Genomic DNA, 70,546 nt, shown 5'->3' on the forward strand with positions numbered 1-70,546 from the left:
GTTCCCCATGGCAGTGTTAGTTGAAAGAGACAATCCATGTTCTAAACTGTTTATTGACTGTTCATGGAGGAAAATGGATGCATACCTAACCATACCCACTTCTCTGGGTGGACCTGAAAGTAAATACCTTTTGCAGGGAGGAAAGTCTGGGAAGGGAAGCTCATTGGCTAAGCCCTAAGGGCCTTTAGGTACCTCATTAGCATGGAGAACTCTCTTCTGGGCCTATGTGACCACAGGTCATATTTCCTAATGTGAGGAGTGTGGCCTGTGTTCCAGGCCAGGAAACTGGCAGGGAGTCACCTAAGTCTCAGGTGTGTGCACACCAAGTCTCTGAATCTAAACCTGCTCTTCCTTACCAAACTTCCTGGCGTGGTTTTACCATCCCACAAAGACTTGCTTTCAGGCAACTACTTTGTGGGTATTAAAAACCATGACCACAGTGTCACACCTACTTAAACAAACAAGGCCACACCTCTTAAAAGTGCCACTACCTGGGGCAAGCATGTATAAAACAGGGGGTAACCAAGTTTACATGTCTATGATTGATGAGTGACCTCTTGTCCCTTCTTACATCACTGTGGGGGAGACTCTTGGTCAATGGTGTGATAAATGGAGAAACATTCTTGGGAGAAAATTATTTAGCCATAATAATTTTTATAATAAGCTAGCATAAAACAGAAATGTAGATTTAGATTTTTCAAAACATATATATATATATATATATATATATATATATATATATATATATATTTAACGTTTCAACATCCATTCTAGCCCACCATCCAACAGAGGTATGGTAAAAGAACGGTTAATAAGAACCAGGAGTTGTGAACCTGTTTAGAAGTAATTCTTTGGGGCTATTCCAATCTTTGTTGTTAGCAGTCCAGTCCACTAGCAAACACCAAACATGAATCAGTAACAGCGGCTTGATCCAGAAGAAACCCCAAGGCTCCACCAATGAGCATTAGTCGCAGAGGTGGCAAGAAGCAGCCGGAACACTGCCAGAAGTTCTTTGGTGCATTTCTCTATGAATTCACGACAAGTGAAGATCGGTGAAGAAAGCAAGGAGAACCAATGTAAGAGTACCATCAGCAAAGAGTGTCAGTGAAGTCCAACGAAGACCAGCAAAGAGTTGGAAGGCAAACCAATACCACACAACATCGCTCACTGTTATACTTATATTCTTCCAAACACCAAGTGTCCTCTCAAGCGTGCTCTGCAGCCAAACATCACGTGCCACTTCACCAGGGGTTTTCAGAAAAACACTATGTGTCTGTTCTCAGCAAACACCCTCTCATAGGACAGTTTCCAGATATATATCACATGGCACAATTGAGTCTCCAGCAGAACCAGAAATTTCCACTTCATGGAAATCCAAAAAGAGCCTAGGGTCTGAATCAAATACATAGCCAACCCTTGGTATTCATGGGGAACTGAGTTCAGGAGCTCTGCACACCCCAAAAGCCATAGACGCTCAATAATACTCACGTGAAGTGAGGAGTAATGGCGGGAAGTTCCATTGTCTGTGTGTCACCGTGGCTGTAACTTGTTTCTCAATGGTTTAATTTCGTTGTTGTTTTGTTCTGGAGGCAGGGTTTCACTGTGTTGCCCTGACTGTCCTGGAAGTCTGTAGACCAGGCTGGCTGTACCTGCTCTGTGTGGAATTAAAGGCATGTGCCACCCACGCAGGGCTCTAAATAGTTTCGACTGGGCAGCTTCCTCATCAACGCCGACTCTATATAGCTGATTTCTGTAGCCTCTTTAATTATATCATTTTGTCACCTGCCTATATGCACACAGACACATAGATATACCTACCGTGAGCCTTCTGATGTGAGAGCTTCTCTCATTCTCTCAGGCAAGTTGCCGAGGTAGGAGGACTAGATGACAACTTGCGGTCACTGAAACCCTTATGTGTTGTGGATTGTTATTCAGTTGATTCTGAGAACACAAACATGTTCACCTATTTCTGGCATAGTGTACTCCCAACACAGCCATGTGCAGATCCACCGGCATGAGGAGGGGTTAACACCACCTGGTTTTCTATATCCTGAAGTGCACAACTTTACTTTTTCCCCTTGCTTTTAGCTACTTTTCTTTCTTCCAGGCCCTCAGAATGACACTCTGAGCTTTTTGGCTCTTTTCTGAAGCTTCCCCTCCTTCCCCAGTGGGGCTGCTCCCTCCCCTGTGACACTGACCTGTGCCTGACTCATACACCTGGCTTTTCCCTTCCTCTTCTCCAGCTCCCTTTCCAGGCAGTGGCCAAGGTTTCCATCTCGCATGGCATATTCTGTTTTATCTTCTATGTTTTTCAACATATGTTTAATTTTTTATTTTGTGCGTTTGGGTGTTTTACTGTCATGGAAGTCAGTGCACACACAGCTCACAAGCCTGGAACACCTGTAGGCCAAGAGAGGACATGGCCAACAAAAGGAGCTAGACATAGTTGTCTAGCTGCTCTGTGATGCTGGGAATCGAACCTGGGTCCTCTAAAAGAACAGCCAGTACTCTTGACTACTGAGCTATCTGTGAGGTACCTTCCTTTTTCTTTTGCTGAGAGGGTCTCACTGTGTAACCCTGGCTGGCCTTGGACTAGTTTTGGAAACCAGTGCAACCTCAGACGTACAAAAATATGCCTGCTGGGGCTGAATGCTGGCATTAAATGGGTGTATTATCACCTCAGGCAAGCCCCCGTGTGTGATTCCCAGCACTGAAGAAGAATCCAGAACCCAGAGAAATCTAATGGAAAACAAAATATGGCTATACTTTGGAATCATTCAGACATGTGTTCAGAGAAATGATGCTTGAGCCCATCCACACGTTCTAATTTAATTGTTCTGGAAGGAAATGCAAGCATGGGTAACTTTCAAACCTCTCAGGTGCTACTGCAAGGTAACTGTCATGTTCAATGTTGTCAGCTGGACACTGTCTAGAGCCTTCTAGGTGACAGGCCACAGACGCAGACTTATGGGAACACTGTCTGGCTCCTGTGCCTGTCATCCTGTGTCAGCCCTGTGAGGGCTCCCCTGAGTGGGGGTAGCCTCAGAGAAGTGACCTTATCTTAGTCACTGAGGACATGTGACAAGACCCATCTTCAGTGTGGGTGGGACCGTCCCCTGGCCAGGACTTCCTGGACTGTGCAGTGGAGAAAGCACACGGAGTGCCCCGCGCACTGGGCTGTGATGTGAGCAGCTGCTGAAACTGTGGCCTCTGAGTGGGACCCAGATAAGGCCTCTCCCCCTTGAGCTGCTTTTCTCAGGATTTGACCACACAACAGGAAGAGGAAGCCGGGTGCACAGGTCCCGGTGCACAGGTCCCGGTGCAGGCCCTGCCGGAGGAGCCTGGAGCAGGCGAGGGATGGCATCCATTCTGCTCTGCTCTGCTCTTACAGCTGATGGCCGTTTCCACACAGTGCTGGGCCCCTGCTCTCTAGAAGCTGTCAGTGAGACACTGACAGGACAGTGCTGAGCCAGGAAAGCTTCAAGGGCAGTGAGTGTCTTGGGACAGGTGACACAGTAGAAGGCATCCCTGCAGAGCCCCTCTCTGACTTGGGTCTTTACCTCAGGCATCCCAGGTCAAAGGGCAAGCTGGCCTGGAGTTCACGCTGTGTATCAAGCTGGACCTGGGGCACACCCAGCTACACACGTGGCTTCTCCTTCCTCTTCTCCAGCTCCCTTCCCAGGCAGTGACCAAGGTTTCCATCTTACAAGGCATGTTCTGTTTTATTTTCTACCTTTTAAAGCATATGTTTAAGTTTTTATTTTGTATGTTTGGGTTTTTTTGTTTTTTTGTTTTTTTTTTTTTTAGTATAATTGGCTTCTGTTGGTTTGGGACAGTTTATTTTTGGTGTTTTCGTTTACTGATTGGTTTGTTTGTGCTTTGTGTTTTTTGTTGCTTTTTTGATTTATTTGTTTTCGTTTTTCTGAGACAGGGTTTCTCTATGTAGCCTTGGCTATCTTGGAACTAGTTCTGTAGACCAGCCTGGCCTCGAACTCAGAGATTAGCCTGCCTTCACCTCCTGAATGCTGGTATTAAAGGTGTGTGCTACCACTGTCTGATGTATGCTTGACTTTTGTTATTCCTGGTATTCTATGCTCATTTTGCAGCCCCTACTGGCTTGGAGCACATAGAGACCCACCTGCATTTGCCTCCTGAGTCCTAGAAGTCCTAGGAGTGGACTAGGGCCACCTTACTCAGCTTCATTTTGTTGTGTTCGGAACAGATCGTACTATAGCACAGGCTCTTCTGGGACTCCCCCACCGTCCAGGCTGCCCTTGAACTCCTGATCCTCCTCCCTCCCCTCCCCCAGTTCTGGGACGACTGATGCTACAGCCACACCTAGCTGAAGTGTGTCAGTCACCTCGTTTGGTTTTGTTTAGTTTATTAAGTCTCGATTTGAGTGCACCATTCCTCAAGGTTAAGCTCAAGATAGGCACTTTGGTAAGGTACCACAGGCAGGAGGCTGTCTAGACAGGCTTTTCTGTGTAGCATGTAGGAGGCTGGGACAGTGAAGTTCTCACAGCTGTCATGGTAACTTGGAGACAGGGAGGGATCACAGGGCCTCAGATCCCACAAGAAGAATTAGAACCTTATTTGACTGTGGGGCCACGGAGCTGTGGGACCCAAGGAGCAGTCCTGAAAACAGAGTGGGGTCAAGGTTTGTCCAAACCCTGGAACTCTTGTCCCGAAATTGGCAGGAGTAGGATTGACATCCCTACCTGCTCCCCGGCAACCCCCACCTAACCCTGTGCTCTGGGCCTGCTGGTCCCATAGTAGCCCTGTGTCTGCCCTCTCCTTTGCCTCACCCTTTCCCCTTCTGTCCAGCAGCACCTGGGATTCCTTCTTATGCAAATGAGGCATCCCTAGGCACCCTGTCCCTGGCCAGTGACTCACTGGGTAGCCTCTACTCACCCTCCAAAGGTTTAAATAGACTTTGTCCCCTCCCCTCCCCCCAAATAAATGGGGCCAATTCTCCAAAGCTGCTCCCCAGTGTGTGTTCTTTGCCCACACACTCACCAGTGACCACGGTCCTGCCTACACCCACCCACAGGGCTAAGCTCCCAGGCAAGCCTGGTGCACAATGGGCCTGACTAACCCGAGGGAGAAGAGACAGAGAGGCACTATATTAATGACTTTGCTGAGCTAGAGAAACAGCTGACTAAGACTTATGACTTCTACCAGAAGGAGGCAGCAGGTGGAGGGAGTTGAATGAAGAGGGTAGCCCATGGCTAGTTCAGGAATTAGCCTCCCTCTGAGTCTGTAATCCAGACCCACTGCCTTAGTGTCAGAGAAGGAGCCCAAAGGAGCCTGTCTGATTTCCATGGTCCACAAGGTGTGGATTTTCTTTTTTTTCTTTTTTGCTCAGAAGTGATGCTCCAATGGCGAGAAGAAACATAGAGGCGACAGCACCCAGGTCAACTAGAAGATATCCCTAGGGGAGAGTGGCCATGTCTGTAACAGAGGTAGGAGGAAAGGCATTAGGATGGATCCTGGAAACATAGTTGCCTTAGGCCTGCCTAGCTTCTTCAGGGCTATCTCAGGCAACTCTTTTATAATCAAGAAGACTAAAGATTTAGGAGATGGTTAGGTCTGGGAAGTAGTGATTCCCCTCCGTAAACATACAGAAAGAAGGCCTAAGTCAATGAGCCCAGGACTGCCTGGTCAAGCAGGACCTGTCTTAGTTAGGGTTTTACTGCTGTGAACAGACACCATGACCAAAGCAAGTCTTAAAAAGGACAACCTTTAATCGGAGCTGGCTTACAGGTTCAGGGGTTTGGTTCATCAAAGTGGGAAAGTGGCAGCATCTGGACAGGCATGGTACAGGAGGAGCTGAGAGTTCTGAAGGCTGCTAGCAGAAGACTGACTGGCAGGCAGCTAGGATGAGGGTCTTAAGCCCACACCCACAGTGACACACCTACTCCAATAAGGCCACATGGTCTAACAGTGCCACTCCCTGGGCCAAGCATATACAAACCATCACAATGTCCCCATGTCCTATCCAATTTCCTGTCAGTATTCCAACTTCACATGGGTGTCTGGGATCTTGCAGCATTGGCATTCGATATGAGAAGCAATTTGAGTGTGAGAGAGAGTGTGTGTGTTTACCTCTGTGCAATCAGCGCACCATTTTAACAGAGGACTCTAAGTGCCTACAGCTTTTCGTGTGTAAGGAGTGCCTGAACTCTGTTCCCTCTGGATCCTGAGGTTAGCGTTATAATTGATTCAGAACCTAAGCCCTTCCTAGCCCCTTTGCAATTTGGATCCCTATACTGAGTTCTGTTCCTATACTGCTGTCTTTTATAAAACCCTTGCCTCGCCGTATCTGGATGGGACTGACCTGTGTTTTATTTGGGGATTGCAAGTTTCCGTCACCCCATGCTGCCTACCTCTGTGTGTGCACTGACCATCCTCTCCCCACAACCTTTATCCACTTAGCACAGGAATGAGAAAGGCAACCTCCCATCTGTGGTGGAGGAAGAGAAGAGAGGTCACATGCGGATCAAGATCAAGGAGATGGGGTTACTCTTCCTGGAACTGAAGGAGCTGGAGACCTCACACTGATACTCCCCTGTATCCTTCACCCTGAGGGGAACTATGATGAGTCTGCGCTTTTCGGGTGATAGGGCCATCCTCTTGTTGAAATCAAGGGGTTTGTTATTGAAGAACCAAGTGATGTCAACCCCAGTGTCAGGTGACAGGCACTCAAAGATTGCAGACTTCCACCTTTCCAGTATAATGTTGTTGACCCGGAGGTAGGGCTGTGTCAAAATCTCTGTGTGGAAACAGAAGAGAGCAAATGAGAGATTCATCTCCAGAGATCTCAGCCAGCCCCTCTCTGGCTCCAAGGCACTTAATAAGGCCTTTTCATGGGGACTCAGAACTGAGGGTACAGCCAGCGTCTTTTTTTTTTTTTTAAAGATTTATTTATTTATTTAGTATATGAGTACACTGTAGCTGTCTTCAGACACACCAGAAGAGGGCATCAGATCCCATTACAGATGGTTGTGAGCCACCATGTGGTTGCTGGGATTTGAACTCAGGACCTCTGGAAGAGCTGTCAGTGCTCTTAACCACTGAGCCATCTCTCCAGCCCTACAGCCAGCGTCTTATGCTTGCGATGGCCACCCATGGCCTGTGCCTCCTCAGTCAGCCGCTTTGTTCCCTGGGTCTCTGTTTCCCTATAACAGGACATGTGGTAAATGACCATTACCCTGTTTGTGAGTTAGTCTTAAATAAGAACAAGAACCTGACTTTGTAACAGGGGAGCTGTCCAATCAGGGGAGTCTGTTACTCTCTGCCTACCTATGAGGTTTCCCTGGGCTGGAACCTGTGATGTTCCCATGAAAACCTGCAAACCCATGAGAAGATCTGGCCGATGGCCTGGGCACCCAGCCAGCTCTGTTCTCCATGCTCAGCCTCACCAGAAGGAGGCGCCCAAGGGAACCAGCTTACATGTGGCTGTCCTGGCAGTGGGCTGGCTGCTTACACAAGACAACCAAGCTTTGCTCCATCTCGACAATAACAGAAAGCCGTCCTGTTCCGGCCCTGAAGAGAAGGTCCGCAGGGTCACCTGGAGTAAAGTCTAGGACAAGGTCTGGAGTCAGGACTTCCTGGAATCCTGTTTTCCTAATCCAGGCCCTACTAGAGTCCCAGGGTCTACCTAGCACCATGTTGACAGTGAGACCTCCGTAGCTGTTGACTGCATCTAATATTCCTTTGCCGAGTTAACCACTGCATGTCCTGCCTTCTGCATGATGGATTCGGTGATGGAGTTTGATCTATTGCAGGTTAGCATCCCCACGGATGTCCTGCACTGAATACAGAACAAGCCTGAAACTCCTGTGTGTTAAAGGAATCATCCCACCCGGCACCCACAGGTCACAGAGGGCCACTTACTGAACACTTGGAAGTGGACATGTGCTACTTCACACCGATAGTACGTATCGAAGCTTTCTAGGGTGTAGATCCCTGTGTCTTCCTGGGTGACGTTCTGGAGCAACAGAGATCCATTGGTGTAAATCCTCTCCCTGCCGCTGTACTTCGGCCCCCACTTAAGCGTCTGAGAGGCCGTTTCATAATGTGCAATTTTAAACTCTTCAAAAGCACGTTTCCCCTTGTACCAGAAAAAGACCTGAGGCTTCTCTGCCTGATTATCAACTCGTAGAAGAGCGTTTCCCCCTTCAGGAAGAGAGGGTGGCAGAGCCTCAATAGACAGCTGGGCCATGGCAGCATTTGCACTCCAGCAGGCTAGAAGGGAAAAGAAAACCCCAGTCAATATTGGGCCCACATGTCCCGTGGATGTGTGATCTCCACTTGGCCTGGGTGTGTGGGTGGGGTAAGTCCACACTACTTGGTGCATTAAGGTAGCATAATAAAGTAACAAAAACCCCATCCCCACAGTGCCTCGAGCTGTGTCCTCTGCGTAGACCTCTCTCCTCGGGGATCTGCGTGGCTCCCCACATCCCACTGTCATCACCTCCCTGCTCACTTTCAAGAGTATTTCAGGGGTGAGGGTGCCTTTCCTGACTTCCTCCTCTGGAGACCCCAGGTCCTACATTCCTCATTTTCTGGCTCTGTTCCCTTTGGGTTTGCTGTGGACGCCTGACTGTGCCTCTTAGAAGCCTTTGCTCCTCTGTCTTCCAGTCCATTAGAATGAAGGCCTGTCGGGACTGGAGAAATTGCATACAGGCAGAAGTCATACGCATAAAATATGAACTCTCATAACAAAGACTCTGCGAAGTTGCTCACTGGGGGGCTCTCGTGCCTGGGACAGGCTTGGATACCTGTGGATGAGTGGATGAAGGATGAATGGGTGTATCCAGGGCCTGGGTACCCACGTTATTTGTTCATTTGCTTTTTTTTTTTTTTTTTGGTTCTTTTTTTTTGGAGCTGGGGACTGAACCCAGGGCCTTGCGCTTCCTAGGCAAGCGCTCTACCACTGAGCTAAATCCCCAACCCCTGTTCATTTGCTTTTACAAACTCCTCAGTTTTGAAGCTAATGAGAGTGTTGTGTGTGTGTGTGTGTGTTGGGGGAGGGTAGTGATGCTGAGGTCCTGTTCCCCAGTTGGTTCTTGATCAATCAGTAAAGATGCTAGGGGCCAATTGCTAAGAGACTCAGGAAAGGCGAATGATTTTCTCCATGCTTCGGAGGGAGAAAGGGACCAGCCCTGTGAGATCTCAGGCCGAGTGGCCGCTTGTTTCTCCAGGTGGGAGGTTACAAGTGTGAATAAGCAGAGGCAAGTTTTGGGTTGCTGAACAAGGAGAGGGTAATGAACAGCTAAAGCTGAGGGCAGATTTCGGGTGCTGAGCTGGGAGTGAAAAGAGGGCACAAGACAGGCGAAGAAGGCTTAGAAGAGCCCAGCAATCAAGCCGATAAAGCAGGTTGAAAATAAGCTACCGTGTGTGTGTGTGTGTGTGTGTGTGTGTGTGTGTGTGTGTGTGTGTAATTCATGGATATGAGATGAGGAAAGCTGAGCAGGGCTGGTAGCCTAGTCCTCCCAGGGCTTAAAGCAGGGTAGCAAAAACTACATGTTACAGTGTTTGATACCCTGGGTTGGTTAACAATTTTCCCACTTATTTGTTTATTTTCTGTGTGTGTCTATGTTTCTCTGTGTGTTTGTGTGTGAGTGGATGGGTCTGTGTGCATGAGTGTATGTGTCTGTCTCTCTGTGTGTCTCTCTGTGTATGCATGTGTATGTATCTCTCTGTGTGTGTATATAAGTGTATTTGTGTCTGTGTGTATCTTTGTGGGTCTCTGTGCATGTGTGTGTTTGTTTGGGTCTCTGTGTGTTTCTATGTGCCTGTCTATGTATCTGTGTATACATGTATGGGTCTGAGTGTGTATCTGTGTATGTGTGTGTGTGTGTGTGTTTGTATGTGTGTCTATGTGTGTGTATCTGTATGTATGTCTATATATGTGTGTGTGTGTGTGTGTGTGGGTGTGGGTCTGTGTGTATCTCTGTATGTGTGTGTGTGCACACTCATGATGAAATTTCACAAAGCCTAATTGCAATTGCAGATCCTGTCCACTAATTGACAGAAGTCACCACTATACCATATGCCCTGAGACAGTCTATAAATCTCATGGCCTCAACAAACGATATTTATCTGTGTCCACCATCACACATCAGACCTTCATTCTGTTGGCACAAAAGCGCAGTTCTCACATTTTCAAGGGACAAGTGTGGTTGGTCGAGTGACCCAGAAACAGATTTTGATGTACCCCAAATTCCATGTTCTGAGGCAGAAACAGTTTTGTGACCTTCTTTTATAGTATTGTAACAAAGGAAATCTTAAATCAAAGCCCTTTTCCACAACATTGGTCAACATGAAGTAAGTGGTTATAAGAAAACTGTGGGATCTCAGCTGTCAGACCTAGATACCATCCAGTGGCTCATAGCCTCTGATTGGAGAAATCTAGGGTCCTGTTACTGCTTTTCAAGAGGACTGTAGTCTGTTAGTTCTCAGGATGCTAGGTCTGACTCGAGTGGACAGGGAAAGGATGCTTAGGGAGCAAAAGATAATCCAACATAAACTGCAGTCCGACTCTGGACCTGCCACGATCCAACCTCTGCACTTCATTGTGGTTCATCAGGCTTTACAGACCAGGAATCCCCTGCACAGCCTCCTTGGCCCAAACTCTATATTTGTGCGTGGGGCTACTATTAGAAGACAGTGACCATGTTAGCTCCCTGGATCCTAGGAACCGGTGTAGACAAGGCTGGGTGGTGGCAGGACAGCAGCCTTCAGCAGAGAGGAGGAGCTGGTAAACAGGGCACACATCCCGGCTCTATGAAAACCGTTACTTCTCAGGGTCCAGACCTCACTTCTTGTATTTCTTCTTTTCCATGGGATTCAGCTACATCAGTATGGCAGTATCCCTTACTTTCTATGAGACCGGAACTTATGTCGGACCTCACACTCAAGTTAGTAATATACGTTGAGCTCACCTAAGACATAATAGCGGTTCTCAACCTGTAAGTCACAACCCCTTACCTAACAGTAGCAAAATTAGACTTATGATGTTGCAACAAAGTAATTTTGTGGTCAAGGGTCACTATAACATGAAGAACTGTCCCAACAATAGGAAGGTTGGCCCCACTACTTGAGACTGAAGTCCTACTGTTCACTCAGTCTGTTTGTTTAATCTGTCTTTACGAGAGCAACTTAATGGGGCTGGAGAGATGGCTCAGTGGTTAAGAACACTGAGTGATCTTCCAGAGGTCCTGAGTTCAAGTCCCAGCAACCATATGGTGGCTTACAACCATCAGTAATGAGGTCTGATGCCCTCTTCTGGTGTGCCTGAAGACAGCAACAGTGTACTCATGTACATAAAATAAGTAATTTTTAAAAGGAGATCTAGATTGATTATACGATTCTGCTGTGTTTAGTTTTGCAGACTGTAGGAAATAGCTACCCATTTTGGAGTGTGTATACAAATCTGCTGTCATTTTTTTTGTAAAGATTTATTCATTTATTATATATAAGTACACTGTAGCTGTCTTCAGATACACCAGAAGAGGGCATTAGATCTCTTTACAGATGGTTGTGAGCCACCATGTGGTTGCTGGGAATTGAACTCATGACCTCTGGAAGAGCAGTTGGGTGCTCTTAACCTCTGAGCCATCTCTCCAGCCCTCTGCTGTCATTTTGTGTCATTTTTTTTCCTGTGTCCAGGGTGATCTTACAGCTATGAGCGCCAGTGCATGAAGATGGACCAGACGAGCTCCCTTGAATGTCAGCCCTGAGGGTATGGAGGCATAGATAACTCCACTCCGTCATAAGCAGCTGTGTGAGGAAGGTCCCCAAGCTTTAGGGACCCGGACTCAGAATAAACCAGGCTCCCTACTCCCACCAACCTCTGCTAGAAAATACCTGCCATGATCATAGAGACCCCTCCCTGAACCGCAGCCATCAGTACACAGGAAAAATACAACTTGTAATGTTGACTCAGTCTGAATAAAATGTAACATGGCTCCCCACCCTTGATACTTTCTGTCCCCAAAGCTTTTAGCTGCACAGCCCCTGTCCTGCCTCTGTGTCCTCTCCCCTCGGGATTCAGGAAGAAAGTGAGTCTCCTCTCAGGGCCTCTTGCCCTCTGAGGTTCCCTCCTCCCATCTACTGTCAGGGTTTGTCTCACCTATGAGCAGGAGCCCCTTGAAGAGAAGGAGAGGAGACGCCATGGTGCCTGCTGACCTCATCTCCAGCTTTGCCCTACACCTGTGCTGCTCTTATTCTTGCCTGAGCCTTGGGAGCCCCTCCCAGGCTCACAGGACTATGGGTCATGTGGTGTCTCATCCCTTGCCTACTGCTTCCTGTCCCCTCCAGGGACACCATATAGCCCTTCAACCATGGAACCCAAGGCCGAAACAGGAGGCAGGCACTGAAGCAGAGTCCACGGAGGAATCATGCTTACTGCCTTACTTCCAGACTCCTGTTCACCAACGTTTCTTAAACAGTCTAGCCTCAACTGCCTATGAACGGTAAGTCCACAGTGGGCTGGGCCCTCCCACCCCAATTAGTAATCTTGAAAATGCTCCTCAGACATGCCCTCAGGCCAGTCTGATAGTCTCTCCCCTGACTGTCACCTTGAGAAGTGTCAGTCTTTAAAAAAAAAATGTCATACCTTAAAAGTTCTATATCTTGGGGTAGGAGAGATGGCTCAGCAGTTGAGAGCTCTGGCTACTCTTCCAGAGGACCCAGGTTCAATTCTCAGCACCCACATGGCAGCTCACATGTCTATGAATCCAGTTCCATGGGGTCCAACACCCTTAAGCAGACTTACAGGCAGCCAGGCAAAGCGCCATTATATATAAAATTAAAATTAAATAGTGTTCTATGTCAGTGGTCATGCCTCACCTTTAATCCTAGCACTTGGGATGTAGATACAGGTGGATCTCTTAGTTTGAGGTCAGCCTGATCTACAGAGTGAGCTCCAGGACAGCCAGGGCTACACAGAGAAACCCTGTCTCAATCCCCCGCCATACAGACACTCCCACAGTTCTATATCTCATTTCCACACCCAGTATCTTAACCGTGGGCTCTTTTAGAATAGGAAACAAGTTATTCCATTCTATTCTAAGAGGAGGTACCAAGTCATGAACACAATCACACTTGAGCAAAACCGAAATCCGTGAGTGTGTCTCAGAACCTATAGCTCAGCGCTTTCGTGTGAGGCTCACTCATGATGACCTGGGTGCCACAGCACACTGGGGGGGGGGGTCCCCAGTCTCCATCTTTGCCTTCTGTACCCACACACTCCAAGGAGAGAAAATGCTTTGATAGGTGATTTTAGATATCATCATGTTTCTCTTCTCTTCTTTCTTCCTTCTTTTCTTTCTTTCTTTTTAGTTCAATGTATTTTCACAGCGAACTTACAGGAGCGGCACAGAAGACAGACAACACTAAAAGCATGCACTTGCATGCGAGACACTCCATTAGAAAAGTACAGTGATTGGACGGAATCTACTGCATGAGAAAAACACTACAAACACCATTTAGTTTAGTTGATGTCAGTAAGAGATTTACTTATTCTTTTTTTAAAGATCCAAATGCTGGCACTGTCCAGAAATTTTTAACAGTTTCATTTATAGTTGTTATAAGGTTGAACTGCTGAGATGTGTCCGCTGAGACATTTCGCTTGCATTAATGCTTTACATCTTGCGTTTATATTAAAAACTCACACACCAATGAATGTAGAGAGACCGCCAATACCTGATTCTGATCCCCAATGTTTCCACTCACAGTCATATACTTAGGTACCTTTGACCACGTGGAAAAACTATGTAACATTCAGAACTACTGATCCAATCAGGAATCTGTGTGTCCAAACGCTAAAGGTCCTTGTCGCCAATTGGTTTTTGATTAATCAATAAAGATGCAAGGAGCCCACGGTTGGATAACGGGAGACAGGACAGGACCCTTAGAATGGTGCAGGCTAAGACACAGCGAGGAGGAGGAGAATCGCCATGACTGGGGCGGGGGAAGACCAATGAGATTTAGAGCAGCAGAGGGAAGATCATCCAAGCCCTAGGTGTAAAGGGAAAGCGGCCCTGGAACGGCTGCCCAGAAGCAACCTAGGCAGCAAAGACAAATGGCCTCACAGAAGGTAACAGGGAACAAAGTTAAAAGTTGTATATAAACACTTGAAATGTATATAAGAAATACTCAAGTTAATAAAAAAAAGTTGTATATATAGATATACACAATATATAAAATATTGGGGCTTTTGATCTTAAATTCTAGATCAAGCAGGAGATGTTGAAAAAGCAGCATCTCAATGGTTAATATTTATTTAGATTGCTTTAATTATCAAAACGTGTGTGCTTATGAGTTTGGTGGTTACATTAAAATTCCTCTGGGACAGAGGTCAAGCTCTACCTTTAGTGATTTCCAGTTACTGAACCAAAGACATGGTATTTGGGTGGTGGGGAGAGGCTCTGTATTTGTGTTGACAGGAAGGGAGAAAGACTTTGGACCCCTTCCAGAGTGGTAGGGATCAGACATGACAGGGGAAGACCCCCCTGAAAATCTTGGAAAAAATATCAAGAAAATGAAACAGGACAGGAAACTTAATCTGCTGATTCCTCGACATGGGAACAGCCCTGTAACTGGCTTAGACATAAAAATGTCTCAGTCAAAACTTCAGCTAAAATGAGACGATAAATCCTGTTGATTATGGAATCCTTAAGATTCATGTGCCTGGGGTTGGGGATTTAGCTCAGTGGTAGAGCGCTTGCCTAGGAAGCGCAAGGCCCTGGGTTCGGTCCCCAGCTCCGAAAAAAAGAAATGGAAAAAAAAAAAAAAGACAATTGTCTGGGCTGGAGAGGTGGTTCAGTGGTTAAGAGCACTGGCTGGTCTTCCAGAGGTCCTGAGTTCAAATCCCAGCAACCACATGGTGGCTCATGACCATCTGATGCCTTCTTCTGGTGTGTATACAATAAATAAATTAATTTCAAAAAAAATAGTAAAAAATGACAATTGTCTTTTACCTGCTCAAACAAGGAGAAAAATTTCATCCTCAACTGATCTGTGCACCCTGTGGAATCCATACAAATATATTTTTTTTTTTTTTGGAGCTGGGGACCGAACCCAGGGCCTTGCGCTTACTAGGCAAGCGCTCTACCACTGAGCTAAATCCCCAACCCCCCATACAAATATCTTAATGGTACTAAAATGTTGACTGTGAGATTCGTCTGTTACAGAATGTACAGCTTTGGCAAGATTCATCCACAGAGGGGCTGAACTGATGCTGCCCAGAGACTTGCTTCCAAATCAGCTTCAAAAATGGATACTGTCCTTATTAGTGGCCCATCTCATGAAGGTCTATAATGTAGGGAGCAAGCTGAGCAAAAAAAAAAAAAAAAAAAAAAAACTGGTATGGAACACAATAAAGGGAGTGGTGAGGGGGACTAGAGAGATGGCTCAGCAGTTAAGAGCACCAACTGCTCTTCCAGAGGTCCTGAGTTCAATTCCCAGCAACCACATAGTAACTCACAACCATCTGTAATGGGATCCGATGCCCTCTTCTGGTATGTCTGAAGACAGCTACAGTGTACTCATATGTGAAATAAATAAATAAATCTTTTTTCTAAAAAAAGGGAGTGGTGACAAAAGGATGTGGTCACAGTGCCTTTTCTCAGCCATCGAAACCCTAACTAAGACAGTTGGCTACAGAGGCTCCCCAGAGACCTCCCTGGAGGGCACCTCTCCTTCCTCTCAGGCCAGGCTGCCTTAGGAGATGAGTATTTCCAGGAACCATCCAAGGCCTTTGCCCCCAGGACAGCCAGGGGCAGACCCCTCAATGGAGACGATCCACAGCTTGTGATGATCTTAGTGCTTTGGGCCTCTCTGCTCCTCCTTTGTCCTGGAAGCAGAGTCACATCCGAGCAAACAATGAAGACCCCGAGAACTGGGGGAATCAGACAGGCTCCATCTATCTGGCTCCTTCTCCGACACTAACCCAGTGGGTCTGGATGACAGACTGTGAGGGAAGCTAAGTCCTGAGCTGGTCACAGGCCACCTCTGCCAACACCCAACCCCTCCCTCCTCCTGCTGTGGTTCACAAGCCTCACTTGTACTTCGGAGCAGTGCTCAGTCTTCCCCAGCCCAGGGCCCCTCTGACACCTCTGGAATGAGACAAGAGCTGACATTGTCACTGGCTGTTTTCTCATGGAAAAGTCTCTGGGGAGAGATATTTGTGTTGTTTGACTCTGATGGCTGGCTTGCATTTTTATTGAGACAGGGTCTCCATGAGCCTGGTCTGTCATAACCCAGGCTGCCTTGAGTTAATAGCAATGCTCATACCTCAGTCATCCCAGGCTGACACTTGCCTGAGGATGGGGGGGATTGTAGGACAAACAACACTAAGGTCAAATTTGGTGTTCATTTCTCAGTGCTGCAGCAAGAAAGATTGCTTAATCAGTCCCTTCTGTCTCTGAGAAGAATGTGTTCCAGAATAATCTCTATTCTGTATCTAAAGCTCAGCTGTTGTGTGCTGGCACATGCTCCCAACATGGCTGTGACAAGGATGGACTTGTTTGGGAGCCAGAAATGCCAAGGTCCAGCCTTGACGTCATGGGTAAGCCGAGGGGAGAGGTAGAGTTGGCAGAAGTGGCTGGGTCAGAAGACGGTAACTCCTGGTAGACTCAGAGCCCCCGTGGGTTACGGCAGGTGACTGGAAGGGAAAGCTGGCAGAAGGAGTCAGAGCCGCTTGTAACCAACTGCTGAGAAATTCTCAACTCTTTACTCTTCAGAAGCCAGAGCTGATGGCTTCTGGCACAGTTGTCTGCAAGGTGCTGCCCCAGGGCTGGGCCAGCCTGTACAATGATCTATATCACTCAGAAGTCTGCAACGTCTCCCCTCTCTTTGCATTTAACTTTTTCCTCCTTTCAGATCCCAGAGAGCAGCTGGGTCGGCTCTCGGCCTTTTGCTCTTTCACCTCATTCCGATGAGCCTGGTCGTCTGCCCTTTGGCTGCTGGCGGACCTCCATATCCAAGTGCGTCTTTGTCTCTCTCCTCCTCTTTTATCTCTTTTCCAGGCTACTCCTGAGAATCTCACCTTGAATTCTCTGTTGCTTTTTTCCTTTCCTTTCCTTTCCTTTCCTTTCCTTTCCTTTCCTTTCCTTTCCTTTCCTTTCCTTTCCTTTCCTTTCCTTTCCTTTCCTTTCCTTTTCCCTTTGTTCAATATGCAGCCGTGGCTGGCCTGGAACTTGCCATGTAGTTCAGGAAGACCTCGGACTGGCAGAAATCTGCCTGCTCTTCCTCCTGACTGCTGGCATTAAATGGCTGTGTTGTCACATCGGGCACACCCTTGTGTTTCATCCCCAACCCTGAAGACAGGGGCAGGGGCAGAGAAATCCTATAGAAAGCATAAAGTATGATCACACCTTAGCGTCTTTGAGACATCCGTTCAAAGAAGTGATGGTCCCATCCACACGTTCTAATTTAATTGTTCTGGAAGGAAATGCAAGCATGGGTAACTTTCAAGCCTCTCAGGTGCTACTGCAAGGTAACTGTCATGTTCAATGTTGTCAGCTGGACACTGTCTAGAGCCTTCTAGGTGACAGGCCACAGACGCAGACTTATGGGAACACTGTCTGGCTCCTGTGCCTGTCATCCTGTGTCAGCCCTGTGAGGGCTCCCCTGAGTGGGGGTAGCCTCAGAGAAGTGACCTTATCTTAGTCACTGAGGACATGTGACAAGACCCATCTTCAGTGTGGGTGGGACCGTCCCCTGGCCAGGACTTCCTGGACTGTGCAGTGGAGAAAGCACACGGAGTGCCCCGCGCACTGGGCTGTGATGTGAGCAGCTGCTGAAACTGTGGCCTCTGAGTGGGACCCAGATAAGGCCTCTCCCCCTTGAGCTGCTTTTCTCAGGATTTGACCACACAACAGGAAGAGGAAGCCGGGTGCACAGGTCCCGGTGCACAGGTCCCGGTGCAGGCCCTGCCGGAGGAGCCTGGAGCAGGCGAGGGATGGCATCCATTCTGCTCTGCTCTGCTCTTACAGCTGATGGCCGTTTCCACACAGTGCTGGGCCCCTGCTCTCTAGAAGCTGTCAGTGAGACACTGACAGGACAGTGCTGAGCCAGGAAAGCTTCAAGGGCAGTGAGTGTCTTGGGACAGGTGACACAGTAGAAGGCATCCCTGCAGAGCCCCTCTCTGACTTGGGTCTTTACCTCAGGCATCCCAGGTCAAAGGGCAGGCTGGCCTGGAGTTCACGCTGTGTATCAAGACGGGCTTGATACTAATCCAGCTAACACTGTGTGGTTTGTTCAATTTGAGTTTCTTTTCTTTCTTCACTTTTTTTTTTTTTTTTTTTTGGCTCTTTTTTTCGGAGCTGGGGACCGAACCCAGGGCCTTGCGCTTCCTAGGTAAGCGCTCTACCACTGAGCTAAGTCCCCAGCCCCTTCTTTCTTCACTTTTTTGTTAGTGTGTTTTTTGTTTTTATTTTTCTGGTTGGTTTGTGGCAGAGATTATATATTTTGCTCTCTCTCTCTCTCTCTCTCTCTCTCTCTCTCCCTCTGTGTGTGTTCCCTTTTTTCTTTTCTTTTGTTTTTTTTCCTTTCTTTTCCTTTTTCTTTTGTTTCCTTTTTGGGTTTTTGGTTTCCCGGATTTTTTTGATTTTTTGAGACAGGGTTTCTCTGTGTGGCCCTGACTGTCCCAGAACTCAGAGATCTGCCTGCCTCTGCTTCCCCAGTGCTGGGATTAAAGGTGTGCACCACCACAGCCTGGCTTTCTTTATTTATTTGTTTTTACTATTGTTGTTTGGATGACACAGATTCTTAGCCCTAGCTCATCTGAACCTACTACTTGGATCAAGCTGGCCTTAAACTTACAGATGTCCATGCATCTGCCTCACGATAGCTGGGGTTAAACTCATAGTCTGCCATGTTTTGGCTTTTGTTTTTGTTTTATTCTGGTTTTCACTGGGTCTCCCCTCATGTTGAAGTCCAGACTTTCGAACTGCCTACCCGGCCTAGGCTGAGTCTGAACTCCAGATTCTCCCACCTCTACCTCCTAACTGCAGGTCGCTGGGGTGACGATGCTACCGCCACAGCTCCCCGCTGTGGCTAGCTGTGGGTTTCTTTTCTAAATAGCTCTACATTTGCTTAATTTTTCCTCATGATTAAGTTCAGGATATGCAGGTTCATCACTAACTGCAGAAAAGATGCTGCACCCTTTAAGTCTCGCATAGGAGCCCCAGGGTATTGATGCCCCCATTGGTGGTCATGGCAACTTGGAGAGAGATAGGTAAGACTCTCAGGCCCCAGCTGAAGAATTAGAATTTGTACTTAAGCAATGACTTTGATATGCTGGAGAGACAGCTGATTAAGGCTTTGTGACTTCTGTCTGAAGGACGTAGCAGGTAGAGGTGGTTGGACAGTGAGGCCGTAGCCCATGATAAGGTCTCAAATTAGCTTTCCTTAGAGGCTATGGTGTAGACCCACTGTGTTAGTGTCAGAGCAGGGCCAGGACGAAGCCGTCTCTAATTTCCCCGTTTGACTAGATGTGCCTTACCTTGGCATGCTCCAGTGTTAAGGAAGAACATAGAGGGGGCAGCAGCCATCTAGGTCATTCAGAAGACAGTAAGAGTGCCCAAGTCGGGATGGAGAGATGGTTCAGTGGTTAGGAGCATTGGCTGCTCTACCAGAGGACCCTGGTTCAATTCCCAGCACCCATAAGGCCTTTAATCCAGATCTAGGGGATCCAACACCCTCACACAGACATACATACAGGCAAAACACCAATGCACACAAAGTTGAAAAAGAAAAGGAAAGAAAAAGAATGCCCAAGTCTGCAATAGGGGCAGGAGGAAGGGCCTTCGAGAGTTGTTTTCTTGACAAAGAATTGGTATTTTCTTTTACCTAAATTAACTTTATAACGTAATAGTTTAAAGCTACTAAAATCAGAAGTGAAATTGGAGATACTGTTACACATGCTTCAAAATAACAAGAATTCCATAGTTAATAAGATGTAGAGAGTGTGTGTGTGTGTGTGTGTGTGTGTGTGTGTGTGTGTTCACCATAGATGTAATAGTACAATGTCAAGCCCCCAAAAACAGTGTCTGCAGATGGCATGAACATGTTTGTAGAGAACGCTATACATTCTGCACGTTTTCAGGACTGATGATCTAACTTGGCACCCCCCCCACCCCCCACCCCCGGCAAAGGAACAGACTCTAATGAGTTGGATTTCTCGTTGCTAACAGTAACCATAAACAGCTAGACCTGTTTTTGTTACATGTATAGGGACAGAAGCAGAATGTTGTTGCCTGAGGCTGTCGTGAATGGAAAGGTTTAAACAGGGCTTGGCAATAGGTCATGGTGACAGTCACATGACAGTACAATTGTGCTTCATGCCATTCAACTTGTGGTTGTCAAAATGGCTGAAACCTTATGTGTGCATTCTGAGCACACCGAAAGCTGTTAAGGCAAAACAGGATCTTATGCAAGGTCACACTGGGGAAAAAAATGGAAAAAAACTCAGTACAAGAAACTCAGTACACCAGGCCTTTATGTCCATGGATCTTACATCTGCGCATCAAACAATATACAGATGAAAACTGTCCAGAAACATATATCTACAGTGAAATGAAATATGCCTAGTCCCACTCCTACCATCATTCCAACTTCAAGCAGATAGATGGGGTCTAGACCGCACAGGGCTGAGGCACTATGGAGGATTTGAGATTGTGGGGAGACGCGAATAGCTCCGTGCAAGCACAGGAGCATTTTAACAGGGGACTCTGAGCGTCCACAGCTTTTGGTGAACCTGAGGCATCTGAGAAGTCCCCTCTGGATCCTGAGGGCAGATCCATCTGTGACTCAGAACCGGGGCCCTCCTTTGCAATTCTGTTCCTATATTGAGGTCTTATTTTAAAGTCATTGTCATACTGTGTAACTGGACTGGCCTTGCTTGTACTCATCTTCCTCCTGACCTGTGTTTTATTTGGGGATTACAGGTGTATGTCACCACACTGACTGTCTCTCTTGTGTGCAGTGATAATTTTCTCCTCATAACTTCCATAAGCTGTGCACACTAGTGATAGAAAAACAGCAAAGCTCTGGTGTAGGAAGAGAGGAGATATTAGCCATAAGCTAAGACCATGAGCAGTGGATTAGTCTTCTTAGAACTAAAGGAATTGGAGACTTCGCACTGATAGATCCCTGCGTCTGCCTTCCAGACAGGAGATATGGTGAGCCTGCGATTTTCAGCTGACAGTGTGACTCTCTCTGTGACGTTCAGGGGCTTGTAATTAAAGAACCAGCTGATGTCCACTCCAGTGTCAGGTGACACACAGGTGAAAATTGAGGCACTCTTCCTTTTCACCCTAGTGTGGTTGAGCTTCAGGTAGGGCTTCGTCACAATCTCTGTGTGGGAACAGAAGAGAGCAAATGAGAGATTCCTCTCCAGAGATCTCAGCCAGCCCCTCTCTGCTCCAAGGCCTTTTCATGGGGATTCGGAGCTGAGGGGACAGCCAGCGTCTTGTGCTTGCAATGGCCACCCATGACCTGTGCCATCCTAATTCAGCCACTGAGTTCCCTGGGTCTCTGTTTCCCTATAACAGGACATGTGGTAAATGGCCGTTACCATGTTTGTGAGTTAGCCTTAAATAAGAACATGGATCTTATGTTGAGACAGGAGAGCTGTCCAATCAGGGAAGCCTATTACCCTCTGCCTAGCTATGAGATTTCCCTGGGCTGGACCCACGATGATAGGCTGCTCCCATGAGAACCTGCAAACCCATGAGAAGACCTGGCCGATGTCCTTGGCACCGGGCCAGCTCTGTTCTCCATGCTCAACCTCACCAGAAGGAGGCGCCCAGGGGAACCAGCTTACATGTGGTTGTCATGGCAGTGGGCTGGCTGCTTACACAAGACAACCAAGATTTTCTCCATCTCGACAATAACAGGAAGCCGTTCTGCTCTAGTCCTGAAGAGAAGGTCCCCACATTCACCAAGAGTGAAGTCTGGGACAAGATCTGGAGCCAGAGCTTCCTGGTGCTCACATCTGTATGAGAATCCCATGTCTTTCTCATGCCAGAGTCCCTCAGGGTTTACCTCAGGGCCATGTTCAGAGTAAGAGCTCTGTGAGCCTTGACTGAGTCTAACGTCCTTAGCTGAGTTGCCCACTGCATGCCCAGCTCTCTGTATGATGCACTTGGTGATGGAGTTTGAGTATTGTAGTTTACTCCCCTCATGTGTGTCTTGCACTAAAATGTTCCAACCCCAATGAGGAGAAGCAGAGCAGAGGGGAGGTAGACTCGGGGCAGCACTGCCACTCCTGAGTGTTAAGTGGAATGATCCCTCCAAGCACCCACAGGCCACGGAGAACCACTTACTGTATACTTGGAGATGGACGTACGTTATTTCCTGTTGATCATGTGCTTTAAAGGTCTGTAAAGTGTAGAATCCCGTGTCCTTCTGGGTGATAGCCCAGAGCATCATGGAGCTATCCTTATAGATTTCTTCCCTGCCGCTGACTTTCTTTCCAATTTGAAGTGAGTCGCTGGACTTTTCGTAATGTGCAATTGTGAGATTTTCATTTACATCTTTCCCTTTGTACCAGGAAAAGGAGACGAGGTCCTCTTCCTGGTCAGGGACATGGAGAAGAACCTTCGCCCCCTCGGCGGCTGAGAACCGCATTTCTTTGGTTGTCAGCAGTGCTGCAGCAGGCGAGTCCCAGAAGGTTAAAAGTGAGGCTGGGAGAGAGAAAGAATCGCCGTCAGCATTGGGTGCTCCAGGCCCTGAGCAGGTGGGTCTAAACAGCCTCAGAAGGAAGAACAATATTCAAAGGACGTGTCTGGGCGCGGGCGTGCGGACACACTTGGTGCAGAAAAACAACATGAAGCCTGTTCCCTCTGTGCCCCTAAAGCTGTGTCTTCTGCTTGGAACTCTCTCCTTTGATGTCTGCGTGGCTCCCCGCTCACTGCGCTCACATCTCTGCCCACAGTCAAGAGTACATGGATGCCTTCCCTGTCCTCTAAAAGCCCTGGGTTATCACGATCTAATGTCATTATTTTGTTCCCTGTATTTGCAGTCAACCCTGGCTGCACCTTCTAGAAAAGTCCTCCATACTTCCAGTCCTATAGAAGCGAGGCTTGTGGGGCCAGGGGTTGGGCTGCTCTTCCTCAGAGTCCCAGTGCTGGGGACAGGCTTAGATGCCCGTAAGGGAATGAAGGAGTGAGCATGGCCTGAGACATGGGTGTCTGTGGGTCTATTCACAGCAAACTCAGAGCTGATGACACTGTTAAAACTGTTGTGTGTTCTTGAAGGACAATGAAAGTGAGCTCAAGAGGAAGAGGGAGAAATGTCACAAGTCTAATAGTATTTCAGGGTCAGATCCACTGGGAGCAGTCAATTTCCAAAGTGCTGGACTCTGAGCTTTCCAGACTCAAGCCAAATCAGGACTCCAGGCTGCAATTCTTAAATAAAAGCACTTTCCTGCAGGTTTAATTAAGCCTAGGGCAGGGCAACTAAAGAGACCTTGTGAGTTTAGCCTCCTAAGAGAAAGCATTGTTTACACACAAGGCTTTTCGGCATAGCAGGAGATCTCTCTGATTTTAGCTTTTGTCTTAAAGCAAGGTGTAACATTTTCCTTTTCTATAGAGTTTTGCTGTTAGGAGACAAAGAATGGGTCTCTCCACTCACATAATGTGTGTCCTCATCTCCCCCAACATGTGTGCGCGTGAACGTGTGTGTGTGTGTGTGTGCTGGAGGATGTCAGCAGATAGCTACTCCCCTATCTCCCACAGCTGCCCTTCCAGTAGGTTCTGGGCTCCCTGGAGCTGTATGAAGATGGGAACAGTCTCTCTCAGCTCCTAAGACAATGTCCCTCCCAGATGTCCCCATTCCTGAGAGTGACAGGCACCTAGGAACATACAACCTCCAACTTCACAGGGTTAAGGCCTCCCCTGCTCACCCAGGGAAGCACCTAAGGCACCCTTCCTCCCCAGCACCCACCCGCATGAATTCCTCACTTCCCCACAGTGATAATCCTGCTTTCTTGCTGTCCCCTTCCCAGCCACACCAAGCCCCTCCAGCACTGCATAAATCCTGTGGCCTCAAAGACAGATCCTTGTCTGAGTCCTGGACTGCAACTCACTTCTCTCTTCCCATCAAGGGAATCTCTCCAGGGCCTCCTCCCTTGTCCCAACATTTCCTCTCTGCCCTGCTGCCAGCTCTTCCTCCTCCCAGGGAGGAGACTCCCAGGCCCACTGTTGGGTCCCAGGCCCTTCTCCATCCTCCCTCCACCCCCATGGCCTGGCCCACCTCTCCTGAGTCAGAAGCCTCAGCACCGCCCTGTGCCGTGTACTCCTCCCACCATGTGCTCCTGCTTGGAAACTCCAAGCTCACCCACAGCTCAGCATCAAGGCCCTGACCCCATCAGCACAAACACAGGAGCCTGCATCTGACCAGGACATTTGGGGTCCTCTGTGTACCGTGCTCTGGGCAATCTCTGGCAGGGAGCAAATCCCCATCACCATGGCCACCCCAGTGAGGACTCCAACAGTCAGGGCACAGCCATGGACCCTGTGGGCACTGGTGACTAACTTTAAATAAATATAAAGTATTCCTCCCCTCTGAACACTCCTTGCTCCCTGAGAGCATCCACCTGAGCAGCCTGTGCTCCCTGTGTCCTTTCCTCTCAGCCTGAAGCAGAGTCTGCTCCCAGGGTCCCTTCCTGCCAGAGTCCCCCCACACCACTCCAAGACTGGCCTCACCTGTGAGCAGGAGCCCTTTGCAGAGAAGTAGAGAAGAGGACTCCATGGTCTCTGCTCCCACAGTGCTGTGCTAGTGTCTGAGGGTCCTTCCCTTTTATTTCTCCTGACCTTACCCCAGGGGCATCTCCCAGAGTCCCATGAGCTGTGCGCAGGGAATCTGCCCAAGGCCTTGATCCATGTCAACCCTTCTTTCTGGGGGACTGTCCCGTCTTCCTTTCTCTCCTCCACCACCACCCTACCTGTCTGAAAACCCATTTTTTTTTAAGGTTTATTCTTTTGTTTGAAACAGGGTCTCATGATGTAGCCCAGGCTGATCTAGAACTTACCATGTAGCCCAGGCTGACCTCAAACTCATAGAACTCTGCCTGCCTCTGCCTCCCGAGTGCTGGTATTAAAGGCAGGCTCCACTATGCCCAGTAAAGATGTATTTGTTTAGTGTGTTCAAATTTCTTACTTTATAAAGTATGTTTAAATTTCCACAGATATAAAAATAAGTCGTGACTGTTTTTCGCCTGTCCTTACCCTGTTTCTAAAACCCATTCCAACCTGTCATTCTGATTATGGTGGGTCTCTAGTTTTTGAAGTTCACCCCACCTCCCCTGAATTCTGATGTCCTGGAGTACCTGCCCTTTCCTGCAGCTTTTGCACATGGACTTGATCTGTTGGTCAGGAAGTGAGCCCTGGCTGTCTGATCCCATAGGGCAGCTCTCCTAGTCCAAACCCCAATGTTCTCACGCTCATGGGTGAAAATGATCCAGCACCCCCAACTTCTATGCAAAATTATTGTCTGTCTGTCTGTCTGTTTTTAATTTTTCAGCTGGGGTGTCTCTCTGACATCCAGACCTCAAGCTCCACCCAGTCCCTAGGTCTCTGGTTCATGTGACTTCTAGCCGTGGTGCAGGTCTCCAGGGTCACACTGGGGAATCTTGGTGTAGGCCCAAGCTGGCAGCCCCCACTTCTTCCTGTGTGATAATTGGTCAGCTGTTCGTTCATTTGTGCTGGAGCAGGTGACAGGAAAGTGTGAGATAGGGTGGGGATGGATGATGGCTGCCTCTAAAGAAGCCTGCTTCCCGGTTTGTGCTTTCTCAGCTACCATTGACCATCTTAAGTGAATAAAAATGGGCACATGACCACTCCAAGTGATGGATGAGAAGGTTTTTTTGTGTAGACGTGAGGAATGGCATTGCTATCTGGAAACGTCTGGGGCAGGGAGAGAATGTAGAATATTAGATATGACCAGTATCAGTACTGAATGGGACCATAGGAGAGAGGAGGGCGGGAGAGAGAGATAGGAAGAGAAGGCCAAGAGGACAAAGAGAACCAAGAGTGACCAAAATATCTGGGTTATAAAGGGATCAGAACCTGAGGGAAGGCAAGCCAGGCTCAGGAACTGGAGAGGTTTAGGGTAGGGGGTGGAGCTGAGAGGAGCCAGTTCCTGGCTTCCATGGGCTTTGGTATGTTAAACAGACACTATAATTAGCCATGTGTGGTAAGTTTCTTTGGGATTTAAGATTAAGCCCTCAAAAGAGTTGCAGAGTAGGAAATGTCCAAAGGTACTTTTACACAACACACACACACACACACACACACACGCACGCACGCACGCACGCACCACAAAACAAAACACCACAACTTCCTGAGATGCTCTCTTGTGCTCTCATCTATGATAGGGTCATTCAGTGGTTTCCATGAGTCCAGGCCCTGCCCTCGAGACATGAGGAAACTTACTAAGAGACAGGAAAGAGTAGGTGTAGCCAGGGGTCTGCAGGAGCCTAGCGTGGGATATCTGAGTCAGCCTGATGAAGGTTTAAAGGGAGACTCCGAAAGGAGAACAGTGGGTGTGGACAAGGATTTTTCTCTTTTGGCTACTGTGAGATTGAAGCCCAAGCATCCCTTTGGTTTACCACTGAGTTATTATTTCACATGTGCTGGTTTACATTTGTTTTTTAATGTTGGTTGAGCCTAGTAAGTCTGGAAGTCATTAAATATTCCCTTTACCCTGGTCCCCAACACAAGAATCCACCTGCCTCAGCCTCCTAAGTGCAGAGTCTATACACATGCAAAAGTAAAAAAAAGGTAAAAAGGTAGACATAGTCACACACCCTTAATCCCAGCACTTGAGAGGCAGGGGCAGGCAGATCTCTGTGAGTTCAAGGCAGCTTGGTTAACACAGTGGTACTGTCTCAATAAAAATTAAATTTAAAATATAAAATAAAAAATTTAAAAACCTTGCTAACTGCTTTAGAATGGTTCCAACTACAATGCTTCTCCCCTTTTGTTTGTTTGTTTGTTTGCTTGCTTGCTTGCTTGCTTGCTTGCTTGCTTGAGACACGCTCTCTGGTTGCCCACTCAGGCTGGCATCACATGCAGTGAGGATGGCCTGGGCCTTCTGGCTCTCATACCCCCGCCTCCCCAGTGCTAGGATATCAGGGAGGCACAGCACTCCTGGACGATGCTGTGCTGGAGGCTGGCCCAGGGTGAGCCAGGCAAGCATCTGCCTGCTGCACAGCATCCTTAGCCCATGTAGACTTTCATTAGAGACCGAGGCACAAGCCAGCGTTACAGCGAACTCAAGGTCTCTCTGAAACCTTCTACACATCCTATTTCCAAGATTCTGGTCACTTCCCCCTGTAGACACAGGATGTCACACTCCTGACACAACTGCTCCTGAACACGTCCTGGAACGGAAATCAGATCGGTGATAGCAGTGATTATAGATAAGTTTCCGTACACGCTCATCACGCACCTAGTCCTTTCCTAGCCCTGGGAGACATCTGTCATCTGCTGCTGCACGTGACTTCTGCCTTCAGAACACCTGGATGATCAGCTGGGTTTCAGGGTCACAACCATCACATAGAGAGGCCAGGGGGTTCCCTCTGGTACTGACAGACCCAGGCTAGGACTCAACAGAGGCCATGGCTGGGGTGAGCTGCAGCTCTCTGAAGGCCCAGTACACTTCTCAGCCTTAATGCTCAACTGTGGTGTGGAGGACTGAGCCATAGAGAGAGAGAAGGGGAGAGGGATGGAGGTGGACCTGACAGAGGCGGGGACAGAGCAGAGTCTTAGACACAGACCCACCCACAGTCTGTGAATCTGGAGGGAGCTGCTGCCTGGGAGGAGGGTGAGCTCAGAGGAAGACAGCAGAGCTGAGAGCACAGCAGGGAGCACAGGAGCAGGGCTGAAGCTGAAGCTGCTCTCCACAGAGGGAGGACTGAGGAGGCAGCAGAGACCTGCAAATCCCCCTCCCTTCATCCCTTTCTCTCTCCCTCCCTCCCTCCCTCTCACCCAACAAATGTCCCCCTGATGACAAGGGCTTCTCCTCACAGTATCATAAATAAGAAAGCCACCAGTGTGGGTGTGGGTCCCTGTACCCACCACAGTAGGCAGGGAGACAGTCGATGAGGCCAGAATGAAGTTCACTTCAGCCAGAATTAGACAGACATGTGCTGGGACAAACTTCTGGAGTCTGACACTGGGTGGTTTCAGCCATATTCACATTTGGGCACAGCACGATTTTGGGGGGGGGAGTTTCCTGATGACAATCAACTCAGTCACAAGGGTACAACAAAGCTCAAGGCACGTTGGCACTGGGACTCTTGGCAAGGGACACATGACTTCTTCCATGAACATGGGTTCTGTTGACCTACAGACAGTGCTCAAGGTAAGGGTCTCAGGACAATGGCTGAGGTAAACATAGTTCCTGGCCCTAAGATCACACAGCAGTCACTTAGGCTGTGGTAGAGTATGAGTGACAACTGTCAGGAGGATGGTTGTGTAGACTAAGAAGCAGTGCTCAAGACGAAGAGGGGAGGGGAGTCAGGGACACACAAACATAGTATTGTGGGGGACTCAGGTGCAGCCGGCCTTACAGACTGCTAGAGACCAGCATGTCGTAAACTGCATCCTTCCCTGTGCTCCTGGAGGAAGACAGGGGAGCATCTCCTTCCTCTGAAGAGACAAGCCTGGGTGTTTAATTTGGCTGGTGCCCCAAGGCAGGTCTGAGGCCATGATGGGGCCTGGAGTGGAGGAGGAGGGTTAACAGAATCCACAGGAAATGGCAGGTTCTAGCCACCTCTTCAGACAGCAGCCTTCATCTCAGGACCAAATCCCTGAGCACTCTCTGCCTGAGACCAATCCCCAGGACAAAGGGAAGGTCCTATTGCCTCTGCTCTGTTAACGTGGTGGGAAGCTTCACACCTCATGACTCAGCTCAGCACAGCATAAGTTACAGGGAACCAAAGAACAAGGTCCCCTAGACAGAGCTGTCAAGTTCAGTTCGCCTCACCCCTCGCAGCTGCAGGGAGCTGAGCTGGTTCAGGCTCTGGGATGTGGCCTAAAGGTGCAGGCCTGTGCTCTGACAGATGTGGAGCCCATCCTCTGACCTTGGGTGAGAAGAGGCAGCTCAGAGACTCGCTGGGGTCTCCCTAGGAGACCAAGGGCCTGAGAGGAGACCCAGGGCTTCTGTCTGCAGCCTGAGGAGAAGACACGGGGAGACAGAGGCTCTGCAGCAGGCGGCCCTAAGGGAATGGGAACTGGTAGGGGGTGGGGCTGGGGAAAGGAAAAGCTAGGTTGTTCTTAAAAGTTTTGGTCACTTTATTCTGATGACCGTCTTCCCAACTATGACAGTGCAACTATCCAAGAAACAACCAAGAGGGCGGGTCAGAGAAATTCTTCCACAGATGGTACTACTTGGTTCTAGTCTGAGGGCCTGAATTCAATCCTCAAATCTCATGTTGTAAGAAAAATCTGAGGATTTCAAGTTGGCCTTTGTCTTCTACATCAGTCTTTGAGAACACACACACACACACACACACACACACACCTACATCAACACACAGATGTGTGTGTGCACACACATGCATGCATGCACATACACCTAAGGACAATCATACATGTATACATGCACCACATACACACACAGAGACACATAGGCACATACACACATACACACAGACATGCATAAACTATAAACAAAGTTAAATCAAACTATGGCGTTAAAGAGTCATTAGCTTAAAACCCAAGGATTTGTGACTATATCCGGGACATGTATGGCCCTGGGATGCTTACTGATTGATTGATTGATTGATTGATTGATTGATTGGTATCTGAGTCTTTCCAGGTACTGTGCCTTCCACAAAGATTAGGCCAGTTTCTGTCCTCATGAAGCCCCAAGTCTAATGGGCTGTGCCACCATCAAAGGCAGTTAGAGGGAAGCCAGCGGGTTATTGGGTCCACAAGAGAACAGATTAAAAGAGAGAAAGTCAGGAGCCAGGGTCTGGAGAGGAAGAGCCAGGGAAGGCTGCGCCCCCTCCAAGGACTGTGAGAGTGGGCATGGCTCTCAGGGCAGTGAGTAGTGAGTCACACAGAGCCCCAAGGAGAGAGTTCCTATAGGGGAAGTGACAGGTTCAGGGGCAACCAGACAGTGGAGGCCATGTTGCTTCCTTCACCTGGTAAGATGGACGCCCTCAGCTGTACTCCCTGGCTCAGTTCAGTGCACACCTGTTCAGAACACAGGGCCCTCTAGGGTAACATCTCTATATTGATGATTTTCTCATTTCTAGCCTGTGTTTCACCTGCTGGATTCTTCTTATTTCCATAGAATCCCTACCAATCAGTGCCTCCCACATTGTTAAGGAGGAAATGTTTCTTTTATGTGTCCCTCATCCCCCAGAGAATTTTCAAGTCTCGTCCTGGTACAAAGGGGTCACTGCAGGCATCTGCCGTGAGCATGGGTGGTTTGTCACTGATTTCTGTAGGCAGAGGCAGAGAGACGACATACTCCCGAAGATCCCTGTCATTGCAGAACATCACCCCAAACCACACTGGATTCCACACGCTATGAAGTTCAGGTACACATGTTGAAAACAAACTGATGCATATCGGTTCAGCCATGTACACAGTGATTCTCCATGACCTCTGGGTGTCGGGTGACTTATTCTAACTGACACACTCAGTGCACTCATGCCCGACCTGTGTCTATCTCCTTCTGCGTGTGTCCCCGTGTGAGTGTTTGAGCTTTTAGTGCAGAACACACATGGCAGACACAAACTGCTGAAGCAGAAATTTCGGGTTTCGGGGCTGGGGATTTAGCTCAGTGGTAGAGCGCTTACCTAGGAAGCGCAAGGCCCTGGGTTTGGTCCCCAGCTCCGAAAAAAAGAACCAAAAAAAAAAAGAAATTTCGGGTTTCTTCGGAGACTCAGTTGTGTCATGCAATACTTTTCTGGGAACTGTCTTACGAGAGGGTATTTTTGGGCAGACATGTGAGAGGATGTTTTGCTAAGAGCAGACATGTGTTTTTCTGGAAGTTGTCTGGAATATGGGCATGCGATGTTTTGCTAGATTGGACACTTGAGAGAACACGTGATGTTTGGAAAGGACATAGACATAACCCAGCAGTCAGTGGATGGTGCTGTGAGGTATTGGTGGACCGTACCGCTCTCTGCTGGTCATTGTTGCGCTTTGCTGATGCTGGTCTTCACTGACAATGCTTTGTGGTATCGGTTCGCCTTGCCATCTTTGCTGGTCATCTTTTGTAGTGACTTCATAGAGAGAAAAGCCACCAAAGAACTTCTGGTGCTGTTCTGCCGGCTTCTTGCTGCTTCCTCAAAACTCAGGCCAATCGGCAGAGTCTCAAGGTCTCTTCTGGAACTGCCAATTGCCGATTCATGAGTGGTGTTTGCGAGTGGACTGGGCTCCTGCTGCTGATTCATGTTAGCTGAACTGATTTCCTGACAACACAGACCGGATTCCATCCAAAGAACTATTTCTAAATTTCTGAACAGGCCCACAGTCTCCTTTGCCCTACTGCCCTTTCCTTTCCACTACCTCTGGTGGGTGGAAATCGAGGAGGGAGGTTAAAACATTTAAAAAAATATAAAGCTACAAAATGCAGTGGGTTTCAACCCTCCGCCCAACTCCACCCTGCAAGGAAGAGGCGCTTTGGTCAATAACTCAGCCTAAGGACACCAGAATGAGCTTAAATTCTAAGGGTTTCCCCCATGAATGTGGCCCTGAAAGAGACTGTGGGTGTCAGGTAGGGCCCCGCTAAGGGAGACGTGGCAACCTCCAGGAAGCGCTCTGGCTGCACAGCTTGTCCCGGGCTGGACCACAAGTGGCCCTGGTTAGATTCTCTCCAAGGTTGGTACTGAGCTCCTGTTAGAGCTTCGAGGGAACGAGGCCTTATTTGGTGCTGAAGTCCTCACGGGATGCGGAGCCAGCTGTGCACTGCAAGGACAGCCACATTTAGTGTGAGTCACCAAGGCATCTCCCTCTGAGACCCAGCATGGAGATCATAGCTGGACAGGTGCCTAGGATCGTAAACAACTCTCCTGGTGGGTGTATGAGATGTCACATGCTGTTCTGGTTTCCCAAGTGGAGGAACAGGGGACATAGGTCCTAGGGAATTCTGCTTGAGTTCTCTCTGGCAACTAAATGGCAGCTAATTCTACTGATGTGGACAGCTCCCAGATAATGCCTGCAGTTTCCCCAATGTTCACCAGGGGGCACATTAGGACACAATCAGCACCCGGAAAAGTATTTGCCTGAACTAGCCATTTACTTTGCAGCCGGGTTTCCATCAGTGTCTCAGATGACCAGGAGGCCCCTCCCATAACTCTTTGTGACCTCCTGGCTTTTTCTTGTGCTTCAACACAGTGATGTTCCTGGGACCTATGCAGTTCCTTCTCTGCTGGCGTCTTCCATGAGGAAAGACAGGGTGACCACGGGGGAATGGCCTAGACATAAAGGACAGGCTTCCTAGATAGGGGAGGGAGAGCATGGACTGACTGCATGCACAGCTCAGCCAACATGGGGAGTTGCATTGCTTCCCCTGAAACCCGAAACCCTTCCAGAAATAAGTGTCTCCTTCCTTACTCCCTGAATGTAAAACCCAGACACAGCTGGACCATGACCCTGACTAGTGACTCCAGGGATAATGAACCAGTTCTCTTCCCTGGTCCTCTCTCAGGTGGCTCGATGCTGTCCCATGATTTGCCTCTGTCACCTTTCTGCTGGGGGTAAATGTGGTGCACTTACCCCAGAGCATTGAGAACACAGATCAGACTGGGTGCCCACATGGGTCTTTGGTGCTGACAGACCAGGGTCAGGATGTAACAGAATTCGGCCCTGGGGTGAGCTGCATTTTCTTGGGACACAAGGATGTGTATCAGCCTTATTGCTTGGAGTGTGGTCTCCAGGACTGACACAAAGAGAAAAGGGGAGAGAAGCAGGAGGCAGCATGGAGGAACGGGGAGGGGGCACAACAGTGTCTTGGACACAGCCACGCCACAGCCCGTGTGATTCTGAGAGATGTTCCTGCCTGGGAGGAGGCTCAGCTCAGAGTCGGGAAAGACAGCAGAGCTTGGTCAGAAGGTCTTCTCCACCAGGGAAGACGGCAGCCAACCATGGAGGCCTCTCCTGTGTTTTCCTGCAAAGGGGACACCACCTGGGTGGGTGTCTTGCTAGCAGGTGAGGAGGCCATTCTCTGACAGTGTGGGTAGGAGCAAAGCTCAGACACTCCTAAGGAGCAAGAGAACCTGAGAGGGAAGGCAGGGTTTGTGCTTGAGCTTCAGGGAGCAGACACGGAGGGGAACAGATGGTCAGCAGAGGGGAGCCCTCAGTGAACAGGAAATGGTATAGGGGAGGGGAAGAAAAGCCAGAGTGTCCTCTACTCAAAGTTGATCACCATTGACAACTATGTTCTGAAGACCTATTGTATTGGCTGGTTTTGTGTGTCAACTCGACACAAGTTAGTTCATCAGAGAGGAAGGGGCCTCAGTTAAGAAGATGCCTTCATGAGATCCAGTTGTAAGGCATTTTCTCAATTAGCGATCAATGGGGGAGGGCCCAGCTTGTGGTGGGTAGGGTTGTTCCTGGGCAGGTGGTCTTGGGCTCTATAAGAAAGTGGGGGCTGGAGAGATGGCTCAGCGGTTAAGAGCACCCGACTGCTCTTCCAGAGGTCATGAGTTCAATTCCCAGCAACCACATGGTGGCTCACAACCATCTGTAAAGAGATCTGGTGCCCTCTTCTGGTGTATCTGAAGATACTTGTACAGTGTACTTATATATAATAAATGAATAAATCTTTAAAAAAAAAAAAAGAAAGAAAGTGGATTGAGCAAGCCATGGGAAGCAAGGCAATAAGCAGTACCCTCCATGGCCTCTGCATCAGCTCCTGCCTCCAGGTTCCTGCCCTGCTTGAGTTTCTATCCTGTCTTCCTCCAATGATGGTCTATGATCTGGAAGTGTAAGCAGAATAAAACTGTTCCTCCCCTGGGGCTGGGGATTTAGCTCAGTGGTAGAGCACTTGCCTAGGAAGCGCAAGGCCCTGGGTTCGGTCCCCAGCTCCGAAAAAAAAAAAAAAAGAACCAAAAAAAAAAGAACCAAAAAACAAAAACTGTTCCTCCCCAATTTGCTTTTTGGTCATGGTGTTTTCGTCCCAGAAATCGAAACCTTAACTAATACACTGATGTTCCCAACCATGGCAGTATGACTCTCCAAAAAATATCAAGCCGGGGGTTGGAGGAACAGTGATTGTTCAGCTCATTAGATGCTTACTACCATCTCAGTTGAACCTGTTTACTATGATTGTAGCCTCACTTCCTCAAGTAGTCTTCTAAATCTTGATAGTGGCTGTGGCATCCACCAGAGTATACCCATAGCAGGATGGTACATGCCTGCTTCCTGCTACACATACACAAACACACACACACACACGGGGGGGGGGGGGAGAAGAAGTACATAAAATATATAAATCCATTTAAATCAACTGAAGATACCAAACACTCTCATTAGTGCCAAACTTGAGATGTTTATAAGCAACCTGCAGATTCCAGTTGACCTGAGACATTTCCCCATCCACCCCCTCACTGGATTTTAAGCCTTTGGCAGCAATCAACCCCTCCAAAGGATCAGCCTAAACCTCACAGTGACCTAGTTCTAGTGGACTGGAAGACAAGACAGCCAGGCAGGGCAGCTGGATGGTTCAATAAGGGTGATTGGAACCACAAAGGGAATTGGGTTCTGGTGGTGGTGGTCTCTCTCTCTCTCTCTCTCTCTCTCTCTCTCTCTCTCTCTCTCTCCCATCCCCCTTTCTCTCCCCCTCCCTCCCTCCCCCTCTCTTTCTTCCCCTCCCTCCCTTCCTTTCTTCCTTCTTTCCTTTCTTTCTCTCTCCCTCTTTCTTTCTTTCTTTCTTTCTTTCTTTCTTTCTTTCTTTCTTTCTTTCTTTCTTCCTTTCTTTCTCTTAAAGGCCAGAGACTGGAAGAGTCAGTCAGCGAAGGAATCGTCTCCACAGAACACAGAACAGAGTGTGAGTGGAGATCTGAGGACAGTGGTGGGTGAACCATGGAGACATCAGAGGAGAGAGCTCCACACAGAGGAAATGACACACTCGAGGGACTGAGGACATGGAGGTCATCTTGCTTTTAACCACCAAGTTGGGCAGGCACCCCCTCACCAGGCCTGCTAGGCTGAGAGACAAACATGTCTGCTTAGGACAGAGGTTCCCCATCTTTCTATCTATTGATGGCGTTCTCTCTCTTACACTGTAGTCCCATTTTTTTTTTTTTGGTTCTTTTTTTCGGAGCTGGGGACCGAACCCAGGGCCTTGCGCTTCCTAGGTAAGCGCTCTACCACTGAGCTAAATCCCCAGCCCCTGTAGTCCCATTTTAACCGACTGGAGCACGCCTGCCATTGTCTATATCAGCATTGATACAGTGCCCCCAAGAGCTGCTGCGGGAGGAAATGTTCTCCTTCTTCACAGTCTGCCAGACAACCTCGGGGCCTTTCCTTGAACAAACCACCATTTCCAGCTAAGAGCTTTGAAATTCTGCCATATGTCACTGCCAGTAGTTCAGGAAGGTTGGGGATTGGGGTTGGGGATTTAGCTCAGTGGTAGAGCGCTTGCCTAGCAAGCACAAGGCCCTGGGTTCGGTCCCCAGCTCCGAAAAAAAGAAAAAAGAAAAAGAATGGCCTGTGCCACTACTGGATTTGTCCTCACATGGTAAATTGGGGGCAGGACAAGTATTATTGAGATAAACTGGGATAGATCGGAATCCCTCACCGGAGGACCTGACCTGGGGAGGGCAGGCATGTGCTGAGTAACCAGACCAAGGATGTCAGCTCTAGCCCAGGCTCTTCCTGGCTTCCTCATGACATGGCTCTGAGAAAGATGCTGGGGGAGTCAGGCAGGGCATGGCTGAGGAAGCCACGGGATCCTCACAGTGAGGCAAACACCAGGAAGTCCTGACTCCAGACCTCTGTCCCAATCTCCTCTCAGATGACGTTGGGAGCTTTTCTCCAGGGCTGAAATGGGACTTCCTGCTTTTGCTGACCGGGAGCAATGGTTTACTGTTTGTCCAAGTCTCCCAGAGACCTGAGCCAGCCAGAGTTCTACAGCAGTTAGGCAAGCTCAACTGGACATCTCCTTCTGAGTCTTAGCAGGGGGATCAAAGCTGGACAGGTACCCAGGACATTAATGACCTGTTCTGCTGGGTTTATGAGATGTCACAGGAAGATGTGGTCCTCAAGAGAAGGAATATGGGAGGGGGTCCCTTCTGTCCAGTGCTTCTCCTTAGAGTTCCATTCCAGGGACTTCTCTGGTAGGCAGATAGCAATGGTCTATGCTGATTTGAGAAGCTCTCCTGCTCCAAGGTCAGGCTGAAGGTCACCTTACTGACATGGCAATGGTCATCTACCATGTGTTCTATTTTATGGAAACTGATACATGAAAGGCAGTGGCCCAATCACAATCACAGAGGCTATGAGTGGCAGATCCAAACAGAAGCTGTCTGTCTGCAGCCTCAGTCATGTCTCCTCCACCCTCAAAGGCCTTATTAGGTGCCTGGGAAGCAGAGAGGGGCTGGCTGAGATCGCTGAAGATGAACTACTGTAGGCTTTGATTTTTCAAAACCTACTTTAACTATGGTTCTTTAACACTTTGACCTCCCTTTTAGCCCACCACCCACCAGAGGTAGGAGAAAAGAAAGGCCCACAGGGGTTGTGGACCTGTTTGAAAAGTTCTTTGGAGCGGTTCCAATCTTCATTGTCAGGAGTACAGTCCTCCAGAAAAACACCAAACATGAATCAGCAGCAGTGGCTTGATCCAGAAGAAACCTCAAGGCTCCACTTATTGGCATTAGTCCTCAGAGGTGGCAAGAAGCAGCCGGAATACCAGCAGAAGTTCTTTGGTGACTTTCTTTCTATGACGCCATGACAAGCAAAGATCAAGGAAGAAAGCAAGGTAAACCAGTGCGGGAGTATCTATCGTTCACTGTCTGTTGGGTTATATTCGTACCCCTCCAAACATTGTGTATTCTCTCAAGCGTCTGCTCCAGCAAAACATCGCATGCCCTTATTCCAGGCAGCTTCCAGAAAACCACCACACATTTGTTCTCAGCAAAACATCCTCTCAAATGTCTGCTTCAGTAGACTATCCCGTCAAAAGAGTTTCCAGAAAAATATCCATGACACAACTGAGTCTCCAACAAAACCTGAATTCCCCACTACAAACTACTGTCATTTGGTCCCCTCCTCTATCTCTTTTCACAGCCTGTGGCACAGCCCTCCCTTCAAGCTACTGACACCACAGTCCATGAACAAGGCTCGGTGACCACGATGTGCCCGTCATTTGACACTGGAATCTCCATGCAATGTATCGTCAAGAACTACAGCCTGGTTATCAATGAAAGGATGGCCGTGCCTCACACAAAACAAAAACAAAAACAGACTCAGTGTGGGAGTTTGAATAAAATGGCCTCCGCTGGCCTATAAAAAAACAGCACTACTAGGGGGTGTGGCCTTGTTGGAGTAGGTGTGGTCTTGTTGGAGGAAGTGATACAGTCATTCTTCGGATCAAGATGTAGAACCTTCAGCTCCTTCTCCAGCCCTATATCTGCCTACACGCCACCATGACCATGATGGACTGAACCTCTGAACCTGTAAGCTGGTACCAAGTAAATGTTGTCCTTTGTAAGAGGTGCCTTGGTCATGGGGTCTTCACAGCAATGAAACCCTAAGGCTTCAGTATAGACTATGTCATGGGGAAGGATCAGTGGGAGGTCCCCATCACTTTAGTTCCAGAAAGAGTCTCCCAGTCCTTCTACCCATGATTAGTAAGCCACCCCTCCTCCATAGTCTGTGTGTGTGTGTGTGTGTGAGAGAGAGAGAGAGAGAGACAGACAGAGAGAGAGACAGACAGACAGAGAGAGAGAGAGAGAGAGAGAGAGAGAGAGAGTGTTGTGTGCAAAGTGGAGAAAATTTACTGTGAGAAAATTGACAACTAAGACACAAAGCCAGCCAGGGGTGGTAAATGCCTGCTAACCCAGCAGAAAACATCAAGCAAGAGAAACCTGAGGACAGGACAACCCAGATTACACAGTGGCACCCTGTCTTAAAAAAAACAAAATAAGGGCTGGAGAGATGGCTCAGCGGTTAAGAGCACCGACTGCTCTTCCAGAGGTCCTGAGTTCAATTCCCAGCAACCACACGGTGGCTCACAACCATCTGTAATGGGATCTGATGCCCTCTTCTGGTGTGTCTGAAGACAGCAACAGTGTACTCATGTACATAAAATAAATAAATAAAAATTTTTAAAAAGACAAAACAAGGTTTAAAAAAGAAAACAAACAAGGAGCCGGGGTGGTGGTGCACACCCTTAATCCAAGCACTTGGGTGGCAGAGGCAGGTGGATCTCTGAATTTGAGGCCAGCCTGGTCCAGAGAGTTCAGAATAGCTAGAGCTCTTACACAGAAAAATACTATCTCAAAACAAAACAAAATGCATACTTGTTCCTCCAGAACACCATGGTTGGAGTTCACACACACACACACACACACACACACACACACACACACACACAGTGGCTCCCCACAACTCTTAACTCCAATTCCTGGGGATCCAGCGCCCTCTTCTAGCCTCTTCAGGTGCTAGACAGGCACACATACAGTAAAATACATGTTAGCAGAACACACAAGCAAGTTAAATAAGAATAAATAAAATAAATAAATCTTTTGGGGTTGGGGATTTAGCTCAGTGGTAGAGCACTTGCCTAGCAAGCGCAAGGCCCTGGGTTCGGTCCCCAGCTCCAGGAAAAAAAAAAAAAAGGAAAAAGAGTAAATCTTTTTAAAAAGGTCATCAATATAGTAAACAGAATTGCAGCATAGTTAAGGTATTGTGAGCTGGGCATGGTGGTACATGCCTTTATTCCCTGTACTTGGGTAGAATTCCAGGCCACTCAGGGCTACGTATTGAGACCCTGTTTAAAAACAAATAAACAAGCAACAGCGAATTGTTCTGTAGAGCTGAAGCTCGCAGTTGTTTCTGCTACCTGGACACTAGTAACCCATGAGAAGTTGGAATATTGACAGGCGATTGGACTGGACATGTTTCACTGGGACCATAATGTTAGCTTACAGACATTTCCTGGAGGCTCTTCCCAAGGACCTAGTAACAACTTACATCATCATCTGTCTGTCGTCATTACCTGCCACCGCCATATGACAGTGGCTTTTAATTTTTGGTTGTGAGCCTAGCCTTTAACGGCTGAGCCATCTCTCCAGCCCGACAGTGGCTTTTAAAAGGACTGCTTGCCACCCCAGTACTTTCTTTTTCTCTCTCTCTGTTCCTAGCCACTAGTGTTCCCAGCCACTCTCTCTCTATCCCTTCTGTCCTCTGCCCCACCTCCGACCCCTTTTCTGGCCTCATGTCTCTGCTTCCACCCATCTGCCCCTTTCCCTTCTCCAGGCCTGCACTCCCTTCCCTTCCCCCAAATAAACTTCCTTTATATCAGGTCTGTTGCATGGCATGATTTCTCAGGGGTTACCTGGGCATGGGCAAGCCAGATAACTCCCCACACACACACACATTATATTTCATAACAGACGATATGTTCTGAGCAGTCTGATCTGAAGTTTGTTTTGTCCCCAGATGGAAAAAGTCTATGGAACACAAAAGCCCGGCTGGCTTGAGTTTCTCTTCTGAGACCAGCTTTTACAGTGTCAGCTTGCACAAAATAACTGAGTTTTGTTGTTGCTACTTTTCATTTGCTTAAGATTTATTTATTTTAATGATATGAGTACACATGGGGTTCCAATAACGGTGGTTGTGAGCCACCTTGTGGTTGTTGGGAATTGAACTCAGTACCATCTGGAAGAGCAGGCAGTGCTCTTAATCGCTGAACCATCTTGCCAAACCCCAGGTTTTGCTTTTTTTGAGACAGCATTTCCCTGTGTAGCCCTGGCTGTCCTGGAACTGGCTGGTCTGGAACTCGCAGAGATTCACCTGTCTCTGCCTCTCAAGTGCTAGGATTAAAGGTGTGCGCCGTGCGCCATCACTGGGCAATTAACCCGGGTGTTTGTTTGTTTGTTTGTTTTGTTGGTTGGTTGGTTTTCGATTTTTTAGAGCGTAGTAACAGAACGGCGCCCTATGTCCACTTCTCCCCTCGGGGTAGGCAGGCCCATTGCGCACTTGGCCAGACTGAAGGGAGGGAAGCTTAGTCGGGTCCCGGTGGGTGCATTTAAGGGGGTTGAGGGGAGAAAGGGATATTTATGCATTCTGAGGAGGTGACCAGGGTCTCTGGGGCAAGGTTTGGGGGCCGTGTACCTTAGCTAAGGCAGGGATGTTGGAAGATGCTCCGTCTGCATATTCAGGGGCTGTAGAGTGGAGTGGGCAACCTCATAAGGTCAAATAAACAAGGAGTGAAGCCTGATAACCATCAGGGTAACACATTCCAACTAGGGTTGATGGGGGAGGGGAACTTTATGACGCCGGATCCTGAGTGGAGAGGTATCCGGGGTTGGTGCTTCCTCTACCGTTCCTCAGTAACCCTGGGCCATTTCGGTCCCACAATAGAAATGTATCATTTCTCACATTAGCCATTGTGAAGTTGGGGCGTGAAGCACACTCATATTGTCGTGTGACTGTCACCGTTGTCCATTTCCAGACCTTTCTAAAACCTGAGTGCTGAGCTGGCTGTGGGTTTCCACGCGCACCCCAACTGCGCTGGCGGCAGGGTCTATCCAGAGTTTGTCTGTGTTCATCATTAAAAAACAGTTCACTTTTGTCAAATGCCTTTATTGGTTCAGTTATGGGTTATGTACTGCATCCATTTTGTGTCTCTTCACGCTAATTTAAATGGTAAAACCTGGGGCTGGGGATTTAGCTCAGTGGTAGAGCGCTTACCTAGGAAGCCCAAGGCCCTGGGTTCGGTCCCCAGCTCCGGGGGGGAAAAAAATAAATGGTAAAACCTGACCATAGATGAGATTGCCTCAACCTTCATCTTGTAGCTCCTGACTTTAACCTGACCAAATGTTTCTGCTGTAACTAGAAGGCCATGTTGTACTTTGTAATGGGGCCTTTTGAACTCTGGAAATTCCCTCTCCTCCCTGCCTCTACACCCAATCACCTTAAAGGTCACACAGCACTGTTTTGTCTAGATAGCCTAAATGTTGCAAATATTGCAAATGCACCTGTTCCTGGGTGGGAAAACACAAACTGACCCTGAGAACACCCGGGCGCGCACACACACACACCCAACCCGATCACAGCTTGGTGCCCGACTCCTGGCTGCGTCCTTAATCATTCTTGGAGTGTGTGTCCAATAAATATCAATATCTGACTGAGACTGATGTCAGAGTAGTTTGGGTAGCTACTCCTGAACCCCAACACTACCATCTCTGCAGGTTCTGGGCATCTAGGAGTCTGTTTCATTGAAGTCACTCTAGTGTGCACATAGAAACTGAATTCTTGGTATTCTGAAGAATGGACAGTAAGGTCTCAAAGTTCGCTTCCATTGTTAGAGATACTGCACTTTAACTTATAAAGTTAATCTGGTTAGAGGTTCTCAATATCGTTGATGATTTTTGAAGAGCCAACGTTTTCTCTCTTTTTCTGGTCTGTTTTAGCCATCTTCCCTTTGTGTTCTCTCTCTCTCTCTCTCTTTCTCCCCCCCCCCCCCGACTAAGCAGCCTTTAGTGCTAGGTAAGAGGTTACAGGTGTGTTGTTCTTTTCTTTTTCTAATAACTATGTAACATCAACCAGCATCAAACTTGAAATCCTCCTGCCTCAGCCTCCGGAATGCTGAAAGTCTAAGTCACACTCCCGAATTCTGCTCTTCCACTGACTTGGTTTAGTCTGTTCTCCATTCTATATGTTTCTAGTATTAGGTTATAGTGCTGATTCGAGTTTTTCTTTTTTTAAACACAAATCTTTGTAGACTAAGTGCTTTGAGTACTTGCTTGTGTGGGTCTTACCTTCTTTAATTCTCATGTTCCTAACCGAACGTGGCTCTACGTGCATGGTCTTCCGGGCAGGAGCGATGGTCCAGCTGTTCAGAGCACATCTGCTCTTATGCAGGAATGAAGTTCACATTCCATTGCCTGTGGCGGACAGCTCATAACCCTGGGTGAATCCAGTCCCAGGGGTCTGTCACCTCCGACTTCTGTGGACATCTGTACTCATGTGTGTATACCCACAGAGAACACACACACACACACACAACTAAAAAATAATAAAAATAGCCAGACCCTGGTGGCACACGCCTTTAGTCCCAGCACATGAGATACAGAGACAGGTGGAACTCTGAGTTTGAGGCCAGCTTTAGAGAGTGAATGAAGTAATCAAGTACATTTTGGCAGAATGCCACACCTGGAGGAAGACTTCAGATGAGCGGAAGTCATTACTGTGAGGAGGGTTAGTTAGGCTTGGAGTCAGACAGCCACACCCTCCTCTGATAAACCACAGAAATCTTTCTTTAAAGACTGATCAGGGGTTGGGGATTTAGCTCAGTGGTAGAGCACTTGCCTAGCAAGCACAAGGCCCTGGGTTCGGTTCCCAGCTCCAAAAAAAAAAAAAAAAAAAAGAAAAGAAAAAGAAGAAGAAGAAGAAGAAGAAGAAGAAGAAGAAGAAGAAGAAGAAGAAGAAGAAGAAGAAGAAGAAGAAGAAGAAGAAAAGGAAAAAAAAAGAAAAAAAAAAAAGACTGATCAATCGATTGATTGTATGGGTGCTCTATCTGCATGCACACCTGTGTGCCAGAAGAGGGCACCAGAACCCATTACAGGTAGTTGTGAGCCACCATGTGGTTGCTGCTGGGATTTGAACTCAGGACCTCTAGAAGAGTAGCCCGTTCTCTTGGAGGCCATCTTTCCAGCCCCCAACCATAGAAATCTTAGGTCATTGTTTTCAATACTCTATGCTTCCATATTTTTCATCCTTAGACGAGGGATAAAGGGAGCTCTGTGTAAAAATTAAAATCTAGAAGGTTACAATTCCAGAAGTGAAAAACTCAACAAGCTGTTTAAAGGGCTGCAGGGGAAAGTTTCACCAACAGAACTGTAGCTCAACCTGCCAGGTACTGGCAGTGTAGCTGAAGATAACCTTGAGCCCAGCGATGGTGGCACAGGCCTTTAGTCTCAGCACCCAGGGGGCAGAGGCAGGCAGATCTCTGAGTTTGAAGCTAGCCTGGTCTACAGAGTGTGGTCCAGGATATCCAGGGCTGAACAGAGAAACCCTGTCCCAAAACACCAATCAATCAATCAATCCATTAAAAACAGTCAGTCAACTAAAAATGTAAAATATCCTTGAACATCTGATCCTCCTGCCTCTAACTCCCTGGGATTACAGCACTGTAGTTGATGCGGTGCTGAGAATGGAACCCAGGAGATGCTAGACCTGCGCTTTACCAGCTCAGCCACATCACTTGCTCTGTATACATTTTAATCAATGGTCCAGGCCCAGCTGAGCCGACTCGGATGTGAAGAATCTGAAACCCTCCATCGGGGAAATGTGCCACAGTCCTCTGTCCAGGACACACGGGTCACCTCCTCCTGAAAACCGTGAAACTCTTCACACACCACTTCCAGGCCTCATGTCCTGGATCAGGACCCTGAGTGGTGACACCAGTGGTAACGGCTCCATCCCTGTCCCTAGCATCACTCGGTGGGTCCCTTTTCAGCTTTCACAGGTATCTGCTGCCTTCTTACTGGGAGTAAATCCCGCCCTTCCAGAGCTCTGAGAACACAGGGCAGACTGGGTGCCTGCGTAGCTCTTTGTGTCATTAGGACATATAGAGAGGACAGGGGCTGACAGACCCAAGGCCAGGACACAGTAGCACAGTAGCAGAGAGTCTTGGGCTGCGCTGCTGTTCTCTCAGGGAATGGGGATGTTTATCAGCCTTGTTGCTCACTGCCTGGTGTGGAGGATGAGAGAAAAGCTGAGAGGACAGAGAAGCCTTGTGGACACAGACCCACCCGCAGCCCATGCCAAGAGAGGCTCCTGGCCGGGAGGAGGAGTTGAAGGGAGGAAGGACGGCAGAGTTGACATCAGAACGGGATCCAAAGCTCACCTCCTCAGAGGAAGAGTGAGGACAGCAATGTCCACAGAGGCCCCCTCTGAACCTTCATGCACAGTGCACACCTGCTTCCTGGAGAGGAGATCACTCTAAATTTAGTGGAAGTTTCTGGTTTCTTTGGAGACTCAGTTGTATCAGTTTCTGGAAACTGTCTTATGAGAGGATGTTTTTGCTGAAGTAGACACGTGGGGAAGGATGTTTTGCTGAGAACAGGCACGTGTATTTCTGGAAGCTGCCTGGAGTAAGGGTATGTGATGCCTTGCTAGAGCAGATGCTTGGGAGAGCACGTGGCGTTTGGAAAGGGTATAAATAGAACCCAACAGACAGTGACACATAGCGTTGTGTGGTATTGGTTTGCCTTCCACTCTTTACTGGTCTTTCTTGGGCTTTGCTGATGCTGATCTTTGAGGATGTGTGGTATTGGTTCATCTTTCCACTCTGCTGATCACCGTTTGTTGTGACTTCACAGAGGGAAATGCATCAGAGAACTTCCGGTGGTGTTCTGGCTTCTTACTGCTTCCTCAGACTCGAGCCCATTAGCAGAACCTCTTGGTTTCTTCTGGATCAAGCTACTGCCACTGATTTGTGTGAACTGAACTGCTGCTATCCTGACAACGGGGATGGGAATCGCCCAAAAGCCTATTTCTAAACAGGCCTACATACCCCTTTGCCCTATTAACCTTTCTTTTCCACTACCTGTGGTGGGTAGTGGGCTACAAGGGAGGTTAGAGCATTTAAGTACACTTATTAAACTAGGGTTTGAAAAACACAAGCCTACACCCTCCTCCATGGGTGAAGGAGCTGAGCGGCAGCACTTGGTGGAGTCTCCTGAGGAGGAGACAGGGGGAGACTAAGAAGGGCAGAGGCTCAGCAGCAGGGAGCTCTCAGAAGGCATGAACGGTAAGGGGGCAGGAAAGACCCATTGTCCCCATTCAGTGACACACTCGGGGGCACTAAAGCGGTGGAGGCATATAGTTTTCCATCACTGTTACAAAGATTGCCATATTCTGCAGACTGATGTTTTCACAGTCACAGGGTGACTGTCAAAAGAGCAACAGTTGCTGCCAATCTAGATGACCTTCGCTCAACTCTCCAACCCCTCCGGTGCTAAGACAGCACCCACTCCTTCAAGTTCTCCTCTCAAGTCCAGGAAGCTGCTGAGGTATGATGCACCCACTCAAACACACAGAGGGTGCACTCACCCACACATACAGACCAGCCACAACATACACACACACACACACACCCAACCCAGCCACCACACACGCACACACACACACACACACACACACACAAACAACAACCCAGTCACCACACATAGACACACACACACCCAACCCAGCCGCCACACACACACACACACACACATACTCAACCTCGCTATCACACAGACACACACACTCAACCTCGCTATCACACACACTCAACCGTGCTATCACACACACACATTCAACCTCGCTATCACAAACACACACACACACACACACACACAACCCAGCCACCACACACATACACACCATATAGACAAATACATACTCAACCCAGATACCACACACACTCACACACAGTTACAGAAACACACACACTCAATCTAGCCTACACACACACACACTCAAGTATCACACACACACACACACACACACAGAGTTATAAGTAAATCTAGAAAAAGCTTAAATCAACCTAGAGTATGAAGCACTCTTGTTAGCTCCAAATCTAAGACGCTTTATTTCTTTTTTTCTTATTCTTTTTTAAGAATTTATTTTATTACGCAATTACTGTCTTCAGACACACCAGAAGACAGCGCCAAACCCCCCTTTACAGATGGTCGTGGGCCACCATGTGGTTGCTGGGAACTTAACTGAGGACCTCTGGAAGAACAGTCAGCGCTCTTAACCTCTGAGCCATCTCTCCAGCCCCTAAAGAAGCTTTTAGGTAAACCTTAGGCACCTACGTGGCTGGTACACTCATTCACGAACGCTCTGTTCACTCGTTTATTCATGTATCCACTCCTCCATGAGTGGTATCTGGACCCTTTCAGGCAGTGGTGAGGCTTTCAAAAGGGTCAGACCAGCTCGTGTCTCTCAAACTGACCTTAATCTGGGGTCTGGAAGACAGTCAGTGAGCGTAGCTAGAAAGTGCAGTCAGGTTAACCAGAAGCACAAAGAGGTCAGAGTCAGAAAAGGACTGAAGGTTTGGAGAGGTGGATGGTCCAGAGGCTAAGAGGATCCAGGTTCAACTCCCAGCACAAACACTGTAGCTCACAAACGTCTGCAACTCACAAGGACACGACACCCTCTTCTGACGGCCACAGGCATCAGGCGTGCGTGTGGTGCACAGATATGCATGTATGTGTCATATGTACCAAATAACTAAATGAACAAACTGAGAATGTGAAGACCTAGGGACTAGAAGATGCGGTTAGTGAAGATGTCGTGACCCTCAAACACTGTGTGTGCACAGAGATCTGAGGACAGAGGGAGGGGGTGAGCCATGGGGACACCTGAGGAGAGAGCTCCACACAGAGGAAATGACACACTCGGGAACTGAGGACGTGGAGGTCATCTCACTTCCCTTCACCACGGGGGAGAGGAGGAGGGGATGGTGGTCTACCCTTACCCATCCAGATAGGCGGAGGGATGAACATTGTTGTAGTAAATATTATTTGGGGGTTTCTACCCTATCTTAGATCATTTAGTTCCCTAACAAAAGACACAACCCCTTTAGAATTAGAATAAGCCTTGAAGCACTGCAGCTGGGTATGCAGCAACCCTCTGTGCTAGTTTGTCCACTTCCCTGTTAATCACCCTGGAATATCACTTGCTGTATCTCGTTTGGCTGTCCCTGCTGCATCAGGCTAGCCCTCATGACCAGGTGCTCAGGATCCTTGGTACTTCATGGCGACTTCTTTTTCCTCCTCTCTACCTTCCCCCCTCCCCCGCAGTGGTCCCTACCTGAGGTCCCCAGCCTGGTAACTCAAACTCCACTTCTCTTTATCCCCCACCCCCACCCCCAGTAATTGGCTGTCACCAATTTATTTAACCAATAGTTTTTAATTAGGGAGCAAGGTTTAGACAACCAAGGCTGGTATATGTGAGAATCTATTTGTCTTGGAACAACTAGGCCTTGGGGTACAGAATTTAGCATTTGACCAGCCCTCTACATTTCCCCCTTACCCATCCAGCTAGGGTGAACACAGTGAAGAACGTAGCTCAGGATATCTCATAGCTCAGGGTGGTTCCATCTTCCCAGCAAAGACAAAGGGCCAAATGCCCTTTTCTTTGTGGATTTTTCTCTCTTCTATTCTAGCGTCACTTTTAACCAGCTGCCAGCCTCCTACCACTGCCCAGTCATTCACTACCGAAGTAGAGCCACCCACGGTTGCTATAAAAGGGACATGTCTTCCTGCTTTCGAATAATCTGCCGAACAATGTTCAAGTGTCTCGTTGGCACATACAGGAAGTTCCGATGAAGCGCTATGAAACTGCAGGATATGTGTTAGTGTTGTGAGCTATAAAGCGGTATAATGCGGTGGCGGCGGACATACAGACCTAGTAAAAAGATTTACTGAGGGGAAAGGGAGCGGGGACCTGGAAAAGGGTAGAGGCAGGGAAAGGGGTGCGGGAGAGAAAGACAAAAAGAGAGGGAGGAAAAAAGAAAGAGATGCCGGGCCGGGAACATGTGGCGACAGAGAAAGATAGTGAAAGAAGAAGGGGAGGGGGCTGGAGTAGCCAGTAGTCCTGTACTACGCGGCTGTGGCCCCTGGCCTGGAGGAGGTAGGTGATGACGCAGGCTGTTGCTAGGTAGCTGTTGGGCGGAGCCTAGCGGAATTGTCCGTAAGCCCTCGGTTAGCCTTTAATTCACCTGTGTAGGGGCCTAATACAACAGCAGAGTAACCGTATACCCCGATGGTATATGGATGACTGCTACTGTGGAACTTCATGCAAAGACACGCCCGCATGTCACCACCCTACATCCTTCCACATCCTACACACTCCTGCACTGTACAAAACTTACAACTGAAGCATTTATACGAATTCCCACATATACAGTGATTGACCTTGGGTACTGGTGGGGTTCATTCCACTCCATACACACGGGACTGTCAAGCCTGCCTACCTCCCCTTTGTGTCCCCAATCTGGGTTTAAGCATTTAGTGCAAGACACAACGGAATCTTACATCTCATTTCACAAGCAGAGATAGGAGGGCCTCTGCTGGGTAAACTCAGTCCACGGATGTCAGCCTCAGACCATGAACATGGCCCTGAGAGAGTCTGTGGGTGTCAGGCAGGGTCTGGCTCAGGAAGCCACAGGATCCTCAAATCGAGGTGAGCACCAGGAAGCCAGAGGGTCCAGACCTTTGTCCCAGAATACCCTCTAAGTAGCCCTGGGAAGTTTTCTTCTGGGGCTAGATTCCGACCTCCTGTTAGAACTGACATGGAACAAGGTTTTCTTCCTTGTCTAAGTTCCCAGATAGACACTTGTAAGCTAGGTCACTTGGGCATCTCCTTCCACAGACTGAGTGAGGACCAGATCCTTAGACAGGAGCTAGGCCATTAGCCACTTATTCTAATGGGCTTAAGTAATGTCAGAGGAAGACCAGAGTCCCCAAGGCCAGGGACAAAGGAGACAGGCAGTGCTCGTAATTGCTTGCCTTCAGGGGTCCAATCCAGGAAATTCCACGGTGTCCACGAATGGTAACACACAGCTGACTTGCTGGAGGTTGGTCACTGATCGTACTTAAACTTCTCCCACAATGGCTGTTTGCTACATATTCTACTACGGGGAAACAAACACACAAGCACGGCGGCCGAGTCAGGGCCACACCGGCCACGGAAACCAGATCGGTCGCAGTTGGTCAAGATCTGATGAAGAACAACTTTAACTTAGTCTCCATTTCCATTTCTTCATGGAGATTGTGTCATAGCCCTCCCTCCCAGCCAACAATGGCATACTAACCCAACGGAGTGCTCCTTGCTCCCCACCTCCTCTCAGAAGACCCTGGACTCTCCACCCCCGGCTCTGCGATCACCAGGGCCTGTATTTCAATGAGAGGACAACTCTGCCTCAGAAAAACAGCAGACGCAGCTGCTGTGGGTTAGGCCAGGAGGGAGGACGTGGGAGGGTCAGTGTGAGGGCGCCAATGCATACAGCTCTGTGGTCCCCAGCTCCGAAAAAAAAGAACAAAAAAAAAAAAAAAAAAAAAAAAGAAGCGAGGTTTGCACAACAAAAGCTGGCATACATGAGAATTCACCATCTTGGGGCAACAAGACCTTAGGACAAAGACTTTAGCAGCACAATACATAGCAACAGACCAAACCTCTCAGCGTTTTGGTGTGTTGGGAACTATGTCTGTGTGATTTATGATTTATTGTTTATTATATTAGTCGATCCTGGTTGGAGCAAGCCTTTAACCTCAGCTCTTGGAAGGCAGAGGTAGGTGGATCGCTGTAAGTTTGGGACTAGGCTGATCTACATAGTGAGTTCCACGTCAACCAGAGCTACATAGTGAGTGAGACCCTGTTGAAAGAAAGAGAGAGGAGAGAAGAAGAGGAAGAAGAAAGAAGGAGGAAGGACAGAGGAACAATCACACACGTGTATCGTCACTTGGTCTATTTTAAGGTGTACAGGGGAGTGGCATGTTGTATCACTGCTACCGATGTTCATTTCTAAAACTCTCTAAACCTGTTGGATTCCTTATAGCCCCAGCCTGCCTCCGCCTAGCTGAGGACAATCACTGGTGGTACAAACCTGGGCTTCCCTACCCCACCCCCACCCCACCCCGAGTCCCGGGCTAGACGCTGTTCCCAGTCCCCCACCCCACTCTGATCTAGGCTCTTCCTAAACACCCAGTGGCGCCTGGATGTCCAAGAGTCAGAGGACCCTATCTCCTCCTCGCCTCCCCTCCCACTCCGCTCCCCGCAACTCTGCTTCCCAACCAGCTCTGGCTTTCTCACATATCAGACTGTGCTTTCCCATCCCCCATTCCCCACCCCGAAGCGGTGACTTCAGTCCCGGGGCCTGTGATGAGCGCACTTAAACTCCCCGAGATTCTGCCTCCCCAAGCGGCCATGCCCTGCCGCAGGGCGGAAGCGGACCCACAAGAATGCAACAGAGATCTCTGTGAGAGCTGTTCAGAGATCAGTGGAGTCATGCAGGGAAGTAGGACCTATCCATTTCCACTAGTGTGACTATTCGAGATTCCAATCTAAAGAAAAAAACCAAGAGCAGTTGTGCTCGGATTTTCCTGGGTATTTGGGAGGATGTGACCCGAGTCCTGGAGAGAAGAATGGTGGCTCCATCATCCGGGATAGCTTCGAGGAAAGCTTCAGCTTCCAGCGGCTAACCTGTGCCTAGGTTTATGTTCTCCTTGGCTATTCTGGGATGCCCTTTGTCTAGTTAATTCCCCTATAGTCACAATGGCTTTTCCCATTAGAGACGCCAGGAGGAAGGGGACTGCTCATGGTGACACAGCGGTGTGCCCAGACGTGGGAAGCTCTGGGAGGTTAGAGCAGGCTTGCAGGAGGGAACTCCAGCTCTGCTAGGACAGGGACTAAAGTGTCTGACCCCAGAAAAATACAGTCTGAGTGTTGAGTATGTGTTCTGATGCCGCCCCCTGGTGACGGATATGGAGAACTGCAGTGTATGTCCAGGGCCCTGTCCAAATCAGCGAAGTCTGTTTCTGTTTGCGTCCTTGGGATTGGACCCCCAGGAGACAAGCACTTGCCAGGAGAACCCTGACGTTCCTGTGGACTCTCATAACCCGTCGGGACAGTTGGCTTATTGCCTGGGCGGTGGGGCACTTCTCCACTATGCCTGTCCCACCAAGAAAGAGAAGCTGGGTGACTTAGCCTAAACATAATAGTACATGGCTGGGCCCACGTGCTACAAGACATGGGTCTCAAACAAAGCCTTTGTTACCTCTCAGCTATCACAGGAAGTCAGTCTCCGACCCTGCAGACAATCTCCCTGGAGTCACCTAGGGTCTAGCCTGGGATAAGCTGTGCAGCCAGGGCTTCCTGGTGCTCACCTCTCTGTGAGGATGCCGTGGTTTCCTCAGCCAGGCCCTGCCTGACACCCACAGACCCTCCCAGGGCCATGTTCATGGTGAGACCCTGAGAATTTAAGCTCAGTCTGGTGTCCCTGGGTTGTTACCTATGACAGCCACTCCTCCCTGCGGGGTGGAATCAGATGAAGAGTTGAAGTCCACTGGTTTGCCTCTGTCATGTGTGTCCTGTACTAAATGCTCAAACACCCACACGGGGACACAATACTTCTAGAAGGAGAAAGACAGAGGTTGAGCATGAGTGCACTGAGCGTGTCAGTTAGAATTAACCCACCCAGCACCCGGAGATCCCTGTGTACATGGGTGAACATGTATGTCTCAGTTTGTTTTCAACATAGGTACCTAGACTGCACAGGGTGTGGAATCCAGTGTGATGACAGGGGCCCTCCAGGGTCTATCATTTCTCTACCTCTGTGCTAGGCTCCAGCCTATGGAAGTCAACAGCTAGCGCACATTATGCGTTTTGATGACTGATGCCTGCAGTGACCTCTTTGTACCAGGACAAGACTTGCTGACTCTTGGGCACATTAGGGGCACGCAGAGGCACTGACTGGTAGGAATTGTTCAAGGTGGAAAGAGTCTGGCAGAGTAGACACAGGCTAGAAATAGAGAGACCCATCAGTATTGAGACTCTGTGTTTCTACCCCACTCTTAGATCATTGAGTCCACAAATAAAAGACACAAAACTTTTATATTTGTAATAAGCCTTAAAAACACTGGAGCAAGGCAGATATTAGCCCTCTACATTAGTTGGTCTATTGCCCTGTCAGTAACCCAGAAATATCACTTGCCATGTTCTGCCTGGTACACCCCCATTCCAACAGGTCGGCCCTCTTGGCCATGCTCTCACAATCCAGCTACCCCATGGCAACTTCCTTCTCCTCCTTCTCCTCCCTCCTCCCTTTCTCATGGTCTCTGCCTCAGACCCAAAGCCTGGGGATCAAAACCCCACCTACCTCTCTTCTGCCCTGCTACAGGCTGTAGGCATCTTTGTTAAACAATAGTCTTAAATTAAGAAGCCAGGTTACAGAGTATCACTTGGTGGGCCAGAGGCTCCTCTCATCTCTGAGGATCTCCTCCTGGGGGCAACCAGATATTGGGGGGCCAGTATTTAGCATTACAATACAGAGCAACAGGCCAATCCTCTGTCTTGGGTGGGAAGGGAGGGCCCTGTGTTCTGAACAGGTGTGCGCTGAACTGAGCCAGGGAGTGCAGCTGAGGGTGTCCATCTTACCAGGTGAAGGAAGCAACATGGCCTCCACTCTCTGGTTGCCCCTGAACCTGTCACTTCCCCTATATGAACTCTCTCCTTAGGGCTCTGTGTGACTCACTACTCACTGCCCTGAGAGCCATGCAGTCCTTGGAGGGGGCGCAGCCTTCCCTGGCTCTTCCTCTCCAGACCCTGGCTCCTGACTTTCTCTCTTTTAATCTGTTCTCTTGTGGACCCAATAACCCGCTGGCTTCCCTCTAACTGCCTTTGATGGTGGCACAGCCCATTAGACTTGGGGCTTCATGAGGACAGAAACTGACCTAATCTTTGTGGAAGCACAGTACCTGGAAAGACTCAGATACTAATCAATCAATCAGTCAATCAATCAACCAGTAATCGTCCCAGGGCCCTGTCCTGGGTATAGTCACAAATCCTCGGGTTTTAAGTAATGACCCTTTACTAACACAGTTTGATTTTAACTCTCTCTCTGTCTATCCTCTGCCTCTGTCTCTCTGGGTCTCTGTCTCGCTGGGTCTCTGTCTCTGTGTGTGTGTGTGTATGTGCATGTGTGTCTCTCTGTGTGTATGTGTGCACATGTGCATGTGTGCCTGTGTGTGTGTATTCTCAAAGACTGATGTGGAAGACAAAGGCCAACTTGATTCTTTTTTATTTATTTATTGTATATGGGTACATTGTAGCTGCCTTCAGACACACCAGAAGAGGGCATCAGATCCCATTACAGATGGTTGTGCGCCACCATGTGGTTGCTGGGATTTGAACTCAGGACCTCTGGAAGAGCAGTCAGTGCTCTTAACCGCTGAGCCATCTCTCCAGCCCCCAAAGGCCAACTTGAAATCCTCAGATATTTCTTACAACATGAGATTTGAGGATTGAATTCAGGCCCTCAGATTAGAACCAAATAGTACCATCTGTGGAAGAATTTCTCTGACCTGCCCTCTTGGTTGTTTCTTGGATAGTTGCACTGTCATAGTTGGGAAGACGGTCATCAGAATAAAGTGACCAAAACTTTTAAGAACAACCTAGCTTTTCCTTTCCCCAGCCCCACCCCCTACCAGTTCCCATTCACTTAGGGCCACTTGAAGCAGAGCCTCTTTCTCCCCATGTCTTCTCCTCAGGCTGCAGACAGAAGCCCTGGGTCTCCTCTCAGGTCCTTGGTCTCCTAGGGAGACCCCAGGGAGTCTCTGAGCTGCCTCTTCTCACCCAAGGTCAGAGGATGGGCTCCACATCTGTCAGAGCACAGGCCTGCACCTTTAGGCCACATCCCAGAGCCTGAACCAGCTCAGCTCCCTGCAGCTGTGAGGGGAGAGGCAAACTGAACTTGACAGCTCTGTCTAGGGGACCTTGTTCTTTGGTTCCCTGTAACTTATGCTGTGCTGAGCTGAGTCATGAGGTGTGAAGCTTCCCACCACGTTAACAGAGCAGAGGCAATAGGACCTTCCCTTTGTCCTGGGGATTGGTCTCAGGCAGAGAGTGCTCAGGGATTTGGTCCTGAGATGAAGACTGCTGTCTGAAGAGGTTCTGTGGCCTCCCCTCTCTCCTTCCCTCCCTTTCCCCTCTCCTCCCTCACTTCACTCCCTAACCCTCTACTGCCATCATTTTCACCCTGGAGAAGCTCTTCTTCAGGGTTTAAACAGAAGCCTGTCCTTCCCTTAAGCCCCTGCCATGGCTAGATCCTGCCACTTCCTGAGGTGTCTGTTAATCCTCCTCCTCCACTCCAGGCCCTGTCATGGCCTCAGGCCCTTCATCTTCACAAACCCTGCTGAGGGACTTGTTTCAGCTTCCGGTGTGAACCTTCCAGCTGGAGAGGGTAGGAGGTCTCTGTGCACACAGGCAAGCCTTGGAGCACCAGCCAAGTTAGACACCCAGGCTCATCTCTTCAGGGGAAGGAGATGCTCCCCTGTCTTCCTCCAGGAGCACAGGGAAGGATGCAGTTTACGACATGCTGGTCTCTAGCAGTCTGTAAGGCCGGCTGCACCTGAGTCCCCCACAATACTATGTTTGTGTGTCCCAGACTCCCCTCCCCTCTTCGTCTTGAGCACTGCTTCTTAGTCTACACAACCATCCTCCTGACAGTTGTCACTCATACTCTACCACAGCCTAAGTGACTGCTGTGTGATCTTAGGGCCAGGAACTATGTTTACCTCAGCCATTGTCCTGAGACCCTTACCTTGAGCACTGTCTGTAGGTCAACAGAACCCATGTTCATGGAAGAAGTCATGTGTCCCTTGCCAAGAGTCCCAGTGCCAACGTGCCTTGAGCTTTGTTGTACCCTTGTGACTGAGTTGATTGTCATCAGGAAACTCTTCCCCCCCAAATCGTGCTGTGCTCACATATGGCTGAAACCACCCAGTGTCAGACTCCAGAAGTTTGTCCCAGCACATGTCTGTCTAATTCTGGCTGAAGTGAACTTCATTCTGGCCTCATCAACTGTCTCCCTGCCTACTGTGGTGGGTACAGGGACCCACACCCACACTGGTGGCTTTCTTATTTATGATACTGTGAGGAGAAGCCCTTGTCATCAGGAGGACATTTGTTGGGTGAGAGGGAGGGAGGGAGGGAGAGAGAAAGGGATGAAGGGAGGGGGATTTGCAGGTCTCTGCTGCCTCCTCAGTCCTCCCTCTGTGGAGAGCAGCTTCAGCTTCAGCCCTGCTCCTGTGCTCCCTGCTGTGCTCTCAGCTCTGCTGTCTTCCTCTGAGCTCACCCTCCTCCCAGGCAGCAGCTCCCTCCAGATTCACAGACTGTGGGTGGGTCTGTGTCTAAGACTCTGCTCTGTCCCCTGTCTGTCAGGTCCACCTCCATCCCTCTCCCCTTCTCTCTCTCTATGGTTCAGTCCTCCACACCACAGTTGAGCATCAAGGCTGAGAAGTGTACTGGGCCTTCAGAGAGCTGCAGCTCACCCCAGCCATGGCCTCTGTTGAGTCCTAGCCTGGGTCTGTCAGTACCAGAGGGAACCCCTGGCCTCTCTATGTGATGGTTGTGACCCTGAAACCCAGCTGATCATCCAGGTGTTCTGAAGGCAGAAGTCACGTGCAGCAGCAGATGACAGATGTCTCCCAGGGCTAGGAAGGGACTAAGTGTGTGATGAGCGTGTAACAGAACTTCTCTACGGTCACTCATGTCACTGATTAAAGTTCTATTCCAGGAGCCCAGGAGCAGTTGTGTCAGGAGTGTGACATCCTGTGTCTACAGGGGGAAGTGACCAGAATCCTGGAAATAGGATGTTTCAGAGAGACCTTGAGTTCGCTGTAACGCTGGCTTGTGCCTCGGTCTCTAATGAAAGTCTACATGGGCTAAGGATGCCGTGCAGCAGGCAGATGCTTCCTGGCTCAGCCTGGGCCAGCCTCCAGCACAGCATCGTCCAGGAGTGCTGTGCCTCCCTGTCATCCTAGCACTGGGGAGCCGGGGGCATGAGAGCCAGAAGGCCCAGGCCATCCTCACTGCATGTGATGCCAGCCTGAATGGGCAACCAGAGAGCGTGTCTCAAGCAAACAAAGACAGAGGAGAAGAATTGTTGTCAGGTCTGGCAGTGGTAGCACACACCTTCAATCCCAGCACTGAGGAAGCAGAGGCATGGGGATCTCTGAGAGTTCAGACTACAGACTATCTCTGTGAGTTCTAGGATAGCCAGGGCTACACAGAGACAGCCTGTCTTGAAAAACCAATACATAAATTAAAATAAAATAACCTAAGTGCTTCAGAATGCTTCTGAGTACAATATGTAGTTTTATACACATTATAATATAACACATATTATAATATATAATATATATTGTTTTCTAAGATAGGGTTTCTTTGTGTAACCCTGCCTGTCCCACAATTTCTTTGTGTAGACTAGGCTGGCCTCGAACTCACCAAATCTGCCCGTCTCTGCCTCCTGAGTACAGCGATCGATGGTGTGCACCACGACTGCTGGCTTCATTTTATTCTTTAAAAGCATATTAGACATTGCTGGCTAAATAGTCCTGACCGAGGAGGCCTTAGAGGTTTTGTAAGTCAAGGCTACACAACTAGGAAGTGGTGCCTTAGTTTTGTATGTCTTGTATGGGTGTAGTCTCAGCACTTAGGAGACTGAGACAGGAGGGTTCTTGTGTTGGGAATAGATAATGCGTCCCAGGCTGACTAGGCTCCACCAAAAGTAATTGCAAAATAATTAATGTGAATGAATGATTCAGTGTTACAGCAATGGGAGACTTGGGAATCGGTCTCATGGTGGTCAAAAGAGTCCTCTACTTCCTATCCACTGCCCTTTCCAGTTCTAGTGTCAAATGTCCATCGGGCTGAGTCAGCCGGCCCCTTCTGGCTTCAATGACTCTTTCCTGGGTCATTGTAAATTTTTCTCTCGTATGACCTAAGGGCAAGGCCAGGACTCCCACGCTCACCCCCGATGTGTCTAATCTAGATCCGTGCACAAGGGAGGGTCTCAGGAACTGGGGTTTCTTTGTGGGTGCAGGTAACTGGACAGAGCCTCCCCAGTGCTTAAGAAAGCGAACCATAGCTTCGAAAGCCAAAGCCAGGAAGCAGGCTTCTTTGGGGCAGCCATCATCCATCCCCTCCCTACCCTCACACCTTCCCTCCACCTGCTCGAAGACAAATGAACGAACAGCTGACCCACTATCACACAGGAAGAAGTGGGGGCTGTCAGCTTGGGCCTACACCAAGATTCCCCAGTGTGCCCCGGAGACCTGCACAGCTAGAAGTCACATGAACCAGAGCCCTAGGGACAGGGTGGAGCTTGAGGTCCGGGTGTCAGTCGCAGAGATGCATGGCCTATAAATATTTAAAAACAAATAAAACCACAATGATTTTACAGAGGATGCTGGGACGCTGGGACCGGTACCCTCTAATGTGTCACAGGCAGGGGGAGTAATGGAGAAGGAAGGGGTTTGGGGTAGGAGAGCCAAGAGGCCCAGCTGGTCTGCGCTCATTTCCTGACCCTGTGGTTGTTGCCAGGTGCAAAAGCTGTGAGGAATGTAGAGGTCACCACAGAACTTCAGAAGTAAGGCAAATGGCAGGCATTCAGGCTGGGGAGACCCAATAAAATCAAAATGGTGGGATGAGAAGAGGGTCTGGGAGGATGGTAGAAATAGACATCATCCAGTCATGACTTTTCTTAATATCGGAGGGCCTTAAGCCATTATTTATAACATAAGAATCTTTGAGTGCATTATAAAAGAAGTAAACCTTAAAAAAATGGGTTTTGAGACAGGTGGGGTGGTGGGGGAGAAAAAGGAAGAAGGGACAGTCCCCGAAGCAAGAAGGGTTGACATGGATCAAGGCCTTGGGCAGATTCCCTGCACACAGCCCATGGGACTCTGGGAGATGCCCCTGGGGTAAGGTCAGGAGAAATAAAAGGGAAGGACCTGTAGACACCAGCACAGCACAGTGGGAGCAGAGACCATGGAGTCCTCTTCTCTACTTCTCTGCAAAGGGCTCCTGCTCACAGGTGAGGCCAGTCTTGGAGTGGTGTGGGGGGAATTCTGGCAGGAAGGGACCCTGGGAGCAGACTCTGCTTCAGGCTGAGAGGAAAGGACACAGGGAGCACAGGCTGCTCAGGTGGATGCTCTCAGGGAGCAAGGAGTGTTCAGAGGGGAGGAATACTTTATATTTATTTAAAGTTAGTCACCAGTGCCCACAGGGTCCATGGCTGTGCCCTGACTGTTGGAATCCTCACCAGGGTGGCCATGGTGATGGGGATTTGCTCCCTGCCAGCAAATGCCCTGGTCAGATGCAGGCTCCTGTGTTTGTGCTGATGGGGTCAGGGCCTTGATGCTGAGCTGTGGGTGAGCTTGGAGTTTCTAAGCAGGAGCACATGGTGGGAGGAGTGCACGGCACAGGGCGGTGCTGAGGCTTCTGACTCAGGAGAGGTGGGCCAGGCCATGGGGGGTGGAGGGAGGATGGAGAAGGGCCTGGGACCCAACAGTGGGCCTGGGAGTCTCCTCCCTGGGAGGAGGAAGAGCTGGCAGCAGGGCAGAGAGGAAATGTTGGGACAAGGGAGGAGGCCCTGGAGAGATTCCCTTGATGGGAAGAGAGAAGTGAGTTGCAGTCCAGGACTCAGACAAGGATCTGTCTTTGAGGCCACAGGATTTATGCAGTGCTGGAGGGGCTTGGTGTGGCTGGGAAGGGGACAGCAGGAAAGCAGGATTATCACTGTGGGGAAGTGAGGAATCCATGGGGGGTGGCTGGGAAGGAAGGGTGCCTTAGTTGCTTCCCTGGGTGAGCAGGGGAGGCCTTAACCCTGTGAAGTTGGAGGTTGTATGTTCCTAGGTGCCTGTCACTCTCAGGAATCGGGATATCTGGGAGGGACATTGTCTTAGGAGCTGAGAGAATCTGTTCCCCTCTTCATACAGCTTCAGGGAGCCCAGAACCTACTGGAAGGGCAACCGTGGGAGATAGGGGATAGCTATCTGCTGATACCCCCCAATACACACATTCATGTGCATACAGACACACACACACACACACACACACACACTCACACTCACACTCACACATTGATGCACAAACACACATTCAAGCACACACACACACTCATACACACACACTCATACACACACACTCACACATTGAGGCACACACACACATTCATGCACAGACACCCATACACACACACACACACACACACACACACACACACACGCACACCCAGTGGTCAGGGGAGACAGGTGAAGTCACACATTTGGAAACGACAATTCTTAGACACTAACTCTTCTGCTTCTACAAGCTGGATAGGGATGGGGAAAGGAGATAGATCTTCTTGGGTTATAAGTTGTTGGGTCTCTTACTGGCCTTTAGAATCTACGAGAGTGTTTCCCATGTGTCCGAGTAGCCTATTGGACAGTGTTATGGATGAACTGGTTCAGACTTGGATTAAAGAGGGACCCATGGATATAACCATCAGGATTAGAGGAACCAGCTCAGTGTCTGATTGAAAGAGACTGTGTGGAGAACTTCGACGCCATGGGTTTCAAGGCTCAATGCCTCTCGTCTGAGTTTGGCTTCTTTGCTCCTCTGACCAGGCCTGAGTGGTTGAAACACATCAGCAAACTTAGCCTAGAGCAGTGGTTCTCAGCCTGTGGGTCTCAACCCCTTTGAAGGCTGGATGATCCTTTCACAGGGGTCTAACTTCAGATATAATATTCTTATTATGATTCATAGCAGTAGCAAAATTACAGTTATTAAGTAGCAACAAAATAATGTTGGGGGGTAGGAGTCTGTCATTGGCTCTAAACTGAAAATCCTGTAAGCCCCTAAATACCCCTAGTCCTACAATTCATTCATTCATTCACTCATTCACTGATTCTTCCACAAAAGTCTGGGCCTTTCTCAGACTCATGACCTTCCCAGAGCCCTTTCCCTAGCCCCTGTCCTCACAAAGCCCTAGCCTTCATGGACTAGAAAACAGGGCACTGAGAGATGATCCAGCAAAGGGTTACTGCAGACACAGAGAACAGAACAGCAACATTTGGTAGTGATGGCCCAGCGTCTCTAGGGGAGAAGGTCAGGGAAGGCATCCCTAACCCAAATGTAATTCTTGTGGAGAGTGAGTGGGGAGCCATGCAGACACGGGAGGAGAGAGACCCGTACAAAGGTCACTCCAGCTTCGGGGGACTGGGAACATAGATGATGAAGTTTCCCTGCACCAAGTGAGAGGCACGCCCTCACCCCACACCTCGGCAGAAGATGAACACACCTACCTGTTCCGGACTTGGGCCTCCTCTCAGCGATCACTAAGCTTCTGACACTGATGGAGTTTTTTCCTTCTCCCTAGCTTCCTTCTTAACCTGCTGGAATGCACCCGCCGCTGCCGAGCTCACTATTGAATTAGTGCCACCCATGGTTGCTGAAGGCGGAAACTCCGTTTTGTTTGTGCATGAAATGCCATTGAATGTCCAGGCGTTTTACTGGTACAAACAGAGAGATCCGACGAAGAGCTATGAAGTCGCGCGGTACTTAACACCCACCAACGAAAGTTCGAAGATGCCTCAGCACAGCGGCCGGAAAACCGTATTCTACAGTGGATCCCTGCTGATCAGAAACGTCACCCAGGCCGACAGTGGAGTCTACACCTTACTAACATTTAACACAGAAATGCAAAGCGAATTAACACATGTGCATCTGGAAGTACGCGGTAGGTGGTTGCGGGATCTCTGGGTGCTAGGGGTCGGGGTGAGCTCGGTCTGTTTTACACGTTTCGGACCATCGGGCATCGGCTATGCCCATCTCCTTCTGCATGCATCTCCTTGCTGGCGTTTGAGCATTTAGTGCAGGACATACACCTGGGAGGAAAAACTACAATAGGTCAGAGTCCCTTCCCTGACTCCACTCCCAGAGAAGAGGGCGCACTCTGTAATACAGTCTGAGTGTTGGGGCTTCGCCATGAACATGGCCCTGAGAAAGACTCTTGGGATTCCAGCAGGGTCTGGCTGAGAAAACCATGGGGTCCCCACAGTAAGGTGGCCACAAGAAAGCCCTGACTCCAGATCTCTGCATGAGCGTCAAGTCCAGGGGACCCTGGGACCTTCATGTCCTGTGAGAGATGACAGGGATCAAGGCTTTACTGCTTGTCTGTTTCACATCAGCGGAACCAGTCCATGCACTGTGTGGAGGACCACAATCAGGCTAGGTCACCCGGGCACACCCCATGCTGTGACTCAAGGATACAGGTCCTCCTGGCAACTGCTTGCCCTCAGGGAGGGCAACTCTCCCTGAAGGCAGAGTAATACTCTGACATTTTGAGCAGCCTCCATCTCTAAAGAGGAGTTCTTCTTTACATTATAAACAGCAATGATCATTTATCGGTGCTTATTATTATTATTATTATTATTATTATTATTATTATTATTATTATTGGTTTGGTTTTTCAAGACAGGGTTTCTCTATGTAGCCCTAGCTATCCTAGAACTCACTCTAGACCAGGCTAACATTGAACTTAGGGAGAGCTGCCTGCCTTTCTGCCTCTGCCTCTGCCTCTGCCTCTGCCTCTGCCTCTGCCTCTGCCTCTGCCTCTGCCCCTGCCCCTGCCCCTGCCCCTGCCCCTGCCCCTGCCCCTGCCCCTGCCCCTGCCCCTGCCCCTGCCCCTGCCCCTGCCCCTGCCTCTGCCTCTGCCTCGTGCTGGGATTAAAGGCATGCCCAGCCAAGTGCTCTATTATTTAAAAACAGAAACACAGGAAATACAGTGGCTGAATTAGGGCCACGTAGACCATGGGTGGCAGATCTGAAGCAGTACATATCTGTCTACTGCCTCGGCCCCAAACTTCTCCAGACTGGAGGCCACACTAGATGTCTCTGGACCAGAGCGGGCTCGTTGGGATCTGAGGGTGAGCCATCATCATTCAGTCCCTTCCTCTGTTCTTTCACAGAGCCTGTGGTACAGCCCACCCTCCAAGCAGACAGCACCACAGTAACAGAAGCTGGTTCTGTGACCCTCACCTGCCTCTCAGAAGACCCTGGACTCTCCATCCGTTGGTTCTTCAATCACCAGGGCCTGTATTTCAATGACAGGATGACTTTGTCCCAGAAAAACAGCAGACTCAGCATAGACCGAGCCAGGTGGGAGGATGCCGGGGAGTATCAGTGTGAGGTCTCCAATGGGTACAGCTCTAAGATGAGCCTCCCAGTCCAAATATCTGTGGTGAGTGAGTGACCTTGCCTCTCGTCGTGTGCCGCAGTGGGGAGACTTGTTTGTCAATAAGAAAAGTGAAGAAAAATTCTAGGGAAGACACCAAGACAGCCAGCGTGGTGATGAAGACCTGCCATCTCAGGATAAAACACGAGTCAGGGGGCTGGAGAGATGGCTCAGAGGTTAAGTGCACTGACTGCTTTTCCAGAGGTCCTGAGTTCAATTCCCAGCAACCACATGGTGGCTCATGACCATCTGTAATGGCCCTCTTCTGGTGTTATAAATAAATCTTAAAAAAAAAAAAATCCATGAGTCATCGGGAACATGTTTTTGAACCAGCTAGGGTTACAAAGAGAGACCTAGTCTCAAAATAAAATAAAATAAAATAAAATAAAATAAAATAAAATAAAATAGGGGTTGGGGATTTAGCTGAGTGGTAGAACGCTTGCCTAGCAAGCGCAAGGCCCTGGGCTCGGTCCTCAGCTCCGAAAAAAATAAAAGAAAAAAAAATAAAAGAAAATAAAAATCAGCACAGTAAGCCAAACTACAAAGGGATTATAATTAATGGCTTAGGTTCTGAGTCAAATATGGCCAGTCCTCCAGATCCAAGGGGAACTCATTCCAGGAACCCCCAAGTCTCTGGATGTTCCAAGCCCCTGATGAAGACGGTGTGCCGTGTTTGCCTAGAGACAGACACATCCTCCTCTCACATGTGCCAGTCAATTCTGATGCCCAACACCGATGCTGCCCAGACACCTTTCCAAACCATTCCTAAACACATTCCATTTCCCACAGCCCTGATAGCGGTCACTCTACTTCTGCCTCTATGTACGTGGCATTTGTCTTTTCCCTTAGCATCCTAGGAAGCATGCGTCTGTTCTCCCAAGCCGCCTGACCCGTGTCGTCACGCACTCTAGGCAGCGCTTGCCAACCGAGTCTTCTTTCTGGTGTTCTGTTGTGTCCCCAGTGCTGGCTACTGACCTAGGAGATTATACACACCAGACAAGGGCTCTACGGCCCTGCTTCTGGGTTTGTTTATTTGTTCATTTATTTATTTGAGACAAGATCTCACTATCTAACCCTGCCCAGCCTGGAACTTGCTGTGTAGATCAAGCTGGCTTTGAATTCACAGAGATCCACCTGTCTTTGCCTCCGGAATGCTGGGATTAAACCCATGAACCACCATGCATGCCCAGATTAATTTTTTCTAATTACATGTGTGCACGTGTGTCCATGTGATGATATATGCGTGTGGATACAAGTGTTCTCAAAGGCTAAAAGTGTTGGGTCCCAATCTCCCCTCCCCACCTCCAAGATAGAGTTACAGGTGGTGGTGAGTCACCCAACATGGGTACTGAACACTGAACTTGGGTTGTTTTCAAAGGTAGTTCGACTTTTTAACCCTTGAGTCATCTCTGCCAGCCATTTCCCCAGTCCTTCGTTTTTGTTTGTTTGTTTGTTTTTCTAAGACAGGGTTTCTCTGGGTAGCCCTGGCTATCCTGGAATTCACTATGTAGAACAGGCTGGTTTCCAACCCAGAGAGATCTGCCTGCCTCTGCCTCCCAAATGCTGGGATTAGAGGCATGCGCCATAACCACCAGGCTCCTTTTGGTTTCTTGATCTGAGGTCTCGTGTAGCTCAGACTTCACAAGTAGGCAAGGTTGAGTTTGAACTCCCGATCCTCCCAAATGCAAGGATTATAAGCACTCACCCACACCTATTTTGCCAGGGTTTTATTTATGTACATACACACCCATAAACAAAAATTTAAACCAGGAGTTTCAGTGAATGGCTGAATTCCTGTCATTTTTAGAGGCTGAAGCAGGAGGATCAATGCAAGTTAGAGGCTAGCGACATGGCAAGATCCTATGCCAAAAAGAAACCAACACACACACACACACTAAATAAATAAATAAATAAATAACAAATAAATAAATAAATTTTAAGATGTTTCTAATAAATAATAAAATAATAAATATTTTAATTAAAATTAAATTAAACCTAGGTTCTGCAGATGAGAGGAAACACTAGGTATTTGTCTTTCTAAATTTGGCTTTCCTCTCTCTCCACTGACTATATATGCCACACTTTCATAGTCAGTCATCCCCTGAGGGACATCAGGCTTGTTCCGGTTTCTAGCTAGTGGAATAATGCAGGATAAACACAAATGTGAAGGTGAAGTGGGATAAGGCAGGAAAGACCAACTGACGCATGTAGCCATCGCCTGTGTCGTCTGTTTCCCAAAGCATGACTTCACTTGCTACCTGGAACAGAATGACCTGGAAGAAATATCTAAACAATGGGTCCTTGCCCTTAACAACTTTCCCAAAAGGCTTCTGTGAAATCTCACCTTGTGGCTTCGGAGTCTAAAACGAGAATTCAAACTGGCCTGGGGATTGAAACCTTTCAGGAGCGATCCTGGCTTTGGTCCACTAGTGACATCTCTTCTCTTCTACTCTTGTTGGTGTTGGGGTGGCTTATTCCAGAAAGATTCCCACAACATTTCTGGAGGCCCTTCACCAGGATCCCAGTTCCAGAACAGCCAGGGCTGCCTTGAAAGCAAACAACACAAGAAGTGTTGCATATGTATTTGGGGGTCTCAAGGTTGCCAAAGTTGACCCAACAAGTTACCAGAGACTATCCCCAACTTGCTCAGAATAACCCGCGCCCTCCCCCCACTGCTAACACAAAAACTGAGATCCTGCCCATTTAAACACCTAGGAATGGTCTTCACTGACATCGAACCCAACAGAAGGTAACAATACTGGTGTGTACTGTCTCGGGCGGGGCCCTTCCTTCCTGCACGGAGAATTAGCTTGGAACTTGTGCACACGCTACCGCCTGTCAATCTTTAGACATGAGTGTGAAAATGAATAAGACTTAAAATGACACTGGCCAAACACTACCCAAAAACAGGCCTTCCTTGGCCAGAAATTCTGCCACCTGTAGGGTTTGGGGGGGGGGGGACTGTATGCCTATAAATGCAGTTACTCTCCTTTCGAAGTCATGTTTGGCCACCCACATCCATTGCTCCCAAAGGACTCTGGGACCTCTATTGGACACACCTGCCCTACGTGGTTCTTTGTTTTTGTTTTTTTTTTTTTTTGTTGTTGTTGTTTTTTTTTTTTTTTTCGGAGCTGGGAACCGAACCCAGGGCCTTGCGCTCGCTAGGCAAGCGCTCTACCACTGAGCTAAATCCCCAGCCCGTTTTTGTTTTTTGAGACAGGGTTTCTCTGTTTAGCCCTGTCTGTCCTGGAACTCACTTGGTAGACCAGGCTGGCTTCAAACTCAGAGATCCACCTGCCTCTGCCTCCTGAGTGCTGAGACTAAAGGCACGTGCCACCACCCGACTTCCAGTAGCTCTTGAAAGACTTAGTTGACACTCCATAAAAATTTGATGGTGTCAAGTTCAGAAGTTTGGTCTGGTTCTTCCTCCCAGCCCCACGCTCCCAGAAATAAGACTCAGACTCAAATATATTTACAAATTCCTGGGCCCTATCGCTAGGCTCTTCTCTGACTGGCTCATGACTTAAAATAACCCATTTATTCTAATCTACATTCTGCCATGTGGCTGGTTACCTGTGCTCAAGTACCATGTGCCTGTCTTGTCAAATCTTCTCAGGTGTGGGAGTCCTTTCTGCCTCCCAGATGGTCCACCTCCTGTTTCCTGCCTAAGGCACAGGCCATCATATTTTTATTGACAGATGCCACATCCATTCAGACACAAGATATTCTCTCTACAGTCAAGGTATGGATATACCATAAGGCTGTGTGGATCTAAGCCAGAAGCGGACCATGAAAGCCGACCCAAAACAGCTTCTGAAGTTGGCCACTTCAAATGACCTCAGAATAGAGACAATGGCTCTACATTACTCTCTCATGTCCTTATTGATCCTGTGGATCTATATCTGAAGCAGTTCCTCAGTCTCGTCCCAGGGAAGTTGTAATTGCTGGACCCCCATCACTCATATGCCCCCCAGAGGGGTTTTGCCCTATCTCCTTCCTTGGGAATAGATCGGCCACAGATCATCCCTCAGACCTCATCATGTCGCTGTGGAACTGACCACACTGGTAAAACAGACTCCTTTTGGAGATGTCCCCAGTCAGTGACAGCCTAAGGGTAGGGGGCCGGAAGTCAAAGCAATTGAGGGGGAACGTATTGGTGTTACCTTAAATATTGGCCATGTGGAGACATCACCATAAAAGGAGCTCCCAGAGAGGCACAAGGAATTAAAGCCCTAAAGGGTCCTTGTGGGGCAACCTGGGAGGAATAATATGGGAACTGACCATAAAAGAGCCCTTCATGTGGGAAAGCCACATCTCAAAATTCTGGCTTTATTAAATGCCAGCTACGGATTTCTTAATCTAACAGACCCATCTCTAGGTCAGGACTGCTGGACGTCAACATGCTTGTGCGAAGGTAAGTTACCTGAACTGGAGTGAGAATTCCCAACCAAAGCCTGACTAATAACATCAAAGGGATATGTTTAACTGGGCCACCTGCTCAGGTCATGGAAGTAGGTTAATGTGTGGGAAATGACAGGGGCTGAACCAGGCTGGTTAAGAGAGCAGTAGCTCCTAATGGTACACACTTCACCTGCCCTTAAGGTGTTTACACCTGCAACCCAGGAGACCGAGGCTGACCAGTACTCTACTGAGATGTGCTCCCAGGAAGTAATGTCCATTTATACTTACATCCCTTAGATTAAAAATAATAATAATAAGAGAACTCCTGTACTTTTACCAGTCCTGCTAGGAATGGCCCTGACAGGGTCCATGGTGGTGCCTTTGCACTAGGATCCAGCAAGTTCAGCACAGCCAGCGCCCACCGACACCACACACACTATGATCAAAGATTAACTGTTGTTTAGGAAAAGCAGAGTCACTCTCCAGCCTCCAAAACACTGGTGGGGAATCAGATTGACTACCACTGAAGAAAAAGGCATGTCCAGGGTTTTAAATAAAGAATGCCGTTTTATGCTAATTAATCAGGAATAGTACAGGGAGATGCCAAAGGTGTGTTACTGGAAAAGTAAGGTAGAGGTACCAGGAGAGCCAATGGAGTAAATACGGACAACACAGGGGCCCCGACTGGCTCTGCCAGAGTACCAACCCCTTTCCTCAGGATCTTAATGGAGGTGAAGAGAGAAGGAAGTAGAACAAGAACCATTGTTATAATTACCCACTTGTTCAGTGTTTTGCTCAAAGCACCGTCTGTACGGCTTAATTGGCAAGTGTGACTTCACTCACCACCTGGACCAGAATGGCCTGGAGAAACCCCAAACAACCAGGCTGTCGCCCTGCCACTGAAGCCGCAAAGGCTTCTGCAAAACTCTCCCTCAACTGCCCCACCCTGTGGCTTTACAGTATAAAATGAGACTACAAGCCTGACCTGCAATCGAAGCCTTCCGGGAGCTCTCCTGGCTTTGGTCCACCAGTGAAGGCTCCTCTCTTCCTCTCACTGGTCCCCACACAAGGACTTACCCCCTTACTTTTCTCTTTATTTCTTTTAAATTTATCTTCTTTGCGTGTGTGTGTGTGTGTGTGTGTGTGTGTGTGTGTTTGTGTTGTGTGCATTAGTGTGTGTGTATTAGTGGTGTTTGTGTGAGTGGTATGTGAGTGTATGTGTGAGTGTGTGTGTGTGTAAGTCAGAGGACAACTGGAGGAGTCAGTTCTTTCCTTCCTCCATACAGGTTCTAGAGATTGAACACAGATCTGTGTGTGTGTGTGTGTGTGTGTATGTTAGTGGTGTGTGTTTGTGTGTGTTTTTGTGTGTTAGCGGTGTGTGTGTGTGTTTGTGTATGTTAGTGGTGTGTGTATGCCAGTGGTGTGTATGTGAGTGTTTGTATGTATGTGTGTAAGAGTGTTTGTGTGTATGTTAGTGGTGTGTGTTTGTGTGTTTTTTTGTGTGTTAGTGGTGTGTGTGTTTATGTGTGAATGTGTGTGATGTCAGTGGTGTGTATGTGAGTGTTTGTATGTATGTGTGTGAGAGTGTTTGTGTGCATGTTAGTGGTGTCTCTGTGTGTGTGTGTGTGTGTGTGTGTGTGTGTGTGTGTGTGAGTCAGAGGACAACTGAAGGGAGTCAGTTCTCTCAGGCTTGGCAGCAGATGTCTTTATCCATTGATCTATTTGCCTGGTGCAGTTTTTATATTTTTGAGACAAAGTCTGACTCTGTAATCCAGGCTAGCCAGAGTCTCTATAGAACACAGGATAGCCTCAAATCCATAACAATTCATTTCCATGGATTTACAGACACTGTGTCTGTCCAATTCCTATCTTTATTTTATGTACTTATGTATTTATATTTATAAGAAAACATATATCCCTAGGCTCAACTAAATAGAGCATTGCATAAGCATAGAAAGACAGTTACATTTTTAGGTCTACAGGGTAATTTCTTGTTAAGACTATTTCTGCTGGGCAGTGGTGGTGCATACCTTAAATCCCAGCAGGCAGATCTCTGAGTTCAAGGCCAGCCTGGTATACAGAGTGAGTTCCAAGACAGCCAGGGCTACACAGAGAAACCCTGTCTAAATAAACAAACAAACAAACAAACAATTAAATAACCAACCCACTGTTCCTGAGACTGGTGCGGTGACATATGCCTCTAATGTAGCCCCTTGGGAAGCAAAGCTGGAGGATCAGGACTCCAGTAGATCCTCCCCTACAAGGCTCGTTCTAGGCCTGTCTGGGCTACATAAAATTCTGAGTTTAAAAAAACAAAATCACTGGAGAGAAGGGTGAAACATGCCTTCTGAACGTGAAAGAGATAATGTCATGAACTTAATAGCAGCTGTGAGTTACTGCTCAAGGCCTGTAGGAGACTGGGCCCATCAACATTTCACCACAGTTTAGGAAGGGGTTGAGATGCTGGAGAGAAGACTCAGTGTTTAAGAGCTCTTGCTGCTCTTGCAGATTCGGCTCCCAAACTCCTAGGTTCTTATGCTCTCTTCTACCTCTGTGGACACTGCACGCACACTTACATACATGCAGATAAGAACTCAAATACATAAAGTATGTGAAAAATTTTTAATTTTTCACCAGTCGCAGTGGGTGAGTCATATTCCCAGTAGTGTATTCAGTTAAAAGATGCCCTCACCCGAGTAAGTAACGTCCTATCTGCAACCCCAGATAAATGCCACATGCCCTAAAAAAAAAAAAAAATACCGAAAATAGGAACATTTGGGGAAAGAAAGGATTTTGGTGGAAGAGAAAGAAGTAAGCTAATGGTAAAGGGAAAATATTATGAAAGCAGATTATATATTATAATTTAAAACAAAGCTCAAAAGAATAAAACTTCTATTCCCAGCATGCCCTTAGGGATAGCTTTGGGATGGAGGAGCACTAGAACCACATTTCCCGAAATGCAACGCTCACTCAGCCTACTTTTAACCTATGGAAATTGTCCTTATACAGAGACCTTCATCCACAATGCATTTGGTGCATGCATTTGGAGGCTAGCTCTCTTGATAGGAAAAGGGCAATCGCAGAGCATGCTGGGAAGCCGTCTAGTCCGGGGCCACCTTTACTTGCCAACGCATGCGTTTAAACTACAACTCCCAGAGGGCCGTGCCTGAAGAGGAAGGCGGGTTCTCCTGCCGGAAGTCAGTTTTAGCCCTGGGCCCCACAACTGCAAGCAGAGCCGGAGCCGCCCAGTTACAGCGGGACCCGGGCCTCTGGGGTCCAGACAGGGGTCGCCATGGTAACGGGGGGAGCGTCGTACCGGGGACAGGCAGAGGGAGGGTTCATATACGGTCCCCGGGGTTTCGGTTTGGAGCTGACAAGCTTCCTCTTGCCGCGGATGATCCGGGCCGGGCGCAGGTTCTCGGAATTCGGGTCAGGAATGGGGGTTAGGGGCTCGACGCTGCGCTGCGGGGTGTGCTTATGGTTCCAAGCAAAGGATTTGGAGGGGAAAGAGTGTCCAGGGGAGGGACTGCCCTGGTGGAGACTTTTGGGGGAGATTTTGAAACCACAGAGGCGGGAGAAGATATTGGAGATGAGGAAGGGATGATGGAGAAGAGCTGGAGACTCTACAGACAGTGTAGGGAGGGTTCCTTAGGAGAAGGAAGGAGCTGGTTTTAAGGAGAGCTAGTGTTGGGAAGTTGGATATGGCCAGGGGAAGAAGAGGACCCTGGAGACCGGAAGTCGGCCCCTGTACTTTTAGGGTTAGGTTGCTGCAAAAAAAAAAAAGAGTGAGGGCTCTAGCAGTAGAAAGTGGATTCTAGGAGAAAATGGGGGAAGCTTCTCTTCCACAGAGAAGTCTGGGGTGCAGAGTAGGCTTGGAGGCATGACATTTGAGGAGGGGAGCTTTGAGAGCAAGGACTAAGCACTGCATTTAGGGGAACCTCCGCCTTCAAGATGGGCCTTTTGGAACTAAGAGTTCTTTGGATAGGGACTTGGGGAAGAAGACTTGGGAGAGAGATGTCAGAACAGGAGGTGAGTAGAGGACTTGTAGCTTCGATTCGACCTTTGTAACAAGGGAAGCCAGCCTTGGACAGGGAGAAGGGATGCTTGTAATGAAGGTTGGGTGAAGTTTCACAGAGTGGGGCCAAAGGTGCGCGCGGGG

At 48.6% G+C, this 70,546-nt stretch overlaps 4 protein-coding genes across 4 annotated transcripts in view; 2 read left to right on the forward strand and 2 right to left on the reverse strand.

The window, feature by feature from the left end:
• Window positions 1–6,488: 6,488 nt before the first annotated feature.
• Window positions 6,489–12,182, reverse strand: Ceacam15l1 (CEA cell adhesion molecule 15 like 1). The gene is made up of 3 exons (XM_008759033.3): window positions 12,140–12,182; window positions 7,897–8,247; window positions 6,489–6,772 (listed from the first exon to the last, which is right to left on the reverse strand). The coding sequence occupies exons 1-3, from the start codon at window positions 12,180–12,182 to the stop codon at window positions 6,489–6,491; spliced, it is 678 nt and encodes a 225-aa protein (XP_008757255.3).
• An 8,316-nt stretch (window positions 12,183–20,498) lies between these two features.
• Window positions 20,499–25,466, reverse strand: LOC108349752 (carcinoembryonic antigen-related cell adhesion molecule 3-like). The gene is made up of 4 exons (XM_039097358.1): window positions 25,461–25,466; window positions 24,726–24,795; window positions 22,344–22,703; window positions 20,499–21,372 (listed from the first exon to the last, which is right to left on the reverse strand). The coding sequence occupies exons 1-4, from the start codon at window positions 25,464–25,466 to the stop codon at window positions 21,089–21,091; spliced, it is 720 nt and encodes a 239-aa protein (XP_038953286.1). The 3' UTR covers window positions 20,499–21,088.
• Window positions 25,467–57,735: 32,269 nt separating this feature from the next.
• On the forward strand, window positions 57,736–62,271 carry Ceacam9 (CEA cell adhesion molecule 9). Its single transcript, NM_053919.2, is given in 3 exon segments — window positions 57,736–57,804; window positions 60,130–60,489; window positions 61,721–62,271. Coding segments are annotated over 3 exon segments (690 nt in total). The 5' UTR covers window positions 57,736–57,758; the 3' UTR covers window positions 62,005–62,271.
• Window positions 62,272–69,612: 7,341 nt separating this feature from the next.
• The window catches only part of Ap2s1 (adaptor related protein complex 2 subunit sigma 1), an 11,407-nt gene continuing 10,473 nt past the window's right edge, over window positions 69,613–70,546 (forward strand). The window contains exon 1 of the mRNA NM_022952.2: window positions 69,613–69,682. Within this exon, the coding sequence (NP_075241.2) occupies window positions 69,680–69,682 (3 nt within the window). The 5' untranslated portion in view covers window positions 69,613–69,679. The remainder of the gene's footprint in view (window positions 69,683–70,546) is intronic.

The sequence above is a fragment of the Rattus norvegicus genome, chromosome 1 (assembly GCF_036323735.1).
Source record: "Rattus norvegicus strain BN/NHsdMcwi chromosome 1, GRCr8, whole genome shotgun sequence".
Taxonomy (NCBI): domain Eukaryota; kingdom Metazoa; phylum Chordata; class Mammalia; order Rodentia; family Muridae; genus Rattus; species Rattus norvegicus.

Coding starts and splice junctions, on each gene's coding strand:
- Ceacam15l1 (XM_008759033.3), bottom strand. CDS start 12,182: ATGGCGTCTCCTCTCCTTCTCTTCAAGGGGCTCCTGCTCATAG. Junction 8,248..12,139: donor CAAGGGGCTCCTGCTCATAG/GTGAGACAAACC, acceptor TTTCCCTTCTAG/CCTGCTGGAGTGCAAATGCT. Junction 6,773..7,896: donor TGTCCACTTCCAAGTGTTCA/GTAAGTGGCCCT, acceptor GTTTCCACACAG/AGATTTTGACACAGCCCTAC.
- LOC108349752 (XM_039097358.1), bottom strand. Junction 22,704..24,725: donor CAAAGGGCTCCTGCTCACAG/GTGAGGCCAGTC, acceptor TCTCTCTCCCAG/CCTCACTTTTAACCTTCTGG. Junction 21,373..22,343: donor CGTCCATCTCCAAGTATACA/GTAAGTGGTTCT, acceptor GTTCCCACACAG/AGATTGTGACGAAGCCCTAC.